At 38.4% G+C, this 72089-nt stretch overlaps 2 protein-coding genes across 2 annotated transcripts; both read left to right on the plus strand.

Annotated features, from left to right (window-relative positions):
* Positions 1-12219: 12219 nt before the first annotated feature.
* LOC125794037 (uncharacterized) lies at positions 12220-37620 on the plus strand. Its single transcript, XM_049473437.1, has 5 exons — positions 12220-12381; positions 18198-18327; positions 28675-28889; positions 28950-29193; positions 36536-37620. The coding sequence occupies exons 1-5, from the start codon at positions 12220-12222 to the stop codon at positions 37618-37620; spliced, it is 1836 nt and encodes a 611-aa protein (XP_049329394.1).
* Positions 37621-60999: 23379 nt separating this feature from the next.
* LOC111189387 (interferon-induced very large GTPase 1-like) lies at positions 61000-69057 on the plus strand. The gene is made up of 2 exons (XM_049473438.1): positions 61000-61209; positions 63756-69057. The coding sequence occupies exons 1-2, from the start codon at positions 61000-61002 to the stop codon at positions 68511-68513; spliced, it is 4968 nt and encodes a 1655-aa protein (XP_049329395.1). The 3' UTR covers positions 68514-69057.
* Positions 69058-72089: the final 3032 nt, after the last annotated feature.

Genomic DNA, 72089 nt, shown 5'->3' on the forward strand with positions numbered 1-72089 from the left:
AAATACCCGAATTTTCCTCTTCTGCTGAGAGCTGCTCTCACTGCTCAGCTACCTGCTGTATCGCTACTGGGTTGCCAGATCCCTCTTAAAAAGTCCACACTAAACTATTTTTTTCTTCCCGCGAGACAGGTTTAAGCTTGACGAGAAATATCGTCCCGTTTTAATCTTTTAATACTTTTAATCGTGCCACGAGATCTCGTCACACCCCTAGTCATTAGTAATTTTGTATTCTGCCATTTTTACTTAGCTTTATCCCATAGAAGACTACACCATTTCTGGACAGTGTTGAAATGTGGTTCTTTGATTTATGGCATTGCTTCCCCTTTCCATCATTATATCCTACTGTGCTAGGATTGGAGTGAGGGCACTGTAATAAATCATACTGTGATAGGACTGGAGTGAGGGTACTGTAATAAATCATACTGTGATAGGATTGGAGTGAGGGCACTGTAATAAATCATACTGTGATAGGACTGGAGTGAGGGTACTGTAATAAATCATACTGTGATAGGATTGGAGTGAGGGCACTGTAATAAATCATACTGTGATAGGACTGGAGTGAGGGTACTGTAATAAATCATACTGTGATAGGATTGGAGTGAGGGTACTGTAATAAATCATACTGTGATAGGACTGGAGTGAGGGTACTGTAATAAATCATACTGAGATAGGATTGGAGTGAGGGCACTGTAATAAATCATACTGTGATAGGATTGGAGTGAGGGTACTGTAATAAATCATACTGTGATAGGATTGGAGTGAGGGCACTGTAATAAATCATACTGTGATAGGACTGGAGTGAGGGTACTGTAATAAATCATGCTGTGATAGGACTGGAGTAAGGGTACTGTAATAAATCATACTGTGATAGGATTGGAGTGAGGGCACTGTAATAAATCATACTGTGATAGGACTGGAGTGAGGGTACTGTAATAAATCATACTGTGATAGGATTGGAGTGAGGGCACTGTAATAAATCATACTGTGATAGGATTGGAGCGAGGGCACTGTAATAAATCATACTGTGATAGGATTGGAGTGAGGGTACTGTAATAAATCATACTGTGATAGGATTGGAGTGAGGGCACTGTAATAAATCATACTGTGATAGGATTGGAGTGAGGGCACTGTAATAAATCATACTGTGATAGGACTGGAGTGAGGGTACTGTAATAAATCATGCTGTGATAGGACTGGAGTAAGGGTACTGTAATAAATCATACTGTGATAGGATTGGAGTGAGGGCACTGTAATAAATCATACTGTGATAGGACTGGAGTGAGGGTACTGTAATAAATCATACTGTGATAGGATTGGAGTGAGGGCACTGTAATAAATCATACTGTGATAGGATTGGAGCGAGGGCACTGTAATAAATCATACTGTGATAGGATTGGAGTGAGGGTACTGTAATAAATCATACTGTGATAGGATTGGAGTGAGGGCACTGTAATAAATCATACTGTGATAGGATTGGAGCGAGGGTACTGTAATAAATCATACTGTGATAGGACTGGAGTGAGGGTACTGTAATAAATCATGCTGTGATAGGACTGGAGTAAGGGCACTGTAATAAATCATACTGTGATAGGATTGGAGCGAGGGCATTGTAATAAATCATACTGTGATAGGACTGGAGTAAGGGCACTGTAATAAATCATACTGTGATAGGATTGGAGTGAGGGTACTGTAATAAATCATACTGTGATAGGACTGGAGTAAGGGCACTGTAATAAATCATACTGTGATAGGATTGGAGTGAGGGTACTGTAATAAATCATACTGTGATAGGACTGGAGTAAGGGTACTGTAATAAATCATACTGTGATAGGATTGGAGCGAGGGCACTGTAATAAATCATACTGAGATAGGATTAGAGTGAGGGCACTGTAATAAATCATACTGTGATAGGACTGGAGTAAGGGCACTGTAATAAATCATACTGTGATAGGATTGGAGTAAGGGCACTGTAATAAATCATACTGTGATAGGATTGGAGTGAGGGCACTGTAATAAATCATACTTCGATAGGATTGGAGTGAGGGCACTGCAATAAATCATACTGTGATAGGATTGGAGCGAGGGTACTGTAATAAATCATACTGTGATAGGACTGGAGTAAGGGCACTGTAATAAATCATACTGTGATAGGATTGGAGCGAGGGTACTGTAATAAATCATACTGTGATAGGACTGGAGTAAGGGCACTGTAATAAATCATACTGTGATAGGATTGGAGTAAGGGCACTGTAATAAATCATACTGTGATAGGATTGGAGTGAGGGCACTGTAATAAATCATACTTCGATAGGATTGGAGTGAGGGCACTGCAATAAATCATACTGTGATAGGATTGGAGCGAGGGCATTGTAATAAATCATACTGTGATAGGACTGGAGTAAGGGCACTGTAATAAATCATACTCTGATAGGACTGGAGTAAGGGCACTGTAATAAATCATACTCTGATAGGACTGGAGTAAGGGCACTGTAATAAATCATACTGTGATAGGACTGGAGTAAGGGCACTGTAATAAATCATACTCTGATAGGACTGGAGTAAGGGCACTGTAATAAATCATACTCTGATAGGACTGGAGTAAGGGCACTGTAATAAATCATACTGTGATAGGACTGGAGTAAGGGCACTGTAATAAATCATACTGTGATAGGATTGGAGTAAGGGCACTGTAATAAATCATACTGTGATAGGATTGGAGTGAGGGCACTGTAATAAATCATACTTCGATAGGATTGGAGTGAGGGCACTGCAATAAATCATACTGTGATAGGATTGGAGCGAGGGTACTGTAATAAACCATACTGTGATAGGACTGGAGTAAGGGCACTGTAATAAATCATACTGTGATAGGATTGGAGCGAGGGTACTGTAATAAATCATACTGTGATAGGACTGGAGTAAGGGCACTGTAATAAATCATACTGTGATAGGATTGGAGTAAGGGCACTGTAATAAATCATACTGTGATAGGATTGGAGTGAGGGCACTGTAATAAATCATACTTCGATAGGATTGGAGTGAGGGCACTGCAATAAATCATACTGTGATAGGATTGGAGCGAGGGCATTGTAATAAATCATACTGTGATAGGACTGGAGTAAGGGCACTGTAATAAATCATACTCTGATAGGACTGGAGTAAGGGCACTGTAATAAATCATACTCTGATAGGACTGGAGTAAGGGCACTGTAATAAATCATACTGTGATAGGACTGGAGTAAGGGCACTGTAATAAATCATACTCTGATAGGACTGGAGTAAGGGCACTGTAATAAATCATACTCTGATAGGACTGGAGTGAGGGCACTGTAATAAATCATACTGTGATAGGACTGGAGTAAGGGCACTGTAATAAATCATACTCTGATAGGACTGGAGTAAGGGCACTGTAATAAATCATACTCTGATAGGACTGGAGTAAGGGCACTGTAATAAATCATACTGTGATAGGACTGGAGTGAGGGCACTGTAATAAATCATACTGTGATAGGACTGGAGTAAGGGCACTGTAATAAATCATACTCTGATAGGACTGGAGTGAGGGCACTGTAATAAATCATACTGTGATAGGACTGGAGTAAGGGCACTGTAATAAATCATACTCTTATAGGACTGGAGTGAGGGCACTGTAATAAATCATACTGTGATAGGATTGGAGTGAGGGCACTGTAATAAATCATACTCTGATAGGACTGGAGTGAGGGCACTGATTATGGTATGCTTCCTTCATGAGTTATTAATTTTCACTGACAATGTGTTTGTGATTCTTAAGATATTCAAAGGAGAGAAGATCAATTACACAAAATGTTTGGGGCGCAACAAGACCTGCACGAAATCCATCGAAACAAAGACCCCTTTTTTTTTCATACCAGTTGATCTGACAGCAGACCCTGATGGTGTGAATGTGGTAAGTAATATACCTTTCATCCAGCAAAATCATGCACATCAACACTTCTGCACAGCTATGAACTATGACTGACCAAGTTAAAACAGTGCAGAAATCAGAGGCACTTATTGCAAATGCTAAAAACTATAACTTTATTATATTTATGAGCAATACAAGTCTCTGTGAGAACTGAATTTACAATGTGAAGCAGTGTTTTTATGGGTTTCTGATGGAAGTTTAGCATGCTTGGGGGAAGTTTAAGCAGGAGTCTGTTGCCTGACTGTCTATTTGTGGGACATACCACTTCATGTCGGTGGCGCGAGCAGTGTTATATTGAATAAATCAATATTTAATTTAACAAATAATACTCTTGAATTACACTGTTTAGTTCCAGCAGGATTTCAGGATATTTAATATAAATGATTATGCATTATGGTATTTTAAAGTGTCCTCATCATGTTTATAAGAGGATGTGGATCAGACTTTGGGTTAATTACATATCATTACATATATGTACACAAATATCTGTAATAATAGGACAAAATATTCCTGACTTCAGTCCATTTAGGTTTGAAGATACGTAGCCTGTGAATACCTTTAACTATCTGATCAATGTGTTGGTGCCACAAATGTTTAAAAAGTCAAAATAAGTTTGATCATTTTTAACCTCTAAGGTCATACATACATACATACATACATATATTCATAAATACATACATACATACATACATATATACATTCAAATGTACATTCAAACATACATATGTAACAGCGGGCATTCTAACAGGGCGAACAGGAAACTTTAAGCTGCACCAGACAGCTCTTTTTCTTTAGCTAAGCTATCCCAGCAATAGCAAACACACTTTTTAGCGTACTTTTCAGACAAGCTTTGGGCGAGTTTCAATAGAGCGGTGCGTGGCAAACCCCCTAATTCACAATTACTCTGACTGTGGATCTTGCGGGCATTACACACGACATTAAAAGGTAGTCTGGTTGCGCTGATTTCCTAATTTGCCAACAGCTGCGCGTAATTTAGACTCCTTTTTCATCACTCACAATTGCCGAGGCGTCAGCCGAAGGCATCAGCTGTTGTGTAAAGACCTCCTCGTGTGAAGACCAACTCGGGTAAAAACCTGCAAGTTTACCTGCACAAGTCCACCGAGCAAAGGCCACCGACAAGGCAGCTAGTCTTACTGCCTCCCAAATTGTGCTCCGATCACATTCCTGTTATGAAACCTGGATTAAACCAAAAGCACTGTTCTCCACTGGCACTTTCAAATTATTATTCCTTCTCCCATACTTCTCATCTCTCAGGATGAGGAGGTGGGACTTGCCTATTAATTGCAAATAGAACCATACTTTGAAACATACTCCACTGCTAATTACAAATACCTTCACTATATTTGAATATCATGACATCGTGACAAAATGGGCGAGTTCACACATGAACTTGACATACTACTGTCTTCTATCCCAGAGCAAAATTGTCCCATGCTCATTCTAGGTAATATGAACATCCACCATGACAGTACTAGCTTCACAGACTTCTCATCCCTCATGCAGTCTTTCGATCTGGAGCAGGTCCCCAGCCCTCCAACACATAAAGCTGGCAAACATCTAGACCTGATCTTCACTCAAAACTGTGACACCGACTCTCTAACTGTCACCCCTTTGCACCTCTCGGATCACTATTTCATGCAGCTCAGTGTTCATATTTTGAAAAAAGCTACAGCTACATCAACTACGGACTCCTTCCGCCAAAACCTTAGAGATCCCTCAGCAGACAAGTACTCCTCAGTGGAGACTGATAATATGCCTCCACCATGCTCATTTTCATCTCTCAATGTAAATGATGCCACTGACACACTTTGCTCCATGCTAAGCTCCTGTTTGGCCTCCTTTGGACCCTGTCTAAATTTTTTTTTACCTTGAACTTCTATATCACCTATTACTAAATGTATATCATTATTGTAAGTCGCTTTGGACATACATACATTCATAAATACATACATAAATACATTCATACATACATTCATACATGCATTTATACATAGATACATAAAATAAAAATAAGATACCGCTTAAAAATTATGAGTTTCTTTGATTTTACCAAATTATAAACAACAGGAAGATGGATGATCAAGTCAAACTTAATGTTGGTGACAATGGTTATTAGTTTATGTTATTCTTCTAAAACAGATATATAATTTTGAATACAAAGTAAATGTCTGATTTGTTTCAGGCAGGATATTTTCTTCTCTTTTCCAGAAAAGTTGCTTTGATGCCCATTTCAGTGTTGAAGACATGGTTGGAGAAAACCAGCCATATTGCTGTTATTGTGCAAATAACACTGATCATGAAGTGGTAAGTTTTAAAATGTAATCTTTGTTTTGCTCACCCTCACCCATCTCCATAGTATTGTCTCATAGTGGATTGCAGCACGCATGTGCGTGTAGTTTTGTTGTGGTTCATCAGTAAAGTCAGTTCTGAGCTCCTGGTTTTGGTCTTTTTTATTTACTGTAGCCTTTAATGTGTTCGTCATTAAGTCACTGCACTAACCAGAGCTAGAGCTAAATAAAAAACGTCTTTGTCTAGATTCACTAAGCTAGGTTAACTAGTTAAGCTTGCTAACTATATTGCTTAGCTGAAGAATTATATATAAATATTGTATACATTGCCTTGCAAAAGTATTCGGCCCCCTTGAACTTTTCAAACTTTTGCAACATTTCAGGCTTCAAACATAAAGATATCAAATTGTAATTTTTTGTGGCACACAGTCGTGAAGTGGAACAAAATGTATTGGATATTTTAAACTTTTATAGAAATAAAAAACTGCATAGTGGGGCCATTCAGAGGTGGACTTGCTGATGTGTTTTGGATCATTGCCCTGATGCAGAACCCAAGTTTGTTTCAGCTTCAGGTAGAGCTGGGCGATATGGCCCCCCAAAAAAATCTTTGCTTTAAAAAAACAAAAATCTGATTTTCGATTTAAATCAAAATTTTCCCCTACTAAAAATCATTAAAGATGATAAAGAAATGGTTGTAAACTAGTTTTTATGTATTTAATTTTCACTTAAATGTCCTCTTTGTGGTTAAAGTGCAACCAGAAACAAGCAAAGGTACAAGTTTAGGTACTGACACAATGCACCCTCAAACTTAAAAAATAAATAAATAAACTCACCCTTAAAAAACAAATAGAAAGAAATAAAATGGTGGCCTTTTTGATAAAACTTACAAAATAGAAAACAAGTACAATTTAATATGCTTTAATAGACTTTTACCCATTGGGCTTGAATTGCAAAACAAAGCTTTTGAATAAGTGCCAGTGTTCTATAAAATGAGGTGATCTTTTCTCATGAATATGCAAACAATCATAAACTGTAGTGCATACAGAACCTGGTACACGGTTGGAAGATGTGTCAGGGACAGTTGCTTGTTTTATTTTGGATGGTGTGCTGGTGCGTTCAGTCCTTTGGGAGCAGCACTTCTCCCACTCCGCTTCAGCTTAAGGTGTAGAGATAAATTGGTCGTGCTGCTTCGTTTAGAAGCACTTGGTATAAACACACCTTACAGCAAGGACCTGTTTGATCTACGTCCGACGCCGCCGCAAAACTAAACCAACTCCAGATCACGGAGCGAGTTGCTCCGTTTTTGGGCACAAGCTCCGCCGTCATGTTGTGTGTGTCAGTGTGGGGTGCGGGCGGGAGAGAGGGAGGGAGAAAGGGGCGGGAGAGAAAGCTCACTGATTGGTAGAGTCTGGACACGTGATAGAGACAGATGCAGGCTGGGGGTTGGAGTCCTGAGGTGAAGATTGTCCATTGATAGAAATGGAGGAGTCCGGGTTTTTGACTACACAGTCTGTATTAGGTGTGACAAAAGGAGCTCAAATGAGTATAATTATCATAGGGTTTCTGATGGCTAAGGTAATTTGAAAAAGTTCTGCACACCACTTGGACATCCTGCTGCATTACCTTAGAACAGGGGTATTTAATTAGAATTCAGTACGATCCAGGCCAAGGTCCGGACTCTCGCCATTTTTAACTTGTGTTATGATTCAGTATTATATACTGTACACTGTATTTAAAAACAGTAGTTTTATTTTATTTAATATTATTACTGTATCAGACTTTATTATGTTGTGGGTAAAACTGATGGAGGAAGTTGCCGATGCTTTTTGTCCCCTGGGGGTTGCCTTAGTTTTGAGGTAGGGTTGTTTTGGGAGCAAAGAGAGCGCCTGCGAGCGAGGGTTTTTTTCTTCTTGCTGAGGAGTTCTGATCAGGTGGAGTAAAGTGAACTATTTTGCACTATTGTCTCGGTTGTTTCTAAGTAACACTAGTACTAATATGTTTTATGAAGGTAGTATTTTAATTTCTTTTTCTGTTGCGCAACATCTGTATTAGTTTTTCTCGTTTTATTCTCCGACTTCTCACCGCCTGCTTCGCCTGTGTGGCTCCGCGCTCTCGCATCTGCACAGATCTGACTGGCAGAGGAGAGCGTTTGGTGATCTTACAGCACACGTGATTGGTCTGTGAGTTTACTGCGCTGCAAAGCTCGTAAACCATAAAGACAATAAACGTTCCACCGCTTTAAATTAACTTAAATGTCAGAATTAAATCCTTCCTGTAGTGTATCGGGTTGGGTCCGCATTGGACAACGTCTGGGACCGCGGTCCGACTATTAGTGAACCCTGTAGAGTATTCATTTTTAGTCTTAAGTATCATGATAAGTGCTTCTTTTTCTAATTACGTTGTTTTTTTTTTGTTTTGTTTTTTACAGAGATGTAAGCTGAATGAACTCCCAGAGATCCTGGTGATGCACCTCAAGAGGTTCTACTGTGATTACAGCATCATGGATTATAAGAAAGACAATTGCACTGTGAAATTTCCCACTCGGTTTAATGAACAGGTATGTTTGATTTGTCTTTAGTAGAGTTTGCTCTAAATAAAAATCAAATTACAACAATGATGCAGTGCCAAAATAAGTGCTGTCAGATGATTAAAAAAAGTATCGCAATTAATTACATGCCCTATGATTAATTAATCAAAATTTAACCATTTATTATTCTTCCACTGGCAAAAGAAATGTCAAATTCACATGTTTTAAGCTGTACTGAATTATGAAATTAAGTCAGAAAAGCAACAGTTTATTTTTTTTTTCAGTTTTTTTTTCTTCATTTTTCAGTTTTTATTAATCAGTCTGTTCCACACTCCTTACACCTCTCTCATCCAGTTACTGTTATAAACAAGCTTGTCTACTTTCTCAGACATCAGTGCCGGTTCTTTTAGAGCATGGTACCTGCAGATTAGAAATCGCACCATTAAAGCAGCTGAGTAGTGCCTTGTGTTGCCGCCTTACACAGGTTTTTTTGGTTCCATCACATTATAATGACCATAACATGCATAATCCAAGCATAAATGTATTCCTTGTATTACAAGAAAACTCACTTGACTTGTTTGTAAAATATGTAAAGCATGATGTTTTAATGTAACTTTCTATTTGAAATAATCGGATGTGTTATATTATACTTAATATCCTCCATAAATATAATTAGTACATTTTAATATTGGATATGTAAATGTCTAATCAAAACAATATTGCTTTATTCTTGTAACATCGTTGTTTTGTTAATGCATTTTATGTAATGTCACTGTCTCTTGTAGGAACATATGTATGATCTGTATGCAGTTGTGGAGCATGTGGGAAGTCTCAGAAGTGGACATTACTATGTCAACATCAAGTCATTTGAAGACGGTCGCTGGTATCAATTTAATGACTCCACAGTCTATCCTGAGGTAAACTGTTCTTACATTTACATTTAAAAAAGAATAAGAATTCAGTTTATTTGATGTGTGTGCTTTCTTACTTTTGTGCTAAATTCTGAAGTACTTCTCACTGTTCATTGTCACTATCAAAAAAAAATTGAATCTCCATTTTTGTTGTTTTTAGTTGTAAACGTAATGTAAAAGGATCAGTTGATCCTTATATTCTATGAGAATTTTGTAACAAATCAGTTGAGACAGGTTGCATGTGTAGTCAGGTCATGCAGATTTAACACAGAAAACCCTTCATCCAGATCGAAGAACAAAAAAACAGGTAAGTGAAACTGTGTTCAAAAGTCTAAACCATTCCGAACATTAGCCAAAAAAGGAGGATGCTTCAATTTGGACAACCTTCAGTCATGTAGCAGCAGAAAAAAGCAGCCCACCCCTGCTGCAGACTTTGGGACACAGCTATGGATTTCACAAAGTAACAAATCAGTTCTTGAAAGAAGTTCTCATCAGTCTTTAAGGAGCTGCAGCTGTCCTGTGATATGATGAGCCTCAGGTGAGGAACTGAGGATCAGTGCATGTGCAATCCTCATTGAGGCCAGCAGTTGGCCAGCTTTACAAATTTCATGATTAATGGGCAAATAGAAATCCTCCCTTTTTTACATTAACTTCCAGTAAAATGTGAAAAAATACAATGTTTTGTGTGCTGGAGGTCACATGCATAGTATTCTTTGTTTAATAATAACATTTAATAATACATTCTTTAATATGCAATTGAAATAAGTATAGTCCTTAATTAAATCACAATTTAAACGAGGGGTCCTCCTGTCACAGGGGAATGTAGGGCCCTCACACAACAGCACAAATCATATGCCTTCGTAGATTTTTGTCAGATGTGTCTGCAGTTTATCCAAACCTAATTAAGAGGTAATCTGACAAAGACTCTAGAAGGAGTTTGAATGAATTTGTGAAAAATGTGTAAAAATTCCACAAATTCCAATATAACCCAACTTCCTGTTGGGTGGAGCTAATACAAGCCAAGGGGTAATTTGTGTGGCATCGTAATATTTATGCTCCTACCAAAATCCGAGAGTATTGCAAATATTTTGCAGTTACAGCTAATTTATTAGCTGAACTAAATAGGGACGCTGTAGAGTCTGCTAGCTATATGTGAAAAGGTCTTTTTGAGGTCTTATTGAATCTGAGATTTTGAGCATTCCCGGAATATCAAATATGTATTCATAGGTGGCACTATAGAGCCAATGAAACACACATATGAAATTCCAATTCCAATGTAATTTGAAAAAATGTGTGTAAAATGTACATTTTTAAAAATGGCCAAAAATGGATTTGCTATAATGAACCCCGCCTACACAATGTGGGGAGGGGAACTGTGATGTTGTTACTTGGGGTACAGTTCAGAACAGCTTGAGAGGGTTCCCAAAATTTTGTTTATTCGGAACAACACTTTGCTATAATGAACCCCGCCTACACGATGCGGGGAGGGAAACTGTGATGTTACTTGGGGTACAGTTCAGAACAGCTTGAGACTGTTCTCAAGCCAGGTCCCCCCAAAAAGACGAAAAGCATGAGGACCAGCCGCCGAATCTGAACTGGAAGTGAGGTAAGCGATAGTGAGAGTCTGAGGTCTTCAGCAGAACTTCATAAGATCTTTAACAGCATTTAGGGGTGGTATGAGCGAAAAGGTAGATGGCATACAGAGTTAGCATCGTCCTCGTAATACAGTTTGCAGACCAGTATAATGTTTGACTGAATGAGAGTTTGACAGGTTTCGTGGCACGGTGAGTTTTCTTCTCTTGACAAGGGAATGTGATGGCGGTTCTTGCACGATGTCGCGATTGACTGAGAAGTAAGAAACTGCTGCTTGTAAGACAGGATTGTTCAAAAATAAAGGAAGAGAAGCCTGAAGTAGACAGAGTCCAGCTTAGTCCCCAACATTTAGAGCAACAGGCAGGACCAAGGTCATAACAGCAGACAGGGGCGCCCAGGCGAAGAACACGGACGCCAGAGGGGATGCGACCAGCAGGCGGAGAGAAGCGTCGACTGAAGAATGTAGGACCTTGCAGGATTTGCTGGCGTAGAGATGGCTGGACCAGAGGTGGGCAGAACAAGTGGGCACCAGCTGGAGGCGGGGCAGGAGCTGCGGTGGAGAGGGAGAAGGAGCCGTTGTGAACCCGAGGAATGGGGAAGAGAGGCTGAGCAGCTTGAACACGCGGAGCACCTGAGGAGAGAGTCAAAGGAAAAGAAAATGGGGTCAGCTGCTGAACGGCCTGGGGAGGGTCAGAGGAAACGGAAACAGGGGAAACTGGGAGGGCTTGGGGAACTCGGGAGTCTGGGCGACGTTGAGGTGGAGTTGGGGCGACGTTGAGGTGGAGTTGAGGCGACGTCATCCTTTGGGACCTTCGGATGGCGCCGTCTGAGGTGAGCAGGAGAGAGAAGAGAGTCCTTTTGGGAGCGGAACGGGCAAAGTGGAGCCCGCGGTTCCTCAGGACCTTATGAAATCCAGCGACTGTCCATTCAGACATGGAGCGGGCTGGAGCCGGAGAAGGGGGAAAGCAGCACGCGGGAGGTGGAAGCAACAGGAGAGCTGAAGCAACAGGAGAGCTGACGCGACGAGATCCACGCTGGAAGCGGCATGCAGGAACGTCCAGAGCCACGGAGGACCACTCTGGAGGGGCTGCAAATGTATTTTTTATTTATAATTTTTTTTAATTAGTTAATTAATTTTTTTATTAAATCGAGGGAACGATGAATAGAGGGAACAATCAATTAAATCTAGCAGTGAAACAGATTGAGGGAATGATTAATAACTTGAGGGAACAAAGAATAAATAGAGGGAACGATGAATAAATAGAGGGAACAATAAATTAAATCTAACAGTGAAATAGATTGAGGGAATGATTAATAAATCGAGGGAACGATGAATAAATAGAGGGAACAATGAATAAATCTAGCAGTGAAATAGATTGAGGGAATGATGAATAAATAGAGGGAACAATGAATAAATCTAGCAGTTAAATAGATTGAGGGAATGACTAATAGATTGAGGGAACGATGAATAAATAGAGGGAACAATAAATAAATCTAGCAGTGAAATAGACTGAGGGAATGATTAATAATAAATTGAGGGAACGATGAATAAAAAGAGGGAACAATAAATTAAATCTAGCAGTGAAATAAATTGAGGTAATGAATAGTAAGTCAAGTCAAGTCAAGTAGTTTTATTGTCAATACTGCATATGTACAGGACATACAGAGAATTGAAATTACGTTACTCTCCTTCCCAATTTTACAGCAAGTACAGATAATAGATATAATAAAGGAGAATGGGAGACACTATGTGTACAATACAGCAGGGACACAAATAGACATACATGAGACAAAAACAAGGTGCAGTGGTGTGGGGGAGGAATAGATATATAAATATAAAGTAAATAAGTAAAAATAGATATATAATTATAATATAAAAGAGTGGGAGACACTATATGTTCAATACAGCAAGACACAATAAACATACGTAAGACAATAGTGCAATATTGATGATGATTGAGATGGAATGACAGTAAAAAATAGTAAATAACAGTAGTGCAAATAGGGTATATGGTATATAGCTTAAGGCTGGTAAAGTGAATTGGTGCGTAAGTCCTTAAAGTTCACAGTTTAATTAAGTGGAATTAAAGTGCGTATAGACAGTGCAAGTATATCAGTAGTGCAGGTGTTGTGTAGTGCAAGTCCGTTTGGAAGGGACCAGTACTTTGTGCATTGTAGTGCAGAGTTTCAGTACTTTATTAGTGGGGGGGTCAGGATGCTGAGTGAGTGTGTGCTGGGGGCAGGATTGGGATGGGGGGTAGAGCAGGAAGAGAGTTCAGCATCCTCACAGCCTGATGGATGGGGCTGTCTCGCAGTCTGCTGGTCCTCGCCCCGAGACTCCGCAGTCTCCTCCTTGATGGCAGCAGGCTGAAGAAGCTGTGTAGTGGGTGAGAGGGATCTCCTGCCAGACGGAGGGCTTTCCGTGTGAGGCGGGAGCTGTACAAGTCCTGAAGGGAGGGGAGAGAGGTGCCAACAATCTTCTCAGCTGCTCTCACGATGCACTGGAGGGTCCTGCGGCAGGATGCTGTGCAGGCCCCGTACCACACGGTGAAACAGCTGGTCAGTATGCTCTCGATGGCCCCTCTGTAGAAGGTGGTCATGATGGGGGTGGGGGCTCCAGCTCTTCTCAGCTTGCGGAGAAAGTAGAGACGCTGGTTTGCCTTCCTGGCCAGTGATGCTGAGTTGGTGCTCCAGGAGAGGTCCTCTGTGACGTGCACACCCAGGAACTTGGTGCTGCTCACCCTCTCCACAGCAGTTCCGTTGATGAACAGAGGGGTGTGCAGTGTGTGTGTTCTCCTGAAGTCCACAACAATCTCCTTGGTCTTCTCTGTGTTCAGAGAGAGATTATTGTGTTTGCACCAGGAGGCCAGGCGGCTCACCTCGCTCCTGTAGTGTGACTCATCGTTGTTGCTGATGAGACCCACCACCGTCGTGTCATCCGCAAACTTGACGAAGAGGTTGGAGGTGTGTGCTGGTGTGCAATCGTGGGTCAGCAGAGTGAACAGAAGGGGGCTCAGCACACATCCTTGGGGAGCCCCTGTGTTCAGTGTGGTGATGCTGGATGTGCTGCTGCCAACCCGCACTGCCTGTGGTCTTCCAGTCAGGAAGTCTAACAGCCAGTTGCACAGTGAAGTGCTCAGCCCCAGACTGTCCAGTTTGTGTATGAGCTGTTGGGGGACGATTGTGTTGAATGCTGAGCTGAAGTCAACAAACAGCATTCTGACGTAGGTGTTCTTGTCTAGGTGTGTGAGGGCTGAGTGGAGAACAGTGGAGATGGCATCATCGGTCGAGCGATTTGACCGATAAGCAAACTGGTAGGGGTCCAGGGAGGGGGGGAGCAAAGACTTGATGTGATGCATGACTAGTCGTTCGAAGCACTTCATGAGGATGGGGGTGAGTGCAACTGGACGATAGTCATTGAAACAGCATGGCGATGCCTTCTTTGGGACAGGGATGATGGTGGTGGCTTTGAAGCATGTGGGAACCACCGCCTGACTCAGAGAGGTGTTATAAATGTCAGTATAAACCTCTGCGAGTTCCCAGGCACAGTCTCTCAGCACACGGCCAGGAATGTTGTCAGGCCCAGGAGCTTTCCGAGCATTGATCCTGCTGAATGCTCTCCTCACACTGTCTGGGGACAGCGTCAGCACCTGGTCACCAGGAGGAAGGATGGATTTCTGGGCGGGTGTGTTGTTGAGTGGCTCGAACCTTGCGAAGAACCCATTCAGGTCGTTCAGCAGAGATGTGATAGACTGGATACCCTGCCACAGGTTCTGTGTGTCTCTGCTGTCACTGAAGTGTTGGGAAATCTTCTTTGAGTACAGCCTCTTAGCTTTCCTGATCCCGCGGGACAGGTTGGCCCTGGCTGACCTCAGGCCTGCCTGGTCACCTGTTCTGAAGGCTGCATTTCTAGCCTTCAGGAGCTTGTGGACCTCTCCTGTCAGCCATGGTTTCTGATTCGCTCGAACAGTGACGGTCTTGAGGTCGGTTACATCATCAGTGCACTTGGTGATGTAGGCAGAGACAGTTTCTGTGTACTCCTGAATGTCTGTGGAGTTGTTGTGGGTGGCGGCCTCTCTGAACATATTCCAGTCTGTTGTGCTGAAACAGTCCTGAAGTGCCTCTGAGGAACCCTCTGGCCATACTCGTACCTGCTTAAGAACTGGTTTGGTGACTTTAACCAGTGGTCTGTAAATCAAGGGAACTGTCATGATGGGGTACAGAATACAGACACTCGCGGAACCAGTTAAGGATTTTATTAAAAACCCACAGGGTGTACAGATAGTAAACAGAAAAAAGTATATAACGCCAGCAAACAGATACCTGGAGGCAAAGACCATTACAGGATAGTGAGGCAGTCCAATGGTCATACACAAGGCAGGCAGTGTCAGAGAAAATCCAAAAACAGAAACGGTATACAGTCCAGTAGTGGTCATACACGAGGCAGGCAGTATCAGAGGTGATCCAAAACAGAAACGATACACAGTCCAGGTAATACACGAAAAATCCACAGAGTAGGCAAAGGCAAAAATCGAGGTCGGAAAACAAAAGGCAAGGTCATACACGAGAAAACAATCACAGAAATAAACGCTTTGTAATGTGGGTGAAACCAGGCAATACGCGGCACCAGTGAATTCGTGAAGCTTCCATAAATACCCTGGGGTAATCAATACTCCGGGCTTCCTGGCGGAAGCAGGAGAGGTGTCACGTGCGTGGGTGAGTGCGTGATGACAGCGTGTGGTGCATTCTGGGTATTGTAATTATCTGGCTGAGAACCTCCATTGGAGTTAAGTGTGAGAGGAAAGGAAGCGCCTACAGCACCAGATGTGACAGGAACGATGAATAAATAGAGGGAACAATAAATTAAATCTAACAGTGAAATAGATTGAGGGAATGATTAATAAATTGAGGGAACGATGAATAAATAGAGGGAACAATAAATTAAATCTAACAGTGAAATAGATTGAGGGAATGATTAATAAATTGAGGGAACGATGAATAAATAGAGGGAACAATAAATTAAATCTAACAGTGAAATAGATTGAGGGAATGATTAATAAATTGAGGGAACGATGAATAAATAGAGGGAACAATAAATTAAATCTAACAGTGAAATAGATTGAGGGAATGATTAATAAATCGAGGGAACGAAGAATAAATAGAGGGAAGAATAAATAAACCTAGCAGTGAAATAAATTGAGGGAATGATTAATAAATCGAGGGAACAATGAATAAATAGAGGGAAGAATAAATAAATCTAGCAGTGAAACAGATTGAGGGAATGAATAATATATCGAGGGAATGATAAAAAAAATAGAGGGAACAATAAAATAAATCTAACAGTGAAATAGAATGAGGGAATGATTAATAAAATTGAGGGAACGATGAATAAATAGAGGGAACAATAAATTAAATCTAGCAGTAAAATAGATTGAGGGAATGATTAATAAATCGAGGGAATGATGAATAAATAGAGGGAACAATAAATTAAATCTAGCAGTAAAATAGATTGAGGGAATGATTAATAAATCGAGGAAATGATGAATACATAGAGGGAACAATAGATTGAATCTAACAGTGAAATAGATTGAAGGAACTGAAATAGATTGAGGGAACAGTGGAATATATTGAGGGAACAGTGGAATATATTGAGGGAACAATGAATAAAATAGAGGGAACAATAGATTAAATTGAGAGAACAATAAATAATTCTGAACAGTGAAACAGATCGAGGGAACATGAATAGAGAAGACCAAGTAATTAAATGGATGGAACGATTAATTAAATAGAGGGAACAATAAATTGAGTAAATGAAGGAACAGTGAATACATTTTAGGGAACATTAAATAAATCGAGGGAACAATGAATAAATAGAGTAAAAATAAATAAAATAGAGGAAACTGATATAAATAGAGGGAACAATGAAATAAATCAAGGGAAGAATAAATTAAACTGAGGAAACCATGTATTAATTTGAGATATAAGATCGGCCTCACCAGCAGGGAGGGAGGGTGGTCGCGCTGACTTGGAGCTGACTCGCTGAGCTGAGTAGTTTTAGCTTGCGCTTAGTCAAAGATCCGAAGAGCCGAACTGGGTAGCTGACATGCTGAGCCAAAGCTTTAGCTGGCGCTGGTACTGAGGGGGAATCAGCGAGTCGAGTCAGGCAGGTAACGTGCTGGGCCGGGCATCTGACGAGCTGAGCTGAGGAGACCACGCGATGAGAGCGGCAGAGGATGAGCGGTCAGAGACTAACTAAAGAAAAACCAGTGGCCATCATTACTTTAAGAAATGAAGGTCAGTCAGTCCGGAAAATTGCAAAAACTTTAAATGTGTCCCCAAGCGGAGTTGCAAAAACCATCAAGCGCTACAACAAAACTGGCACACATGAGGACCGACCCAGGAAAGGAAGACCAAGAGTCACCTCTGCACAAGTTCACCAGCCTCAGAAATCGCAAGTTACCAGCAGCTCAGATCAGAGACCAGTTGAATGCCACACAGAGTTCTAGCAGCAGACCCATCTCTAGAACAACTGTTAAGAGGAAACAATCAGGCCTTCATGGACAAATAGCTGCTAGGAAACCACTGCTAAGGGGAGGCAACAAGCAGAAGAGATTTGTTTGGGCCAAAAAACACAAGGAATGGACATTAGATGGAAATCTGTGCTTTGGTCTGATGAGTCCAAATTTGAGATCTTTGGTTCCAACCGATGGATGGATTCCACATGCCTGGTTCCCACTGTGAAGCATGGAGGAGGAGCTGGGATGGTGTTGGGGTGTTTTGCTGGTGACACTGTTGGGGATTTTTTTTTAATTGAAGGCACTCTGAACCAGCATGGCTACCACAGCATCCTGCAGCGACATGCCATCCCATTTGGCTTACATTTAGTTGGACGATCATTTATTTTTCATCAGAACAATGACCTCAAACACACCTCCAGGCTGTGTAAGGGCTATTTGACCAAGAAGGAGAGTGATGGAGTGCTGCAGCAGATGACCTGGCCTCCACAGTCACCGGACCTGAACCCAATTAAGATGATTTTGGGTGAGCTGGACCACAGAGTGAAGGCAAAGGGGCTAACAAGTGCTAAACACCTCTGGGAACTCCTTCAAGACTGTTGGAAGTACATTTCAAGTGACTACCTCTTGAAGCTCATTGAGAGAATGCCAAGAGTGTGTAAAGCAGTAATCAGAGCAAAGAGTGGCTATTTTGAAGAAACTAGAATATAAAACATGTTTTCAGTTATTTCACCTTTTTTTGTTAAGTACATAAAACTCTACATGTGTTCATTCATAGTTTTGATGCCTTCAGTGAGAATCTACAATAGTAAATAGTCATGTAAATAGTCATGAAAATTAAGAAAACGCATTGAATGAAAAAGTGTGTCCAAACCTTTGGCCTGTACTGTATACATATATACAGAGGTTGGACAATGAAACTGAAACACCTGTCATTTTAGTGTGGGAGGTCTAATTGCTAAATTGGAGCAGCCTGGTTGCCAATGTTCATTAGTTGCACATTGAACCAGTAAGAGCAGAGTGTGGAGTTAAATTAGCAGGGTAAGAGCACAGTTTTCCTCTAAATATTGCAATGCACACAACATTATGGGAGACATACCAGAGTTCAAAAGAGGACAAATTGTTGGTGCACGTCTTACTGGTGCATCTGTGACCAAGATAGCAAGTCTTGCATCAAGAGCCACGGTATCCAGGGTAATGTCAGCATACCACCAAGAAGGATGATCCACATCCAACAGGATTAACTGTGAATGTAAGATAAAGCTGTCTGAAAGGGATGTTCGGGTGCTAACCCGGATTGTATCCAAAAAACATAAAACCACAGCTGTGGTTTAAAACCAGGTGTTTCAGTTTCATTGTCTGGCTGCTTAATCAGTCCAGATGCAGACCAGCTAGGACAGGTAGAGCTGTGCGTTTCCCTGTATATATGTATACAGTGGAACGCACAGCTGTACCTGTCCTAGCTAGGGCAGGAATAAAAATGCAGCCTCAGCCCACACTCGAGAGACTTTTGCTGGTAAGCAAAAGGCTGAGGCAGAAACAGATCTTTCAAAGACTCAAAGTAGAAACTTAAGCGTCTAGAGCCCCATTGGGCCAGATTTATGTTCATTTGAGTTTGTTTGGGTGTGGTGGCGGGTGTTTAAGCCAATAAAAGGTACGTTTTGAGTTAATTTACTCCCTGTGTCTGTGTTTCCCTGAGCTTTTTGACTACAGGGTCACAGTGGCCACGCCCTAACCCCAGGGCCCAGTCACAATATATATTTGCATTTCCAAGTTTTCAATTGGGTTGAGGTCTTATCCCTCTTTAAAAAAGGTCTTGGTTTTCTTGGCTGTGTGCTTGGGGTCTTTGTCCTGTTGGAAGGTGAAATAATAACCCATTTTAATATCCTTAATGGAGGATTTGAAGTTTTGGCCAAAATCTCCAGGGAGTCTGTGTTGTCTATCTTTCTGTGGATGCAGACCAGATGGCCAGAACCCCTGGCTAAGATGATGCCCCACAACATGATGTTGCCATGCTTTATTTACTGTAGGTATAGTATCGTTGGGGTGGTATGTAGTGCCATTCTCTTGCCAAATGTCATGGGTGTTGTTGCCATCGAAGACCATAGAATCTTGAATCAGTCCTTCACATGATAATGAGCAATGGAATGAAGACCATTGTTGTGGTACGTTACTGGTATTTATTAAAACCAAGATCTTCCCCTGGCATCGGCATGGGAGTAAAATGTGAAAGGTTGTTCCAGTTTGTGGAAGGTTAATAGTAGTTCCATAAGCCTACCACTTACAGATACAGGCAGGCTCATCTCCTTGGAAAGGATCCACGATTTTGTCTCTGATGGCCCTTGTTTGGGAAGGGGCTTTTATAGTCAGAAAAGTTGGAAAATAAACATAATTAATCCAAGCATGTAAAGCTCAATGTTCTTAATAGCTCAATTACTTCTTTATATTTGTGGGAACAAACAGTATTCTGGTGGTTTCAGGGGTTGTATAATTATTAGTTATTAGTTATTAATAGTTATTTCTAAATGTGTAAACCTGCAAAATCTGCGGGGTGTTGTATACTACTTGGGCGCACTATTTGTTCATTCAGAAGTTTAATTTTCTTTTCCTCAATTTCTTCTTTTAATTTATTTTTTTCAGCCTTGTTTGATAAACTGTAGTAAATAGTTGTTTGTTCTATATTTTACAAGCTATTTAAATAAATGAAAATCTCCTGCACCCCGCACCCATGCATGTAACAAAATTTAATGAATGATTTTATTTATTTTTTTACAGCCGGAAATAAGCAGTGTCAAGCCTGGTGTAAAGTAAGTAAATCTTTAAAAATGACAAAGTAGGTAAATATAGAAAGGTATATAATAATATAGAAAATACATAATTTCTCATCTGTATATATATATGAATAGAATATGCAGTAGTACATGTAGTACTGCAAATGTATATCACTTGCTTTGAATTGAAAAAAATAAAAATGATGTTCCTAAAAGAGATGTTGCCATAAAAACTCTCAAAAGAGGATAAAAGATAAACAGTTAAAAACTCAAATCACTGACTGCTCCTGAAGCTGTATTCAGTAATGTATCTGTGGAGAAATGAAGTGCTTCTTATTTTACAGGAGGGATGATGAGATTACTTCTGACACAGCATGTCTGCTGCTCTACAGAAGTAAGTAGGGCTTGAAGATCCTAATTACCAGTAGATATTGAAGTTGGTGTTTTTTTTTTTTTTTAAGTTTTTATAGTCAGTTGGATTTAATGCCATGAAGTGCATGACCGTGTAATAAAAAATGATACTGAATAATCTGCATCAGGATTTACAAAACAATATATTTTTTAGGATGTTCAGACACAGAACCCACAGACCAATCAAACCAATGTCGGAACTTTAACTAAGACAGATTCCTCCCACATCCTCTATAACCAGGTTCTAATCTTCTGCAGCTGGTGTGCTGCACCTGATTCTAAGTTTACACAGTATAAGTGGTATTGAATGTGGAATGTCCCAATGTCACAAGACATTTATATTTACATTTATATTTATATTTCATGAATTTCCAGTATGTTTAATATATATTTATGCTTTGCAAACCATGTTTGTGACAGTTGGCTCTGTTTCTGTTATGAAAGATCCAACAAAGAAAAGGAAACCTGAAGATGAGCAACACGGGAGTTTCAGTGGGGAGAAGTGTGATGCTAAGGTGAGTGGACAATCAGTAAAGTTGGCCATTTTTAGACTCTATAAATATGTTATGGGCCTCATAAATGCCTGTATAAAAATATTTACAGTTATTTATGCAATGTACATGATATTGCCAAAAGTATTTGCTCATTGAACTCAATCTCTAACCACTTCCACGACCAAGCAGCTAGGCAGCTAGACTACTTCTACTAACATTAGTAAAAAAATGGGTCAAAAAATGAGTGTAGAGAGCTTCATGAAATGGGTTTATATGGCCAAGCATCTTCATCCAAGCCTTACATCACCAAGAGCAATATAGGCAAGCAAATACTTTTGGCAGTGTAGTGTGTACATATATGTATACATAATCAGTTTAATAGTTATTGGCACCTTTGGAATAAAAATAAAGATTACATGACTAATGATTTCAATCTGATATTTAAAAAAGTAAAGAAAAGAAACTTGAATTGCATTTTTTGTTCAATTTGCATCCTAGGAGTTACAAACAACTCATCAACCTGGGAGAGACTCACATGGTAAGTTCAAAACTGTCAGCCTTTACCAGTTACACCCACTGATCATTCTGCTAGTATCCTGCAGTGATGGCTCCAGTTCTAACACTTAGGACTTCTGGTTTTGTATTAGGTTTCTGTCTAAACTAAGGTTAAAACTAACTAAAGAAACCTCAGATCACGTTATGTGATATTATATTTATATATATGTGATATTATATATATTTATAAAATTGCCAAATACAGTGGTCACCTAAAACTGTTTGTTTGTGACTGTATGATGTCACTTAGTGATGTATGCAAATATTATTAAGTGTAGAATAACAGTATTTTATCTTCTTATTTCATTTAGGAAAATTAATTTAAAAGAGAATGGTACTCATGCTGGAGCACACAGCATTCAGTAAAATTTAAATCTATATGTTGTCTTTTTGTTATGGACAGCAACCAGCATACAATAATGTCGTTTTTATTTTCACTTGATCCATGGAGTATCTCTTAAACACACAACTAGAATAATAGCAAGAAAAACAATTTTTATGGATAAATATACATATGTTTCATAAATGCTAACTTAGGTGCTAGATGTTGATTTTTTATGTTTGGGTTAAATGTTGCTGATTGCATCATAAGTACCCACAGCAACTTAGCTATTAGATAGATGTTGTTGTTGTGTAGTTAAAGTTAAGTGGGAGAGTAGAGTAAATGGGGAAGGGAATGAGTCTGAGTGTAACTCCAGTTGTTACGTCCAGTATTTTTCATCTTGCTGTTGTCTGGGGATAGGGGAGTGGCCACTGTGTCCTGGCAGTCAGAAAGGCAGGAGAGAGACAAACACAGGAATTAAATAAATTCAAATGTACCTTTATTGACTTTAATTGCCCTCCACCATGTCCAAAAGCATTTTTGCCATAGTATTGTTAATAAGTCAATCCTGTCGCCTCAGCCTTCCTACTCCTTTTGCACATGAGAAGCATCTCATGTTTGGTAAAAGCGAAGAGCTCAAGACCTTTGCAACCTTATAGTATTGGTTACAGACACAGAGTGGCATGCAAAAGTATTCACACCCCTTGATTTTTTTCACAATTTGTCACCTTACAACCACAAAGTGATAGACCAACACAAAGTAGCCTGTCATTGTGAAGTGGAATGAAAATGATGGATGGATTTCAAAATATTAACCAAATACAAATCTAAAAAATGTGACGTGCGAAATTATTAAGCCCCCTTTATCAATACTTAGTAGAGATACCTTTCACTGCAATTACAACTGCAAATCCTTTGCGGAATGTCTCTACCAGCTTTGCACATCTAGAGACTTGGATTTTTGCCCATTCTTCTTTGTGAAATAGCTTAAGAACAGGCAGGTTGAATGGGGAGCATCTGTGAACAGCAATTTCTCTGTCTTGCCACATATGATCTCTGGTCTGTTCTAACACATGAATATTCCTTAATCTAAACCATTCCACTGTAGCTCTGGCTGTATCTTTAGGGTCATTGTCTTGCTGGAAGGTGAATCTCCCTCCCAGTCTCAAGTCTTTTGCAGTGTTCAACATGTTTTCTTCCAGGATTGACCTGTATTTATCTCCATTCATCTTCCTATTAACTCTGACAAGCTTATCTACTCCTGCTGAAGAAAAGCATTCTTACAACAAGATGCTGCCACCACCATGTTTCACAGAATGGTGTGTTTAGGGAAATGAGCATTGTTTCTCTTCAACCACACATTTTTCACATTTAGTCTGAAAAATTTTACTTTGGTCTCATTTGACTACAGCACCTTCTTCCGCATATTCGCTGTGTACCCTACATGACTTGTGGCATTTAAACCACTGAGGCCTTCACAGAACAGGTGTATTCATACTGAGACTAAATTACACACAGCTGGACTGTTAACTAATTAAATGACTTCTGAAAACAGTTGATTGCACTGGATTTTACTTAGGCTGAATACTTTTGCACGTCTCACATTTTTAATTTTTATTTGATAAAAAATTTGAAAACAATGAAAAATTTTCTTACCACTTCACACTTATGTGCTACTTTGTGTTGGTCTATCACTTAAAATCACAATAAAGAACATTTAAGTTTGTGGTTGTAACATTGTTTGCATACTTTGGCAAGCCACTGTTTTCCAAACTTCTAAATGTTCCAGTGAGCACTGTTGAGGCCATTATAATGAAGTGGAAAGAATATTATTTCACCATAACTGGCCACAATCAGGTGCTCCTCTGAAGATTTCTGTCAGATTAATAAAATAAACAACTGAAGAGTTGTCCATGAACCAATCACTGTGAGATTTAGATACACCAATGAATGCACTTAATCGACATGGGCTCTATGCATGCTCACCCTGAAGACTCCACTTCTGGAGAAAAAGCGTGTTGAAGCTTGTTTAAACATTTGGATATGCCTATACAGGAGAATATAGTCTAGTCAGATGCAACCAAAACTCTTGTTTGGAGGAGACATCACCCAAAATACACCATACCAACAGTGAAGTTGGGATTGGGAACATCAAGGTGTGGGATTGTTTCTCAGCATGTGATAATGGCAGACCATATATAATGGAGAAATATACTGAGACCTTCATCATAACAATCTGCTGTCATCTACCAGGATGCTAAAGATGAAACAAGGGTGGACATTTCAGCAAGACAATGATCCCGAAGATACATCTCAGGAAACTCTCCAGTTTTTCTAGAAAAAGAAAATAAAGCTGCTAGAATGGCTCAGTCATTCACCTGACTTGAATACAATTGAAAATAAATGGAAACAACTACAGATTAGAAGCATCAAGGTTTTAAGACTCAAGATTACGCTTGAAAAATTCATGCAATTAGTTTCATCCATACATTCATGTACTTATTTGTTTGGATTTCTTTGCATGTGTGACATCAGGTGACAATTTTATATAAATAGCCAGATCGGGCACTGGGAGAGCTGGTATGTCTTCAAACACATTGATTAAATTAGCAGAAGTTTTGAGGGTTATATGTTTCTGTAACTGCCGTTGACGAGCTTGGTTGAGGAGTTCAAATGTGCTAAGGTAGGACGTGAGATACAGTTGTTAGGGTCAAAGACGGGCTGGTTAAAGCAACAGCACCAGTGACTAGGTCTGGGAGAAAGTGGAATGCTCGAGAAGCAACTCAAGCAGCAAAGAGGGCACTAGAGCACAGGGATGTTGTGGGGCAGGTGCAATATGGGAGGTCATGATTAGGTTTAGGTCAGGGATGGGCAACTGGCGGCCCGGGGGCCGCACACGGCCCTCGTCATCACTCAGTGCGGCCCGCGAATAGATCAAAAATAATTTCATAATTTCATAATAAAAAAAAAAAAAAAAAAACAACCACGAAAATTGACATTGACATCCAGTCCATTGTGAGCCAGCAGGCCAAACCACAGCTCTCTCATTAGCTTCAATAAATGTTGGGCCTCTGTGGTCTAGTTTTCTGCTATTATTGAATGAGCTATTTGCAATCAGTTTTTAAATCTTTTTTGTTCTTTGTTATAAATGAGTTCAAATGCCTTTTGCACTTTTATAAGCAAATGTTTTGTCCTTGTTGCTTATGAAGGACTTGTTATAATGAACTTATTTTACACAGAGGAACTACTGCATTTGCAATCAGTTTTTTAAGCAAACTTTTTGTTCTTTGATATGAAGGACTTCCTTTTTGCACTTTTTTTAAGCAAACGGTTTGTCTTTTGCCGTATTAAAATGCATTAATATGCAGAAAATAGTTGTTGATAAATGTTGGTGCTGTAAACATACAGATATAAATTCATATAAAATTTGTTCTTATTGAAAATCATTTGTAGCGTTTTTCATATTCAATTATTTGAAGTGCGAGGTCATGTGGCCCTCCAATGGTCATGCTGAAAAAAATGTGGCCCTCTCCATCATGGAAGTTGCCCATCCCTGGTTTAGGTGATTCGTGGAAAGCATTCGGCAAGGCCACATCACCAGAGAAAAGGCGTATGGTTACAGGGTTTATTCGTGAGCAGGAGGAGGAAGTAAGGAGAGCGAAAGCAGCAGGGCAGACAGGGGCAGTGGATGAGATGGGAAAGTGTAGAGAAGCGGAGAATCACCTGGCGAGAGTTATGGGGATTGGACACAGGTCGTATAAAGTTTCTTTTGGGAGCTACATATGATGTTCTGCCAACGCCACAAAACCTTGCTCAGTGGGTGGGTGAGGATCCAAGTTGTAAGTTATGTGCAGGAAGTGGAACTGAAGCACATTTTGTCGGCATGTAAGATGAGTCTATCCCAGGGGCGCTACACATGGAGGCATAATCAGGTACTTTGATCTCTTGCAGGTGCACTTGATAAGAAGCAGTTAGAAGTTAATAACATGCCCATGGTAGGTTACAGTAAAGTAATCACATTTGTGCGTGAGGGGCAGCATAGTGGAGAAACAGCACAGTGCTTGAAAACTGTTGGTAAGTGGGCTGATGCACGAGTTTGGAAGTTGTAGGTAGTAAACTGCAGATCCCAGAGTGCATTGTGGTTACAAACTTGAGGCTGGATGTAGTATTGTGTTCTGAAAGTAAGCGGATAGTGTATTTTATAGAGCTAACTGAATTATACAGACTTGGTGGCTGAGGTAAGAGAGCGTGGGTGGCAGGCATATATCAGACCAGTGGAGTTAGGTACTAGAGGCTTTGTAGCAAAGTCTGCCGCAAGACTGCTGTCTGAATTCGGAATTAGAGGTCATGTGCTGAGGGCAGTAGTGAAGGAGTTGTCAGATGTAGCTGAAAGATCTAGTCAGTGGTTGTGGTTCAGAAGGGCTGAGGCTACGTGGGAAAGGGAATGAGTTTGTGCTTGGAGCAGGCTTGGAGGGGGGTGGGTCTGGGACGCCAGACTTCACTGTTGAGCCTTCTGGAGGTGTCGTGGGCCTACCTGATGACCCCTGAGAAGAGCTTGCACTGAAGTTTGTGTTAGAGTTTGGATGCAGGGGATTGGTGTGGTCCTGCTGTTCTTGTAGTAATTTGTCTCATGAGTTTTTGCAGACGTCTGAGTACTTGGCACGGACCATGAACATAGCTCGCTATGCTTCTGGATTCTTGTCTAGCCAGTATCAGAAGTATCAGTAGTGGTTGCTGTGTTCTGCTCACGCAACTTATGTCATTTATTGTGTGTGATTGTGCTTAGGTAGGGTGCTGTGGTTAGTGTGTTGCCATAGTTAAAGAAAGTGAGCATAGATTAAGGAGTGATTCTGTTTGTTCATTGGTTATTTTTCAGTTGGGCTGGATACTTGGCAGTTGAGGCAATGGACCATGAACATAGTGTTAGGCTGTGCTTCTGGATCCTTGTCGAGCCAGTATCAGATTGTGGTGGTTTTGCTATTGTTGTTAGTGAGTGAGTAGTAGATCCTGGCTGAGCCCTATGTATAACCCCAGTTAGGTGCAGGATTTGTCAATTTCCTGTATTATATTACTTGTGAGTTTTTGTTCTGGCAGATGTATTTAGAGAAAAATATTATCAATGTTTACATCCAGCCCTCTTATGATTCACAATATGTCCTTGACATATTTTAATGTGCTGGGGAAATGTTAGTGTATTGCATAAATTCTATGGCTTTCTGATTTAATGTATTATCAAAATTAAAATATCCTACAACAAGAATAGTTTCATAATGTCATAATGTCAACATGTCAGAAATTTACCTGAACACATCTTCCTTCCGGACCACCACGCCCATCAGTGTAGATTTATTCCTAAACTCTGATATTATTTTAATGCTGTGGGCAAAAGGCATGACAATAGAGTGTTGGCAAGGTGTAAGATAGCAAAGAGCATAGCAACACACCTTGCGCAGTGTGTACGATATGTGTGCAACCCCGAGTTTATCAAACTCAAAGAGCATGAGAAAATGTGATCCAAAAGCGATTGTTTATATATTTTTTAAAAGAGTAAAGTAATAGAACAAAGCTGCAGAGGTAGTGAATCTCCAAAGTCGTATAACTGTGTAAGTCATAAAATGAAACAAATAAATAAAACAGTAAATTAATACATTTATCTGATTACTGGATGACATCACTGATTACTGACATTAATGTTTACTACTACTACAAATGGTTTCACTTGCTTCATTGAAGGATGCCTTTAATATCACCACTGATAGAATAATTGTTTAAGTACACTGATTTAGATCTATAGTTCCCCAGGTGGCATGTAAGAGTAGTTAATGTTGATTTGAGCAGTAATTAATAAATAGTTATTATTAAGGAGACATCATTAGTAAGTAGTTCTCTGGGAGATATGTAAGTCTCAGTAAATAATGTGGAGTTAATAGTGAACTACTATAATCATTAGTTCAGTACTATCTACTGAGTAATTACTCAGTACTCCCTCACAGCTGCTGCTGTCCAGTCCCAAAACGCGTAGTTACATTTCTGAAAGTGTCAGACTGAAAAATTTGTATTTATAAGAGATTCACGATTACTTTAGGCGGGCTGTACAGGGTCCAACTTGTTGTGGGAGGGGACTGAGTTCATGAATTTTTATCTCATCTGAATAATTTTGGTGCATTATTTTGTGTGATGCACCTAAATTAGTTTCAGGTCTAAGGTATTTATTTTTTATTTAAGTATTTTTACATTTAATTTATAACCTTGGGATCTTAAAAACCCCTAACTGATAAACCATCCACATACTAATATGTGATTTTCTCTTCATTTTTCAGTCAGGATTGTTCTGCTGGGGAAGAACAGCTCAGAGATCAGCAGAGTGGGGAACTTCATTCTGCACAGAGAGGCGTTTGATACTGAAGCTCCTCCTCCTTCAGTAGAGCAGCGCAGTGAGAGAGCTTCAGGAACAGTGGAGGGAAGATACATCACCCTCATCAACACACCTCACCTGCTTGATCCTCAGCTCTCTGAAGAAGAGCTCAATCAGAGAGTGAGAGTGTGTGTATCTCTGTGTTCTCCTGGACCTCATGTGTTTTTACTGGTTCACCAGTCAGGAAACTTCACAGAGCAGGACCAGGAGAGAACCAGACATGTACTGAACTCTTACAGTCCATCTTCTCTGGACAACACTATAGTGTTGAATTTTGTAGAGAAAGATCTGCATGGGCAGCTGTTGATCACAGAGTGTAAAGGGAGGCGTGAAGGTATTACAGTGATTTCAAATCATCAGCTTTTGGAGAAGATAGATGAAGTGGTAAAGGAAAAAGGAGGAGCCTACCTGACCTGTGATAAAGGTAAGTAAGTATAGAAAGTAATTAGTGCCAAATTGAAAAACAAACACTACCATGTAAAAATGTAAATGCAATCAACAAGATGCATTGCTTTCCTACAGTAATTTGCAGAATAGGTGCCAAAATAAAAAATGCAGAACTACTATTACATTACATTTCACTGCACTCTCTTTATTGACAAACAATACACACCGAGTAATGCTCACATAAAAGCTCCATTACAGAATTGCACACATGCCTCCTTAAAACGCATTCAGCTCAATATGACTGCAGTATGCTGCCAGTACCCGCACTCACTCCACACAGGTGAGATTATAGTACCCTCACTCCAAGGGGAGGTGTCACTTTTTTTTAAAATGAAACAATTACACCACCCTACAGATGGACCTCGGCTTGGATAACTTCCACACCTGGCACGGTCGGCACCCGAGCCCACTTGAAGCACACACTTGACAAAACATACCGAAACCATGAAGAAAGCACACCCAGGCTCACAATCAATCGTCAGTGATATTATAACACAGTGGAAGTGACTGGGAACAACAGTAACTCACTCTGTCAGTATAAAATAACAGAGTGGGATCAGCGGATGCTGAGGAGCATAGTGCATAGAGTTCAACAACTTTCTGCAGAGTCACTACATCACTACAGAGCTCCAAACTTCATGTAGCTAGTAGAGAGTAGATAAGTAGAGAGACTCATAGAATGGATTTCCATGACTGAGCAGCTCCACCCAAACCTTACAACACCAGTAGTTTTTTTTCCTGAAGTCTAAAAATTTGATTAATAGCATAATAAACTAAATTAATTGAAATGCTGCTGATACAGTTTAATATATAGCTGTTTGTTAATATGTTTATTGACTTGTCTGTACAACCAGCAAGAGTACTGCATTCTATATTCATTTTTCCCAGAAACTGCTTCAGAATGCTTCATGTCACATGTTTATTACAGTGCATGTCTGCCTTTACAGTGATACAACAAAATTCAATCAATATAAAACACTCTGGATATGTGCTTTAAGATTACTTATTTTACACTTGGAAGTAAATTTCAGTTTGTGAAGGCCAAGAGGAGACCTACAGAATGCGTGTTTTTACACTGTCAATAACCTACAACACAGACAAAAAAAGAGAAAGACAAATTAAAAAAAGAGAGAAAAAAGTCTGGGCCAAGGATCAGACACTGTGCAGTTTTAAGTGTCTGTCATTTTAGAACTATAGCAGTATTTAAAATAATAGAGCTACAGATGAATTCAATTCAATTTTATTTATATAGCGCTTTTTACAACAAAGGTTGTCACAAAGCAGCTTTACAGAGAAAAACAGGTCCACGCCTCTTATGAGCAGCACCACAGAGATGCCAATTTTATGGTGACACAGTGGCAAAAACTCCCTTTAAGAGGAAGAAACCTTGGAAGGAACCAAGACTCAGTCCGAGGAACCCATCCTACTCGTGTCGACCCGCTCAGTACAAACAGATAACAAACAACAAACGAATAACAGAACAAAACAGTACAGAGAATTAATGTGAACTATGGCTAATATAACAGGTACTAATTTATGAGTATAAGAATGTGATGGGCACAAACTATAGAGCTATGGCTAATACAGAAACAGATACTGAGTGTGTTAATGTTAGTGCAGGGTTGCAGAGCCGGAGAACAACACAGCGGGCAGTGGAGAGCCAGGCTGGGAACATCAGGAACAGGGCATCTCCATACATGAAAAAGAGATAGAGAAAACAGAAAGGAAAGGAAGAGAAACAAAAAGCAGAAGTTAGAAGGGTTGTGTAAAAATTCAGATCTCAGCACATGTGAGAAAGATAGAGAGAGAGAACAGAGAGGGGAGGGAAGAAAAAAGGGTTAGAATGGTTTTATGAAACTCTGCTAGAGTGGGATGGGCACTGGTAGCAGCAGCTCAGGACATGGGGAGAGAAAGAGAAAACAGATGATTAGGACAGGGTTTATATATGCTGGATAAGCTGTAAGAGGAAGAAAATTGTAATGAGACATTACTCAAAAGCTTGAGCAAATAGAAATGTTTTGAGTCTAGATTTAAAGATTGAGAGTGTGTCTGAGTCCCGTATATCAATAGGGAGGTTATTCCAAAGTTGGGGAGCTTTATAAAAGAACGCTCTTCCTCCTGCATATTTTGTTCTAATACGCGGGACTAATAACAGGCCAGCGTCTTGGGAGCGGAGTGAACGCGGAGGATTGTAAGGAGTAAGGAGTTCCTGTAGATAATGCGGGGCCAGACCATTGAGGGATTTATACGTCAGGAGAAGTATTTTATAATCTATACGAAATTTAACTGGTAGCCAATGTAGGGATGAAAGAATAGGGGTAATGTGATCAAACTTTCTAGCTCTGGTAAGCACTCTTGCGGCTGCATTCTGAACTAGCTGGAGTTTATGGAATAATTTATGTGGACTTCCAGCCAACAACGCGTTGCAGTAGTCCAGCCTGGAGGTTATGAATGCATGTACCAGCTTCTCAGCATCTTCCAGAGAGAGTATACTGCGGATTTTAGCTATATTTCTTAAGTGGAAGAATGCAGTTTTGACTATGCTACATATGTGAGCATCAAACGAAAGAATTGGGTCAAAGATGACCCCAAGGTTTCTCACAGTTTTACCAGGTATAATTAAGTGACCGTCTATGTCTACAGTATTAACATTTATGTTTTTATCAATATTAGGACCTAATAGAAGGACCTCAGTCTTATCAGAATTAAGTAAGAGAAAGTTGTGTGTCATCCAATTTTTAATCTCTTTAATACAGTCTGTTATTTGATTTATACAGAGCTCCTCATTGGGTTTAGCAGATATGTAAAGTTGTGTGTCATCAGCATAGCAGTGAAAGTTAATACCATGCCTACGGATAATTTTACCCAGTGGTAGCATATAAAGAGTAAAGAGTAATGGACCCAGTATTGATCCTTGAGGGACACCATATTTTACTCTAGACTGATAAGAGCATTCGTTATTTAAGTAAACACACTGGAATCGATCTCTCAGATAAGATCTGAACCAGGTGAGGGCTGATCCTTTAATTCCTATAAGATTTTCTAACCTATCAAGTAGAATAGCGTGATCTATGGTGTCAAAGGCAGCACTTAGATCTAGCAGTACAAGGATGGCATTACTGCCCCTGTCAAGAGCTGAAAGTAAATCATTAGTTACTCTAAGTAGAGCTGTTTCAGTGCTATGGCTTTGTCTAAATCCAGATTGAAATACCTCATGCATACTATTACTTTGTAGATACAAGCGCAGCTGGTTAAACACAATTTTTTCTAGGATTTTGGCTATAAAGGAAAGATTAGAAATTGGTCTATAATTAGCAAGCTCGCGGGGGTCCAGATTTGGCTTTTTGATAATGGGCTTAATGACCGCCAATTTAAGAGAATTGGGTACGTAGCCCATGCTAAGGGATGAATTTACTATTTCTAGTAATGATTTTCCCACCTTTGGCAGTGCCTGTTTAAATAATTGTGTGGGTACTGGATCTAATATACATGATGTTGATTTTGATGAGTTAATTACACTAAGTAAATCTTTTTCTGTAACCGGGCTGAAACACTCTAGGTGTGTCTCAGAGCTGGACCAGCATTCATCGATATCTATAAGTAAATTTTGGGAGTGATACTGAATTTTTTGTCTAATGCTATTAATTTTATCATCAAAGAACTTCATGAAATCATTACTATTAATGTCGGCAGGGATAACGGAGCTAGTTTGTTTTTGACTGCCGGTGAGTTTAGCCACAGTAGTGAAAAGGAATCTAGGATTGTCTCTATTTTTCTCAATAAGCACTGAAATATACTGGGATTTTGTTTTAATTAGGGCTTTTTTGTAGTCTGTGAGACAATGCTGCCATGCTAGCCGGAAAAATTCTAGTTTTGTGTGTCGCCATTTACGTTCAAAGTTTCAAGCGGTTTGTTTTAATGTACGTGTGTGGTCATTATACCACGGTGCTAGCTTTTTATCCCTGATTTGTTTTATTTTTGTCGGCGCTACGCGGTCAAGGTTAGAGCGGAGCACAGTTTGTAGATTTTCTGTTTTGTGCTCGAGATCATGCTCATAGGACGGAAGGGAGATGGTTAAGTCGGGGAGATTATTTACAAATTCATTAGCAATTGCGGTTGTTATTTTACGCTTGCTGATATAGCGGGGCGGGAGGAGGACATTTTGATTAAAAACTATTTCAAACATAATTAAATAGTGATCGGATATTGAGTCATGTTGAGAAAGAGTAACTATATTCTTAGCTTCAATACCCAGTGTCAAAACTAAGTCTAGTGTATGACTACATCGGTGAGTGGGGCCAATTACATTTTGTTTAAAGCCTAGAGCATCTAAAACTGATTTAAATGCAATTTTTAGTGGATCCTGGTCCTTTTCAAAGTGGATATTAAAGTCTCCAACAACTATGATCTTATCAGAAAGAAGAGTTACTGCTGCTAGAAAGTCAGCAAATTCACTAATAAAATTTGAGTATGGTCCAGGAGGACGATACAGTGTTATAAGCAGAAACGAATGCTGCGTTTTGGAAGCAGGAGACGGGCCTGCTACTTTAAGACTAAGAACTTCAAACGACTTAGCATCCAATTGTGAGTTTTGAGACATACCTAACATTGAGTCATATATTGTGGCAACACCACCGCCACGACCAGAGCTGCGTGGGTAACTAAAATAGCTATTAAGTTAACTAAGTTAGACTGATCTCATCCCGTTAGTTAATGATTGTTATTTAACAAGCTAATGTTACTGACATACATCATGTTTCATCATGTTGGTAATTAGCCAGAAAAGCTGTACATCAGGAAGACTATCAGTGTCTATATGAAGGCTATGTATCGAGGACCAAAGTGCCAAAACAAAAAAATATATAAATTAATTAATAAAAACCGAAATGAAGAAGGAAAAAAGAAATGAAGCGCATAAAAACACAAATAAATAAATTAATTTATGTGGGACGAACAATCATAAAGTAAAACATTCTGTGTATAAATAAATAAATAAATAAATAGTATTTTATTTTTTTCCAATTTGTTATTTTAATTCTGCATTTGTATAGTCCTCTATCGATGTATTTCTGTATTATTTACAATTTTTGTTATTTTTCTGTATGCATATTTGTAACTTTTGTTCAGTTTATGTAATTTATTAATTCCTGTATTTCTTTCACAAAACTCTGTGGCAGTTGATTGCTGATGGCCACCGGATCTTGGCCTGAATGATTGTATTTTTTCATATATATTTCATGTGAATATATATTAGTTTCCCACAGTCTAGTCACGAAGAGAACATACTGAGACTGGCAGCAGCATGTTTTCCTCAGACAAACACTTTCCTCAGAGTAGCTAAAGGCTACTTCACAACTATAAGGCAAACTCTCTGAGTAAGCTCTGCATTTTATTAAGATTAATGCAGTTCTGCCGCTCCATCCACAATAGAAGCCGGTTGAAGCAGCCTTTAAGGTGCTTTCACATTGCACGCATTAATCACAATGCTGTACACTAACCCCCAATGGGCTCAATTGTTCTCTCAGCACCAGAGCAGTTTGCTACAGATAACCCTGCCTACGCTGCGCTACCGCTTACTGCGGTCACGTTCAAGCTGTACAAAACTTCCCTATGCTTGTATATAGATAATGGGAGCAAGACCAGAATCAGAGCTTCTTTTCTGACTTTTAGACTAATACATGTCTAAAGATGCTGTAGCTACACCACACATCAAAACACTGGTCTCAGATTGATGTGTTTTACAAAATCCCGCCTATTATCAGCAGGCAACCCACAGCAGCAGCGACAAACTTCTGGCAATGAGAAAATGGCTTTTAGCTACTTTGAGGAAACTGTTTCTCTAAGGAACACACACTTCTGCCAGTCTCAGTATATTATCACCATGACTGGACCATGGGAAACCAATGTAGATCATGTAAAATTTTTAATTGTTTACATTGTGAGATGTTTTACACGGTCCACAATACAATCAAATGAAAAATGTGAAAACATGCCCCATCATAACCATACAGAGAAAGAAATACATAAATAACAAAAATGAATAAATAAACTGAACAAATGTTAAAAATAGGCATACAGAAAAATACTGTAAATAATGAATTTAGACATAAATCAATAAATGACTATATAAGCAAAGAAATGAAAAAATAAAATAAAATTCTTTATTTAAGTACTATTTATTTATTTAAACACTATGTCCAACATAAATTAATTAAATACTACTCTTTATTTCTTTTTTTTCTTTCTTCATTTCTGTTTTAATAATGTTTTTATTTTGGCATCTATGGTCAACCATAGTTATATTAATTGGAAGCCGACATTTAAAGTATAAAATTAAACTGGAATCACAGACTAATAACTGGACATGTGTGATGTTCTATATGCGAAGGTAAAGATTTTATAGGTGGAAAAATTGTACAATCAGCTCTACAGAATTCACATTTAAATTTTATTACTCCAGATTCTTGTCAGGAATTCACAAACATAAGTAGTAACTCCATAAAAAGTATTTTATTGCTTCTGAAATAATATATATGTTTAATGCCATACCTATTGTACCTGTAGTGTTGTCCAGAACTGAATTAATCACGCTTGTATAACATTCTCTGAATTCAGAATTCTATGGTCTGCTTGTATGAGCATCAGTTTTTCAAATATGCACAAAAATGTGAACCTCTTTTATAATCAGTTATACGCTTTATATACAGATGTTTGTGGACACTCCTTCTAATAAACAGTGCACACATGAAGTTTTTCTTTTAATACCATTGGTTTCCGCAGAGACAATTAAAGTGGGTTAGAATTTAAAGTGCACAATTCTTAAAGTGGACTAATAATCATTTATACTCCTTTTTAGTATTTTGTTTTATTGAGCAAAATTAAGGTAAAATATGCTTTGCCTACTAGAAAATTGGAATAAATTGCATTGTTACATAAAATACATTGTTGATGTACTTTTTGCACCTCTGGGCTGTGTCTATAGTAAAAATATAGTAGTGAATGTTTTTTTGTTTTTAGAGTTTTAGAGTATGTTTTCTGTTAAAAGCCGTGTTTTCCTTCCTAATTGATTTTAATCATTTTATTAAGTCAGCCACAATCATTGTTGAATTCCTGTAAACTTTTTTTGTTTCTAAGGATAAGAATACATAACAATTAAACAGATACTTAAAAATTATGTAAAAATATGCTATAATGAACCTTGCAGACCAAATCCATCCACATGTTTGGTTGTAGGATGGTGTGTTTACTTAGTACATATTTTTTCAGCTAGAAAATAGTTAGGGGTATACACTTACTTATGAGCTTCTTGTTTTCTACAGATGCAGTGCAGAGTGAGGACTCCTACAGGATCGTGTTGTTGGGGACACGTGGAGTTGGGAAGAGTGCTTCAGGAAACACCATTGTAGGGGGGAAAAAATTCAAAGAGAGTTCCTATTTGTCCAACTATTACCCTTCATCAACTACAAGAGTCTGTCAGAAAGAATCAACTGAATTCAGAACGAGACGGGTCACTGTGATCGACACTCCAGGCCTGATTGATAAATATGGCCTCAATGAAGAAACCAGGAAGGAAATTTCTAAATGTATCACCATGGCTGCACCAGGTCCACACGTCTTTCTGCTGGTGCTGACAGTGGGACAGCGCTTCACACAAGAGGAGAAAGAAGCAGTGAAGATGATCCAAGAACACTTTGGTGAAGAATCCAGAGGATACACCATGGTGCTCTTCACCAGAGGAGATGAACTGAAGAAAAGGAGCATTGAAGATTATATTAAAGATTCGGGCCGCAGCTTACAAAACATCATTAAGCAGTGTGGAAACAGATACCACATGTTCAACAACAGAAATCCTGAAGACCAAACCCAGGTCACTGATCTACTGGAGAAGATCGACTGCATGGTGGCAGTGAATGGAGGGAGCTGCTACACTAATGAGATGTTCCAGCAGGTGGAGAAAGCTCTACAGCAAGATCAGGAGAGAATTGTGAAGGAGAGAAAAGAGGAGATAGAGAGAGAGAAAAAAGAACTGAAATACAAATATGAAGCTAAACTGGAAGAACTAAAGAAGATGATGGAGAATGAACAGAAACATCTGGAAAATGAGAAAAGAGAAAAGGAGAAAGAGTTTCAGAATAGAGAAGCTCAAATAAAGGAGGAGACGAACAAAGAGGTCAAAAAGAAAATGAGCAAGAGACTTAAAGAACAGCAAGAGGCATTTACTGAGGAGATGAAAAAGAAAGAGCAGACCTATAAAGAACAATTGCAGAAAGATCTGCACTATCAGAAAGAAAAGTATGATAGGGAGGAGGAAAAACTAAGAAAGCATGCAGAAGAGAAGGCGAGGCGGCAAGCAGAAGAGGAATTCTGTGCTAAGCGGAAGAAAAAGGGGAAGAGAGCCCATTAGTTGAGCAGGTCCAATAGGTGGAACATTAGGAGGAATGATTAGTTTATTAGTTTGTTATAGAAGTTTTATGGATAGGTTTGCAGTGGGTTATTGAAAATTATCTTATAACAAAAGAGCATATTACCATAATACCAATAGAAGTCTTTAAACTTTTTGTTGTCTATTGCTATTTGTTTTATTCCTAATTTGCTGTCATGAACTATACTGCTTTATTTCCTATATTATACATTTATGCCACATTATTAATGATTGATGATTAATTTCTTATGTATAATTGTTGATTTTGAAATAAACTGCAGCTAAAAGGAAATTAACACTTACATGCCAAATGTCATGGGACAGAATTTAGTATTGTGACCCATAGCTAAAAAACATGGACATGTTGGTGGGGTCTCCTGGACTGAATGTGGGTGTGATTTCTGCCACTAGCTGCCACAGTGAGAAGCTTAGCCTAAGCACTGACTATTCATTTAGAGCCTGTATTTAAGTGATTTAAAATAAGATGACATGCTTGTTGCTGTAGTCAATCTGCATTAAACTGCATAAAAACGAAACATAGAGACCTTCTGTCACGCAGACTCTGCAGTTCAAATAACAGACTTTACTCTTTCGGTCAGTGCATCAGCTCAGCTTCAGCACTACATTGCCCAGAATGCACCTGAAGTTCTCACATGTCCTGCCCAATCACAAATCATTGTGTCATTCCTGGAATAAATTTTTCAGTTATTATATATATATATATAGCATTGTATACTACAGGGTTGTTTACTTGATACTCTGTGTAAGACCCGCCTTTCTTTTTACTTTTCCATTTTTGCTCGGTTTGTATTGTTTTTCTGGATTTTTGGATTATTCTGTCTTAGGTTTCCCACTTTTGGGGCTATGTTTTGCTCTGGTGTTTTAGTTAATCTGTCTCTTATATTGAACCTTGCTTTTATTACCATTATGCTTTTACGCTTGTCTGATTTTGCCTGTTATAATTAAGCTTTTTAAGTAATTTTTTCCGCAAATGCCTGACTGCCATCTGTAACGCTACACCAGCGGAGTTTGATTTTGCTTTAGGTATGGAAACCACGATTAGTCGACTACTGTAAAACAACTAGGCAACACTTCATGATTAATTTACATATCACTTTTTCATGACTTTTGGCATGTCAGTGTATTTTGCTGTATTTGTGATTTAGCTTTAGGTTTACACTTTAATTAAACGCCATTGTATTTTTTCAGTTTGAGCCTCTGTCTAAATATGTACTTTAATTAAAAGAAAAAAACAATCACTAACAATCACTGAATCAGTCTAAAATCAAGATTGTACACTGATTTTCTCATGCTGAGTGTGTAATTAAATAAAAGTGTGGTAATATTAAATACAATATTATTATCATGGCTATTTATTTTATTTCTAGTTATAATGTCATCATCACCTCTTTCTACTCTGGTTAAAAACCATGGAGCCTGGAACAGAATACGAATAAGAGCCATTTAGTTTTATTCAGAATGACACCAAGGCTAGCAGTGATTCTAGGAGCAGAGTTTTAGGGGTGCTGAGCACTGTCCTTCCTTAAAAAAAAAGAAATTCAGGAGATGTCCCAGGAGAAGTGAATTGGACGTATCAATGTTTCATTTAAACTCTCCTCTTTTGTACTTAGCAAAATATCCAGCACAACAAAGCCTTAATGATTATTATACATGTTTTAGGAATCAAGCGACTTTTTTTTTTTCAGAAAGCCTCTCTGTTGACACTATGATAATAAATGATTTGCTATGTGCTGAGGGGCTATCTTAAATCTCTTTATCTGAGATAGAATTACTCACATACAATGTTAAATTGTCTTCAGACCTCACCTAACTTACACAAAGAGCTCTATGGTAAACGATACCAGTAACTTAAAATTACCTCAGTCAGAAATGTTTGATGTTCTGTAGGTGAAAGTACAGCATTAGGATTCAAGTGAAGGTCCTGAAATTTTCATCTCCAGGTCAAATAATAAAAAATAAAAACTAAAAGAGTAAACAGTAAATCTACTAAAACTAGCTAGCTCACTGGCTAATATTAGCTAATATTGCATATTGTGACGTGAAGCGTAAAAGCGTTTTTTGACACTTTGAAAGTTTTTTCTTCCTATTTAAGCAGGTCTGGTATGTTTCATTACTTCAAAAGAACACATTTCAGCTATTAATGAAAAAAAAAACAGTTTAGGGTTTACTTACCCTTTAACATGTTTGTCCATAATTTTCTTTATAATCTATAAACTCTCTCCTTAGCTTTCGGTGCTCCACGTTCAGTGTACTTTTCCCCCTTTTAAACAGGCAGACTAACTGATCATAAGTATAAAACACCTTAGTCACACCTTAGTTTAACATGTACCTATGGTCAGATATCTTTTCTTGGTTTACTAACATTTTGGCTAGGTCAGTTTCATTAGTTTTTTTTTTATGAATGTGGTAAACCACAATTTAAAAGCAATGTCTGATTTTGAAAAAGTTTTTTTAAAAGTTTTACAAAGCTAGTTTATATATACCCTGACCTGTAGATACATTTGTGCTCTGATACTACCATAAGTGAACCACACAATATCAATATTGCTAACACAATTTTACACAACTAGTAGGGTCAGTAAATGCAGTATAACCATTGCCAGATATGAGTGTTTTATTAAATACTCTCTGAAAAGGTGGGTCTATTTGATGTGATATCATTGTTCAGACACTCAGTGTACTCAGAATGCTAGTGGGTCAAGCCAAGCAGTGATAAATAAAAAAACCAAGATATACTAATTGTTGGGCAAAATACACTTACCATACATTTACGTTACAGTAGAGATACCCAAAATAAATTATTACACCAGTAAAAGCAGACGTTCTCCTGTTACAGCTCCATTTAAGTAAAATAACAAAAGTATCAAAGTACTCAAGTTATTCAAATGTACTTTAGTACAACGTAAAAGTATCATGATTTATTACAGTTCTAATGTGCTCTAATAATTTTTACAAGACTCTGATTAATCAGCTCATTATAGGTGATATACTCAAGTGTCACTCTCGACTCTCGATTCCATTATGCAGCACAGACATGATCACAATTTTACGTACACTGCACTAGTAGGTACTGTATGTCCAACAGATAAAAAACCTGTTCTAAACTGTGGGCAGTGGTCGTTGTTACCGTACTGTACATTTTGTTTTAAGAGTTTTTTTTTATGATCACATAAACCAAAAGTAAAGTCAGACGCTGTATAATGTAGTAAAGTGCGAAGTATAAAGTTACAGAAAAATGAAAAAAGTTCAGTAAATTTATTATCCCACTTTATTAAGATGCTACAAGAGTACAATCATTATAAAAGGCAAAAAGTGATTAATCAGTTTATTAGATGTAGGGGCAGTGTTGGGAAGGTTACTTTTAAAATGTAATCCCTTACAGATTACTGATTACATCACTCAAAATGTAATTTGTAACGTAATCAGTTACATTACTTCAAGTGAGTAACGTAATCTGATTACTTTGGATTACTTTAAATATTGTCATTTTTTTAAGCCTGAATGAATGTAACAAATAGATAAACAAATAAAACAGCCTTTTCAATCACTCTATAAAAATACTTATGAAACCATTTCATCAAACAATTTTATAAAACACTTCTATAAATTGATGATAAAACCATTTAAAACCAAACAATGTAACAACAACCGTAAGCTATCTATTTGCAGGTTTGCCTCCAGTGTAATTTTGACAACAAATTGTGATTTAGTCTTAGTTATAGTCTTGTGACGAAAATAGTATTTAGTTTTAGTCACAATTTAGTCATCTGAAATGTTTTTAGTTTTAGTCGACTTAATGTCATAAGAATATAGTCGACTAAAATTACAGTAAATTTAGTTGACTAAAATGTAAAGGGTGTAAATGTAAATGCTTTTTCATTAGTTCCCTTGAATTATTAACTCTACATGTATACAAAATGAAACGTTTAATAACCACTTGAGTAATATTGTTAATGTTTGAAAGTGAAATATATTTATATATGATTTAATGTATATTATTATTATTGTAGGTGTGTGACTATATATATTTTACATTTAAAATTTTGCTCTAGAAATCAGGTCATAAAACATCTGAATAGTTAAATTATAGTTTGAACAGAGCTGTAGATGCAAAAACTTTTAAAGGATCTAGTTTTATCTCCAGCACTCCTACTGTAGCTACAGTCTATAAATGAACACACATTCACACACTGTCCTGTAGAGATGCTCTCAGGATGTACTGAGAGACTTCATGAGTTAAAGTGAGAAACTTATGAGAAAGTGCTGTAAGGAACTTTACACAGACTTTTGGGTTCATAGATTCACTTATTTTATTGTTTTATTTTCGTTATATTATTGAGTTCCTTTCTGACCTGCTGCTGATTTAACACTAGCTATATCTTTCCCACTGTGAGACTAAACAGATGATCGGATCTTAATGAGTTAGGGTTCTGTATCAGTTCTGTGGTTTAGTGCACTGCTGAGTTAAACACATCAGCTCATGAAATAACATCAGCATTAAAACGCTGCTCTCTGCATGGAGATCTGTGTTACTCTGGTCTGCAGAAGCTGAAAGATTAGTGGTGTTTTTACCGGTAATGGAGTCGCTCCACGCGGTTTACACGTTATCTTGTTTTTCGCGACGTCAAAAGAGAAATATATCGCCTCTCCCCTCTCTCTCTCTCCCTCTCTCCCTGCTGAACTCTGTCGAGTTAACTTCCAGTCGAGCTCCGTATCGACAGTTTAATTCCGCGCGGCGCTGCTGCAGGAGAGGCGGGTACTCCACCTTCGCTAAAGTAGCAGTGATTGGATCTCTTCCTAACTGGTCCCTACCTTTCACAGACCTAAATCAGTTCTGATTGGATTTCGTCCCTGCCAAACATTTTCGTCTCGTTTTTATTCGTTGACCAAAATGTCAGTTAATTTCGTCTCGTTGTGTGAGCGTGGAGCCGCTGTGAGCCGCTGCCCCTCCTCCCTGTGTGTGTGTGTGCAGCGAGACGGGAGGAGGGGCAGACAGTTCCCTGTCATATCAGAGCGTATTCACCGCAAAATGTTATTTGCGTTTTGTCAGTGTTGGATTGGAAGAGCAAAAATAGGAAAGTACCGCAATGTAACCCTTTTTTTTTAGCAGAGTAACTGTAATCTGATTACCAATTGCTGAAGCAGTAACTGTAACGGATTACAGTTACTTATAATTTGTAATCTGATTACGTAACGCCGTTACATGTAATCCGTTACTTCCCAACACTGTGTAGGGGTACTTCGTCTCTCACATGTTGGTGCAAATATAAATCATTTTCATTTAATGCATATTGATTACTGAAGTCATATAAGTGAGATGTAGATCATACAACCATATTCAATGTGTAAATGAATATTACAAGAAGCTATGAGAATCAAACAACTATTACATTATTTTAATGCATCTAACATGCTAGTAATATGCAGTTATAACAGTGGGATACAGATCATACAACCAAAAATATGTGTGAATAGTGTTCAGGTTAGAACTGCATGTAGTTTTTATTGTAGTGTGTGGCATTTGTCTAATGTAATTGAGGGTTTGTAGAACTGGTGAAGTGATGAATATGTTGGGTATGGATTTAGTGCTGATACGATGTAAACAGCATTCACCACAGGAAGTCTGGTCAGAACTCAGACATCAATTCCAAATGAAGGTTTATTAAAGCAAACACACACACATGCCAAACATCCAGCAGAGATCTTAGCTATGATCTTTCGCCATAAAATTAGCCGTGTCTGGCCGAGTCTGGCTCAGAAAGAGTTTGTGAGTGACAGGTAATTGAGGCGTCTGTGTAAGGTGGTGTAAGGGCTGGTGCCCGGTCGCAGTGTCCTCCAGGGCATCGGAGGGCGCGCCAGGCCAGCGCCGAGAGCAACGCCAAATAGCCACTCGGCGCTGGATCTTTGACACTCATGGGAGCGAATCTATGCCCAAATTTTCTCTGAGCTCCGGCTCTCTTTTTCCTCCCTGCTCTATCCACGGCAAGTGCCGTTTTTCCTTAGAGTTTGGTGTAATTGTGTAGAGCAGTGAGCTCCATAGCTTCCATCTCCCTTTCTCTCTAGTGTGTGTGTGTGTGTGAGACTCTACCTCGCGCCATAAGAGGTAGCCGCACGCTCCCGGCGGGCTTTATTTACAATTTTCCCCCTCTCTCTCACTCACGCTGGGCGTGACTTTTGTTTTCTGCCCGTTTTCCACCTGTTTTCATTGCTCCGCCCCTTTCGGTGGAGGCTTCTAAAGGCGAATAAAGCGGCCGCGTCCCAATCCACTCGCTGGTCTAGCGGGTAGAGCGTTGGCCTCGGTTCGATCCCCGTGTGGGGTGGGGGTCAACAATAAGAGTTATATTTATAATATTATCATTATATATCCTATTAATATATATTAACGATTTTATATTAATTATTATTATTATTGTTATTATTATTATTATTATTTTTGTTATTATTATTATTTCCATATTATTATGAGTTTACCTGCTTTGAGATCTACTGTTCTGCCACTGGGTTCTACAACTCTCTTTTCCAACCCATTACAGGTGGAAAGTTATTCGTCTGATTTGGAGTGCCTTAAACTGTCTGGAGGGGAGACTGGAATCAGTGTGTTCTGCTGCTATTGTTTTGAACATCTACAGTTATGAAGTTTGAGGCTGTAGTTCATGGACCAAAGTGATTTTTTTAAATACAACTAGACTGGATTTTGGCATGCAATATATTTTGTGTTAATATTTGTGGAATAGGGGTACCGAGTGGTCCAGTGGTCTAAAGCGTCAGACTGAGTGTACTTTTTCCATTTAAATTGAATCTCTCCGTTTCCACTGAAGATGTTTTTTGTGGTAATTTTCAAGATTTTCCTTGAATTCACAAACAAAACATTTCCAGTTTGACAGAGGTGAATAACCAGGAGAGAAAATACTCCATTCAGTGTACTCTCCTTATAAAGGTATAGTTATATGGGATGCTTGCTGAAACTTCCATGTTATCTGTTGCTATGTTGTTGTGCAACAGTGTATAGAAAACTCAGATGTACCTCTTAAATGCTTGACGCAATTCAGCCTGGGGATATCCAGTGTGATTTTCATGACTGTTGGTACAGGCACACTTAATCCTGTTCTTTGTGATGGAGACAGTTTTCATAATCACTAGCAGTGCAAATCCTTTTGTACACAGTCCTCCAAGAGCTGGCTATGCCAAAATCCAAACAACAGGTGCCTGGAGCGCCCGGCTCCATCTGCCTGGGTTAGCACCTGGAGCGACCGGCTTTTCGGCGCTGTTAGCCTGGGTTAGCGGGTGGAGCGACCGGCTCGTTGGCTCCATCTGCCGGGTTAGCGCCTGGAGCAACCGGCTCTCCAGTACTGTTCGCCTGGGTTAGCACCTGGAGCGAACAGTGTTGTGTTGAGTTATGCTGTGCTTCCTAAAGCTATTGCATGTATGCTGACCTACACATTTTAATTATTTATCGTGTTTTTATAATAAACCTGTTACAACCTGGAATCATTGTAATTGCACAAACGTGTAAATGGAAATTATTCATAATAAATAAAATACTGTAGCTTAAAGGATAATATTAATGCACACTGAGCTAAATGTATTTGTTACCTGGAGAAAGAAGGGAATTGTGGCTGATTTTAATACTGTAATGGCTTCAGAAAAACACTGTAAGTGGATATTAAACTTGTGTCTGATTTGTGCAATAGAGCTTTTGAAAAAGGACTCTAAAAAAACATTGAACACCATCTTTCTCTTTTGAGGAAATATTTATTTGTGATTATCATCCATTTGAATGCTCTGTACCAGGATTAGCTACCCATCTAACTTAATGTGCCTATTAAACACATAGTACTACACCTCAAAACAAGAAGAGAAAATAAAAACTGCACTGTTTTTATTGTATATTCTAATTCATACTGTTTTGAAACATTTTGATTATAATGGTATTATTAGTATAAATATACAAATATAAATATTGCATCAGTATATTATCAACAATATTGTAATTATTAATGGTTTTATAATAACTTTATTTTATAATTTAAAAAATGCATTTCCATGGTCAGTAAATCACCAAATTCAATATGTATATTTTCTGCAAAAGTGCCGTAATGATTTATTAGTGTTTCTTGTTGTAGTATCTGATGACTAAACATTGTTTTTCTGTTTGTGACTTTCGTGTTCTCCAAAGTTAAAAAAATGCCCTTTATCCATTTCATTACCCTGTTTTCTCTCTCCTACAATCTCACGCATTTCTCCCATTTAGAAGTAGCCTGTGAGATTTTTATTTTCACCTGCGACTATGTTTTCAAACAAGCCCAATTTGACAAGAAAACTGCAAACCTAGCAGATCTGTGTGCGATGCTAGTTGAGAATAATTTCTTCAGATCAGGGGTGCGTTTCCCAAAACGTTCTTAACGCTAAGTACTTCGTAACTTCGTACTTACGAACAATCTTAAAATTACGAGCGTTTCCCGAAAGCCTTCGTAACTAACGTAGTACTTAAACTCGTTCGTAACTTTACGAGTGGTCTGACCCACTCGTAAATAACTAAGTTCTTCTTAACGTGGAATCCACGTGCAGTTCTGACTCAAAAACGAAAGAGGCCGCTTTTGATCCTTAAAAAAATGCATTTAAAGATGCATTCAGCATACGTATTTATAAAAAAATAAACAATAAAAAAAAGACTAAATTCCAGACTATTTAAATTAATTTATTAACCTGCGCATATTTATTCATAGTATTTGGGTTTATTATATGGTTGAAATAATCGTATTCACGTGAAGAAAAAGTTACAATTACCTACAAATATAATTTTTATTCACACATATCACACACATATGGATTAAATTAACGGTTTTCCCCAGTCTGACAGTCGTAGTAGTAAACAAATAAGTAAATAATTTTTTTTCTTAACGTATATAAGTAACCAATTGGAAGGCTGATAATGGTGCGCATTCGAGGAATATGGCGGCTGTCCAAAGAATACTGTTTTTAAATCAGAGACGCCGTTTGAGAAGACGCCGTAATCCACGAGGACAGTTAGTTCGTCCCAATGCTGTTCGCCGTTTAAATCTGGACCTACTAGATCTCCCTGATGATGTCCTGTGTGACAGATACCGGCTGCCTAGGGAAGAGATCATGGTTCTTCTCGGTCTAGTACAGGAGGAGCTGACAAGACGGACGAAGAGAAATTATGCACTTAGTCCCACCATTCAACTACTGACAACGCTTCGTTTTTATGCCACTGGTGGGTTTCTGCAGACTCTGGGTGATGCCTATGGCCTAAGCAAAGCTGCTGTATGTAAATGTGTGCATGCTGTCACTAAAGCGCTCCTGCGCCATGCACCAACATACATTACGTTTCCACGTACCAGGGATGCATTGCAAGGAACAAAAATAGGCTTTCATGCAATTGGAAGCATTCCTGGAATTGTTGGTGTGGTGGACGGTACACTTATCCCCATACACACTCCCAGCCTCTTGAGCCCCATCTACACCTGTCGTAAAGGCTACTCTGCATTAAATATCCAGGTCATATGTAACCACCAAGGCCTCTTTACTGACATTGTGGCCAAATGGCCCGGAAGTACTCATGACTCCTTCATTTGGGCAAATTCCGGAGTGTGTCAGATGGCAAGCCGGGGTGCATTTGCTGGTGGACATGTCCTGGGTGACAGTGGTTATCCACTCCGAAGCTTTATTCATACTCCTGTCCTGAATCCCCAGACAGAGGCTGAGGAGAGATACAACATGGCACACCGCAGAACACGCAGTGTTGTAGAGAGAGCTTTGGGCATTTTGAAAATGCGTTTTAGGTGCCTTCACAAGTCATCAGGAGGCCTCCGGTGTTCACCAGAACGCAGCTGTGCCATAATTGTTGTATGTGCTATGCTTCATAACATTGCGGTGCAGGCTGGTATACACCTTCCTGATGAAGAGAGTGAGGAAGATGAGGAGGATGATGAGGAGAGAGAGAAAGGAAATGTTCCTGAAGTATTACCAGGAATGAGGAGAGAAGGACTTTACCAGGCTGGCTGGCAAGCACGGATGCAAATCATTAGGGATGTGTTTACTTAACTTACTGGAAATAACATGTCTTTGGGATGCAAGACTTCTTTTTGTTTGTGTAATTTTTTATTTTAGTTTTCATTTCACACATTTTGCTTTTCAAAATATTCACATTTTATTTACAGTCCAACATATTACATACAAAATAAATAAATGAAACAGTCATTAAACTGAAAAAAAACAAACTTGTCCTGGCATCTTTTTTTATATCTGCTGTGGGTTTTCAGTGGAACTGGGGTCTGGAAGAAAAGGTTCATCTTTAAGTTAATGAACACAAAACTGTAAAGTATTTTAAAGATATAGATAAATATATTGTTAGTATGATTACATTTTATATATGAGAGATCAGTAAATTATATGTACACTATTATTACTTGGCAGAAGTATCTTACCTTGTTCAGAGGGCAGTATGATGGGAACGGAGATAGCTGGCCTGGACAGCTGAAATTCAGCCACAGAAAGCTGTTTGGCCATTATTTCAAGTTTAGCTCTCTTCAGGTCCACCAGCTCTCCCTCTGTTGCAGCTTTTCCCTTTTTAACTGGAGCCGCTCCTTTTCAATGTTCAGTCGTTCTCTTTCTATTAAAATTAACTCCTCACTACAGGCACAGGTGTTTCGGGGGGTCTCTGTAGTAGGTGGAGCTCTAAGACTAGTCTGTGTAACGGAAGGGCCAGGAGATGATGCAGGACTGTCTGATGCTGATGAGGGATGTACAGGGGATGTAGGTTGAGGTGGGGTAGATGGGAACTCATTTGAACACACATCTACCCCACCAGAGATCCCTCTGGTTGCAGTTGGCCCTAGTATTGCAAGAGCTCTTTCCTCTTCAGGAGATAGGGCTGGTATAGATGACTGACCCCCACCAGTCTTAGCCCTCTCTTTCCGTATTTCTGCTCCTTTTTTTTTTGCTTGACTGGAAAAGTCATGCCATTTTTTTTTTATGTCCATCGCTGTCCGTTGGATTGTACTACATGCACTTATGTTTTTGCCAATATCCTCCCATTTTTGCCTTTTTTCTCTGTTTGTTGAACTTCCCCGAGCTTTAGAAAAGAGTATTTGCTGATTCTTTTCGATTTCCTCCAGCATGTGGCTTAGTTCGTCTTGTGAGAAATTACGTTTGCGTGGTCGGGTAGACATGCTTCCAGATTGAGGAATGATGTGTCAATTGTGTGCCTATTTATAGGCTTGACGTGTAATTGCAAGTGAAATTTTTTTATAAATGTTATTTACTTATAAGTAAATATATTTTATTTGGCTTTTTATATCATACAAAATTATACCTTTGTGGCTTAATAATGAAGAACTGTATATAAATCGGTGGTCTAGTTTTCATCTGGCTTTGCCTTAAACCTCACAGACACGGGGGCGGAGCCACCAAAGTGCTACTTAAAGGTCCTTCGTAAGTATGGAGACTTAAGAGTGGCTTCTGGAAACAGTCGGAAAAATGGCGTTCTTAAAGTTAAGTCGTTCTTAAAGTTGTTCTTAAATCCCTAAGAACAATCGCTATCGGGAAACGCACCCCAGGTCTGATTACATCCTGTAGACAAACTGCTATTCAGTGGTGAGAGAAAGGGGAATTTACAAAAAGTCACGTGGTTTAGAAGAAAAGGCTCTGATCTAAGGGAAATGATCGACTGTTAGAGACTGAGTAGGGTGTTTGCTGCAGAACTCCCCCGTAAGGTTCTATTGGGGCAGGTGGTAGAGCGCACAGTAGACTTTTATTTTGAAATCTCGGTTCGCTGTTGTGCCACAGTCTGAGATTGATATAAGGCTGTGGAGACAGTGCAACTTTCATTCTCTGCTAGGAACATACCTGTCAAATTTTAGATTAAAAAATAAGGGATATTTTCCTCTGTCCGCTTAAAGCCGTCCCACCAGCCCAACGTAGGTTCAGTATCCCTTACATTTTAAGACAGGTTTACAAAAAAAATCTAAAATAACGACATGTGAACCACTTACACACAATTAGATTATCAGAATCTGAAATGTTGCGGACATTCCTACATGTCATTCTTTTAATACAGCCAAATTAAAAACACTTTTCCAAATATTTTTTTAAAAGTTAAGATTTCATGTCTTTTTGGCATAAATGCACTCTTTTTTATAATATATTTTTTATTTATTTAATGGATTTAAAATTGAACAAAAGGTGCACAAATTCTGCAAACTGAATCTTTTGATCACTCCACCCCTGATCAGGGGTGGGTTTCCCGAAGGCTTCGTAACGCTAAGAACTTCGTTAACTCGTACTTAAGATTGATCGTTAATTAAAGAGTGTTTCCCAAACCCGTGCGTAACTAAAGTACTACGTAAACTCGCTCGCAGATTAACGAGTGCTCTCACCCAGTCGTTATTCTTAACGAGCTTCTTTAGGGGATCTCGACTTGCAGTTCAGCACCTTAAACACCAGGGACCGCCAATTTTAAGGAAGAAAAATTATAATTTCCGTGTTTGAAGCAATTATATTATATAACTATTAATTATAATCAATTATATTACTATATAATTATTAATATTTTTATATTATATTACATTACTATTAATTATAATCAATCATATTACTATATAATTATATTATATTATATTATATTATATTATATTATATTATATTATTTCCTGCAAGGGCGTAGGAGCGGGCTTGATATGGGGGGGGACACATTTGCCAAGCCCACCCAATAGTTTCCTAGAACACTATTTGTGGAAATTACTATTAATTAAAAGTAAATTATTATTATTATAAGGTGATTTTACAACCTAAACATGTTACTCCACATTACAGTTACTGTTGTTAGAAAAATTATGCATGCAATGTCTGAATTATATACATATGACAAAAAATATCAGTTATCACCTAATATTTAAAATAATATTGTCAATTCTGTTGTATATTTACATTTTCTCCTGCACTCTTATTTTTTTCTACTGAGAGCTCTTCTTAAGATGGTGTCCTTTTATGTAAAAGAATGTAATTACGTTTCATAGAGATTTTTACAAACGTCAGGATAAGTGGTCTTACTGTGAACTACAAATGAACAGAAGTCACGTTACAGCAGTGTTTCTCAACCCAGTTCTTACATATTCTACTGCATATTAACAATGTTCTGCATATTCTAGAGCTCTCTCTGGTGGATATACATGATTAATTTAGGCTCCATAGGGGGCTAAAGGATTTTAACAGGTAAACTCAGTAAATGTTTATTAGCTGATCAGCTGGATCAGGTGGAAAACACTAGTTTAGGGCAGTGATCGGGGTTAAGTAACTGCTTTAAACTACCAACTTAAAGTACTGTACTAAGTTCTGGCTATCCTCTACATCCAGCTTCTAGATAACTAGTTAGCTAAATTAATTTTCGTTCATTATAGCTAAGTCCTGTAATCCTAAATGAATAAACAGTTTGAAAATGAAAGTGATTAGCTGATCAGGTACAGGGAAACATTACATATATAGTTTATTTTTTTTCTTTAACCTTGACTCCCAATCTAGCTCATTTCAAAGATAAACTAACTCACCCTCACAGCTGCAGTTTATTAATCACAGTGAGTTTAAACTGTGTGCTGATTCAGAGACGTGTATTTTAACCAGCTATCAGAAACATATCATCACAGTTTACGTGGTTAGCTTATCGTTACCTTTTTTATTTTAGTAAAATCTCCGTATATCCATCTCTGTTTTAAAATCAGCTGAAGCTGCTGCATCCCGATCCCGCTGCTTAATCTCACAGCGAGGGGGCGGGGCTTCCCCAACAGCAAACTGCCTCTGCTCCGCGCGCCGCAAAACCAGCAAGCTGATTGGCTGTTTCTACTGAGAGGCGGGACTTAATACCTGAACCAGCTCCGTGATTGGTCCGGTCTGTCTCCTCATTAATAATACAGCTGATCTGAGCGAACTGATGTCATTTTTGGGGGGGACAAATCCAACTGTTTCTAATATTGGGTGGGACATGTCCCACCCATCCCCCCCGGTTCCTACGCCTATGATTTCCTGTGTCTGCGGGTGCTCCGGTTTCCTCCCACAGTCCAAAGAAATTAGTTCAGGCTATGTGTCTGTGTCTGTCTGCCCTGTGATGGATTGGCATCCTGTCCAGGGTGTATACTGCCTTCAGCCCGATGCCAGCTGGTATAGACTCCAGCCCCCCAAATCCCCCCTCCCTCCCCCGCGTCCCTTAACGGATAAAGCGGTTGACGAGTGAGTAAGTGAGTGAATAAGTTATATTATAGTTATATTATATATAGTATAATAATTATATTATAGTATATTACATTATATTATAATGCCAACTATGGCTTGTAGTCTAACTGGGCATATTGGAATTGGCCAATCAAACCCACGAGTAAATTATTAAAATGCAGATTAGCGATGATAGAAGTCTTGACATTACTGCTGCAAGAAATGCAATCAGTCAATTCCTGCAGATGATGCTCACGGTCTAAGCAAAGCTGCAAAGTCACCAAGTCCGTTGATTCTGTAATCAGGCTGTTATGTGGCATACACACACTTATATACAGTTCCCACAAGACCGGGAATTACAGCACAACATAATATATTTCCATGCTATTCGGAAAATCCCTGGTATGCGGTGTGGTGTCTTTAATCACACGTACACGTATTGTAAAGGGTATCGGTGAATGTGCAGGTAATATTTAATATTATTCCTTAATCAGGTGCTTCTAACCAACATTGTGGCCGTTCATCTGGGCAAACTCTGGGGTGTTTCAGCTCGCAAATATATAAATACCAGTCAAAAGTTGGACAAGTCTCATTCAATATTTTTTTTTTTTACGTTGTCGATTATTATTAAAACCATGAAAACTAATTGACGCAAATGGAATTATTAACAAAAAGGTGCATGGCCTTGACAATCCCCTAACATAAACCCATTGATTTAGGATGAGCTGGAGCTTCACAGTATAAAGTACAAAACATATTTCTGTTGGTTAAATATTTATATATATATATATATATATATATATATATATATATATATATATATATATATATATACATTTACATTTTAAACCAACAGAAATATGTTTATATATATATATATATATATATATATATATATATATATATATATATATATATATATATATATATATATACAGGAACATAACTATATGTATATTATTATATTATTTTTATAATATTAATAATTAGAATAATAATAAATTAATATTACTATCAATATTACTATTAATAATGTTAATGTTATTAATAATTACTATTAACAATCCCCTAACATAAACCCATTGATTTAGGATGAGCTGGAGCTTCACAGTATAAAGTACAAAACATATTTCTGTTGGTTAAATATATATATATATATATATATATATATATATATATATATACACATTTACATTTTAAACCAACAGAAATATGTTATATATATATATATATATATATATATATATATATATATATATATATATATATATATATATATACAGGAACATACGTATATGTATATTATTATATTATTTTTATAATATTAATAATTAGAATAATAATAAATTAATATTACTATCAATATTACTATTAATAATGTTAGTATAGTATCTATTAATATAATATATATTAACAATAATAGTTTTAAAAATTAAAAAAATAAATTTAATGTTTTAAAATAGATTCGATTTTCGAGTATTTATTTAGTCATATGTATCTTTAGGAGTATAATGTTGTTAACACATTTCTACGTTTTTAGGGTGTCATAGTGAATAACTACTTCATATAGGCAGTGTTGAATCGATATTTGTGGTTCGATTGAGCGCGCTGTTTCGGGGGAGGAGTCAACAAAGACGTTCTTTAACCTCGTTCTTTAATTTTCACGTTGCAAAGCTCTTTGGGAAACACTCGCAGAACTGGCTCGTTCTTTACTCACGTCATTCGTTACTTCGTTCGTTATTCGCTAAGATTGATCGTTTTTGGGAAACCCACCCCAGTTTAGTTCATTTTTAACATTTCTAGTTCAAGCTGTATTTTTTTTTTATTTTAAAAGGTTTAATCTGTGTGTTTTATTTCAGAGACGAGTATTTTTAAGCAGCTATCAGAAAAATCTCATCACAGTTTACATGATTAGCCTACCGTTCCATTTCTTTTAGAAAAATCGCTGTATATCCAGATATGTTTTAACATCAGCTGCTCCGACTAGCTGCCTGTGGCTTCCCCACACTGACCCTCCTTTGCAAGCTGATTGGCTGTTTCTCCTGAAAGGCGGGACTTTCTCCTTGAACCGGCTGCACGATTGGTTAAGAGACACAGAGCAGTCAGCTCCCTGTCTCCTCAATAATATATATTTTTTTATTTTAATATAATACGGGAAATTTACGGGAAAATACTAATACGGGAGGACAGCGGGAAAGAGGAGTAAAATACGGTAGTTTCCCGGCCAAAACGGGAGACTTGACAGGTATGAAGATCTAATTTTTGCAAATTGTAGATTCATCACTGTTATTGTGGTTTCTTGCTATAATGAAGGAACACAACAAACTGCAACCACAGTTTTTACTGAAGATTATATGTTTTACATCATATTTAACAAGAATACAGCCGCAACAAGCGCACTCTCATCCATTCCTCTTACCAACAGCGTGCTGCTCTCTTAGGGACCGTGGCACAATTACGGACCACATAAAAAAAACAAAAAACAAAACTATTAAACTGTCTCAAATGTGATTCCATGATGGCAAAACCAACAGTACGTCTAACAAACATTTATGTCTTACATATTACAAGCCTTATTTTTTAAATGAGTAAATTTATTTATATTTATACAACTTTATTAACAAATGCATTAAACTCAGTTATCAATGAAAGTACTAGTCTCAAATCAACTTTGTCAACTACAGATATATATATATTTCTTACATGGTACAAAGCTTATTTTCTAAATTAGTAGGTTTATTTATTTTTTTTAATAATAAATTTTATAGTTAAGTAAATGCATTAAACTCAATGATCATAAGAAGTAAGAATTTCAAATAAAAAAATAAGAGACTTATAAATAAAGAAACTGACTAACATAAATTTGGTTTCAGAATATTACATCTAATGATTTAGTAGTTTAATGCATTTATTTAACTAAAAACCTTTTTATAAAATAAATGAACGGACTAATTAAAAAATAAGCCCTGTAATATGTAAGGATTATATATCTGTACATGATAAAGTTGATTTGAGACTATTACATTCATTGATAACTTTAATGCATTAGTTTGTATAAAATATAAATAAATTGACTAATTAAAAAAATATGGCTTGTAATATGTAAGAGATATATGTTTGTAAAACGTACTGTTGTTTTTGCCATCATGAAATCACATTTGAGACAGTTTAATAGATTTGTTCTTTTTTTTGATGCGGTCCATAATTGTGCCACGGTCCCTAAGAGAGCAGCACGCTGTTGGGAAGAGGAACAGATGAGAGCGCTCTTGTTGATGCTGGATTTTTGTTAAATATGACGGAATACATACAATCTTCAGTAAAAACTGTGGTTGTAACCACGGTAAAGTTAGTTTTATTTTTGATATTCGATATTTCGGCGCGAATAACTTTTGAACGGAGGATGGTAGCGAGCAGATACTTACATAATCAGGGCAGTAGGACCACAGAAAGAGACGCACACCCTTTCTTTCACTATTTGAGTGAAAATTGTGCAACGCCTTTTTAGCGTTAATACCGAAAATATGAGAGCACTTTTCCAGTCAGAATTAAATGCATGTACTTCTAGACCACCTCTACATCTGTACACACTCATTTATTTACTATCAAATCACTTCAGTGCATACAACGCCTATTAATGTTCCTAGATAAGAATAGATGGCTTTAAGGAAAAAAACATGAGGCCTGTTTTATAATTAATGTGTAGTATGTCACAGTAGCAGGCATATTTTTTACCAAAATAAAAGTAGTTCTATGTTTAGGAGATTAGTCTTTACAGACTAAAAGTGATATTAATATTAATAATAGTATCAATTGATTGCACCAAAACAAATAATATAAGTTCTGCTGTGGCATATTTCATTAAAATAAGTGTGGAATATTTGTTCATTTTAAAAAGAACAGGATGGATTTAATTACATGGGCTGTTTAAAGGGTTATGTGAGGCAAGGAGAGTCAAAAATCTTAATTGAAAATGAAATGGCTAAAATAAAATGCAATAACCTTTTTGATTTTTTCATCACATGTATCATGACAGAATTAAAAATTGAATCACTTAATTTGCAATTTAATTATTCACTCAAGCAAAAGTAATTTGTGACCATAATCACGGTAATACTGTCAATCATTAAGGCCTGATCTGTGCAAGAAATTATAAACAATGCTCTGACACAGAGCCATCAACCTCCTAGGTTATGTGAAGCCCAGGGGCCTCATTTTTAAAACACTGAGTAGCTTCTGGAGTGAAAGTGTGCGGACGCACAAAAACTAGGAAATGGGGTACGCCACGGAAGCATGTGTTGTTTGGCAGTTAGCTTGACAAAGCTTGTCAGATGGTTACTAAGTTGTTTCTTTCATTTCACTTAATAATGAATTGTTTTCCTTGTTTAGATAAGTTACATTTGTAAATTCACAATGTACATTCAAATTGCAAACACAAACAGAAATAAATAGAACAAATAAAGAAATAAATACCACAAGTAAAAAATAAATTAAATTGAATTACTTTCAACTGTATGTATCAAAAATATATGGCAATCAATAAAAAATACATAAACATTCGCTTTATTTTGTGCATCTTAGCTTCTGAACATCTTAGCTTCTAACATCTGAACAGGAACAGGTCCATGCATGTATAGTTTCAAACATTTCTGCTGTGAGTGCTTTAAACCAATAGATTTAACTGAATCAATGCAAAGCCACTGTGTGTGTGTGTTTGTGTTCCTTTAAAAGAGCATTTGATTGCAATGCAGGACGGTAAGCATGGCTTAGGATTGCCCTCTTTTTAAAAGCAATGTTACCTGCAGCTGAAAACAGACGTTCTGATGGCGAGGATGTAGTTGGAATACACAGCAGAGACAATGCCAGTTCTGCAAGTGTTGGATAAGCGCACTGCTTTCTTTTTCACCAAGTCAGTGGATTCTGTTTTTTGGAGAGGGGATGTTCTCCAAAATAAATCAAGACCTGTGGAATAATTGTGACAACAAAATTAATTAAAATTGAGCTTTTTTTGTTTATCTACATTTTGCACTTCAGTTATTACACTCATTATCTGTACCAGTATGATTTTTCTATCCAGTATAATGCCTTATTTGGAAGTACTTCATAGCACATCTTCAGGGAAGGTAAAAAATAGTCCTATAAAGCAATCTAAAAGATTGCTAAAAATTAAAAACAAAATGATTTACTTACCTCCTGCTGTACAGCATTACAGTACTGCAGCTCCTCATCTTGGTCTTCATCACTGGTGGGGGTGTCTGAGTCAATAGAACGATGTAGCCTCCTTGGCATATTCTGCTGGTGCTTCTGTGCTGGATGCTTCATGGGTACATGCGGTGGGCTGCCTCACTTGCTGTTCAGCAGCATTTGCCATGGCTCGTTCTGCATTTTGCACCTTGAATACTTCATCAGCAGGAAAAAAACCTCAGTTTTTGAAACCTGGAATCCAAAGCAGCAGCGAGCAGGGTGATGTTTTGAGATTCAGGAGTAAGTCCTTCCCATTGTTCTGTGACCTGTTCTGCTGCATGAGTCTGGAATGACCTCACAGGTGCAGTCTCAGGTTCTGGCCTCTGTATGTTCTGCTTGAGTGCTTAGGTGCCACTGTTTTTAGATTTGAGGTCCAGGTAGTCTTTCTCTTTTGGAGTCACTGCTGGATCAGAGAGTGTGGCAGTCACCAGCCATCTCTGTTCTTGTAGTCTGAACAACATGGCGTAGTTGCTCTTCCAGAGTGTACAGACATCTTGCATCAGCACCTTCTCTATGACATTCATTTGTTTCTGCTTGTCCTTCAACTTGCCGCATGAAAGTTTTTGAAGTGTTCGACAAGGCTTCTTGCAGCAGCAACACACTTTGGGATAGCCAGATAAATCCTCAGAGAGCTTTGAACAACCAAGTTAAGGGTGTGCTCAGCACAACACACTGATGCCCATCCATGCCCTTCTTACAAAATCTTCTATGCTGCAACAATATTAGCTTCATTGTCATGGACGACAGCTTTGATTTTCTCTGCTGTAGTGTCAAACTTGGTTATCACCTCCTCAATTCATTGTGCAATATTTGCTATTTGCTATATGTCTCTCCTCAAGTTGCATTGTTGTCAGGCAGTGGGACACTATTTTCCAATTCTTACCCAGATAGTGGCATGTCACCCCCATATATGGTTCTGTTGCAATTCTCAGTTGTGAGCGCAATGCTCTCAGCCTCTTGCAGGGCCTGCTTCATCTTGCCTTGACATACTTTTTCTCCATTTGTTTGGTGAAGAAAGTTCTTGATAGAAGCTCATAATTAGGATGGAAAGTTGCTCATTGCTTTAAAACCGGCATGCTGCACCATGCTCAGTGGGCGCATGTCTGTGACTATCATGTTTAAAATGCTATTTGTTAGTTCAGCTGCTTGCTCGGGTCTACATAATGGCGCTTTGTAGATACATTTGTCCATCCGAGACTGTGATGATGATTTATTAAAAAAAGACAATAAATAATAATTACTTAATTGCCATCACTAAGAGTACATGACATAATAAAGTGGGTTCATGAAATGCATTTATAAACCCTAAGATTGGCACAGTATCTTAAATGATCTTTTTTGTCTCACTGGCCAAATGTACTTGTAGATAATATTATTAAAAGAAATTATGCATATTGTTTTCAGCCAAAGTAACCTAGCTCAGCTAACTTTAACATGTAATTATTGTTTATCTTAACTCCACAGTGCCCTTTGTAATAAACTAGCCACACATTAGACAGGATTCCTATTAATCAGCACTCTGCAGGGCTGTGTTTACTAATTACGTAAAGCCTGTATTAAGTCGAGAACGAATCTCAGTTGTAATAAACTAGCCACACATTCGACAGTATTCCTAATAATCCGCACCCCAATGTGATGTGGGGTGTGGAGTGTGTGTGTAGCGGGGGTGGGGTGGGAAGTGGAGTGTGTGTGGGGTGTGTAGTGTGTGTTTTGTGTAGTGTGGTGGAAGGGGTGTGCGGAGTATGGTTTGGGTTCTGGTGTGGAGTGTGTATGTGTGTGTAGTCTGGTGTGCAAGGTATGATGTGGGGTGTATTGTGTGGGGTGGGGTGGGCTGTGTATGTAGGCTTGAAACATCTGGGCCATGAGGTTCTTTGAACTGTAATGAACGATAATGAAAAAAATAAAATGCTTCTCTGGCGAACTTTACTTTATACGCCTTCTCTGTGTCTGTTTTTCCGCCCGTTCTCGGGCTCCCTCTCTCATTATAAGGCCTTTTTTCCCAGCTGTTACTCACTTCACTAGCCGGCGCAGCGATAGTGTGTTGGATCGCGATCCTAGCGACTCGGGTTCTGATCTTCATCAAGTCAAAACAATAGGCAAACACAGTCTGCTTAAACTAATACCACACAAAAATATGTTTGCATGGTTTTATTGAACTAGAATTTTGCTAATGAGCTTAGTTTCAATAGGAAATAAAGAGATTGGTCAATATGATGAGGCTTTCCCTCGGGGATTAAGGTGATATAGGCATTGTACAAAAATGGGGGGAGTTTAAAATTTGACAGTGAATAATAAATAATACGTAGAAGAAGAGGACTGAGTTTTTTTATTGATTTTTTTGTAGAATTCTATGGTAAATTCATCTAGACCTGGGCTTTGTTATTTGGAAATTCCTTTATGGTTTCATTAAGCTCTTCTAGTGTAATTTCTGCTTCAAGAACATCTATTGCTTCGTTGCTGAGTTTGGGCAGACTGAAGCGTTCAAAAAAACGATTAATTATTTCAGGTTTAACTCTAAATTCAGAGGTATGTAGGTCAGTGTAATAATCTTTTAAAAGCTGATTAATTTTCACGGGTTCTGTAATTACATTGCTGTTGGTTGAGTTGATTTTATGTATAGCTCGAGATGCCTGCATATGGCGCAGCTGCCTCGCCAACATTGTATGCGGTTTGTTGCCCAGTTCTAAATATTTCTGTTTAATTTTAAACATAAGGTTGGATATCTGCTTTGAGCTAATGATGTTGTACTCATGTTTGAGTGAGTATTTTATTTAGTGTTTCTGTTTTAGGGGCTTCCTTGTACTCTTCCTCAAATTCTATGATCACTTTTTCTATGTATTTTTAATTGCAATGCATATTCTCTTCTGGTTGAAATTTCGTACACTATAATATACCCATCCACCCATTTGTGACTATTGCAAATGAAATGTTTTCATCCAGATACTTAACTAAATTTCTTGTCTTTGAGTAAAGCATTATTGACCAAAATATTTAATGTAAGTGATACAGGTGCATGCTCTGACATTAAGATAGGATGATTCACTACTGCCCTTGCTAATGATACAATTTTAGAGTCTTAGAGGAAATAATCAATTCTAGAGAGGGATTTATACACAGATGAGTAGACGGAGTAGTTTTTACCTATGGGAAATATAAGCCTCCATATGTCAACAAGGTTCAAAGTGTTATTTAAAAAGATGTTGAAGTCTGTCACAACAGCAGGACGTGATGAATTCTTTGATTTTTTGATCTATATGCGGTATTTTGTTAGAAACATTTTTGAAAAATAAAGAATTATCAACATTTGGGCCATAATCTTTAACTGACGTAATTGGAGTTGAATTAATGGAGCCTGAGGCAATGACATATCTTCCACCAGGGTCTGTAATTTGACAGACACAGTTGAAAGGTATAGATTTTTTTTACCAAAATTGCTACTATTTCCTTGGAATGTAGACGGGTATATCGCACCAATCCAGTGTGTACACAATCTAGATTTTTCTGAATGTCTAATATGAGTCTCTTGCAGAAACATTATGTCCGCAGATAGATGTTTGAGATACGCAAAAACTTTTTAAGGGGGTTGGACATTCCATGAATGTTCCAAGAGATAATACGTAATCCCCCCACTGTGTTCAGATGTCTGATAATTCCTATCCGTCATAATATACCAATCATCTTTAAATGTACAGAGTCGCTGTGATGTAAAATAAAGGACTATGGCAAGTTAACTTGAGGCTTTAAAAATATATCCAACAAAAGAACAGAGATAGAGAAAGTATAGGTATACACAAACAACCTTAACCAACTACTCACCCACCCACTTGGAGACACTTTCCCAAACAAAGTGTTCATAGCAAAGGAAAAAAAAGTCCAATGGAAGTAGGGATCCAGGCTAACCGTGGATTTGAAGCCGTGGCAGGTCTCAGCGATCTGTTCGCCCAGTCCACCTTAACTGGAGCCTTGAAGTTATCCTCTCCAAGCAGTTTGGGAATGAGATTGGAGACAAATTCTAGGTCGCCCCTGCTCTTCGTTCTCCCGGATACCTATGATTCGGATATTTTGCCTTCTAGAGCGACCCTCCAGGTCCTCCATTTTAGCCAACAGGTGTTTATTGTCAGCGGCAAGTGAGGAACTCTGAAGTTCAACTGCATGAATGTTTTTGGGTAACACTTTACTTGGATGGTCCATTTGATGGCTTTGTTGAGGCTTAACTGACATTCAACTAACATTCAACTGAATGTCTATTAACTGCAACTTAAACCTATGTTGAATGTAAATAATTAAAAATAGAACATAACCCTACACCTAACCCTAACCTTAACCCTTAATCAACCCTAAAATCTAACCCTACACCTATCCCTAACCTTAACCCTAACCTAACCTTTTAATCTAACTCTAAACCCAATGCTAAAATGTTAAGATTAGAGTTTGGGTAAGAGTTGGATGTTGACATTCAATAGAGAATCATTTACCTTCACCTTTCAGTTTAGTTGCATTTATTAGACATGCCGTTGAATGTTAGTTGAATGTCAGTTGAGCATCATCAAATGGACCATCCAAGTAAAGTGTTACCTGTTTTTGTCATGGTCATCCACAGCTTGCTCAGTTTCCAGTACTCTAGTGTTCACAGTCGCCATCATCTTTTAAAGATTACAAACAGAGCTTGACAATAAGGTGAATTTGTGATCAACTTTCTTGCTTAGCTGCCGTATGGCTGCCATGATGTCCGTGGATGTCAGAGAGCATCTCCAGGAGAATTCACTGGCTCGTCATTTCCATCATCATCCTTTTCTGATTTTTTTTGTTTCAGCATGGTACTGCAACCTTCCTTCCCACTTTGGTATAAATTTGTAAAATAAATTTGCAAGTGTCGAGGAAAACAATAGAAATTGGGAAAGGAGCAAAGTTATAATGTGGATACTCCATGTGAACTCACTAGCACCCCCCTGTGGTGTAGGAGTGTGTGTTTTGTTGTGTGGTGTGTGAGTGTTGGTCTATTTCTTCCTGCCAATTGTATTTAAAATAAAAAAATATGTTCTTAATGAAAAAAAAAATATTCAAAATAAAAAATATATATATATTTTCCTATAAAAATTTGACTGGAGCCATCATTGATTCCATACAGTTAATATATCATACAGTTAATATAAATAAGGCATTCTGGTGTATAAATGTAAAATACAAGCTCTTAAATATGACTTCCTTCTCAGCTAAAATTTGAAAAATGCTAAAAAATAGTCCTAACCCTAACCTTGGACTTATGGATGGAGTTGGATCAGATCCAGTCACACCGCCCTGGACTTGTGGTTCTGCAGCGAGTGGTATTTAGAAATGAAATAAAATATTTTTTTTAAAGATAAGGAAAAGTATATGAAAAGTTGAAGCAGGACTGGTATGTTTTATTACTTCAAAGGAACACGTTCCAGCTATTAATAAACAAAAAATGGTTTAGGGTTTAGTGCCTCTGTAACACTTATACTTACAACACTTAATAGGGTATTATGTTGTGTCATTTCAAAATAAAGGCTCCTAAATTACAACATTTATTTTTTTTCTACATATTTAGAACGCTATTAAAGAAATACACCTGTTATCACAGAAAATGGTCACTTAATAATGATAGCTCACTCCCTGTATTGAGAAGGCCAAACTACAGGAGTTGGTCATCAGAGAGTCATGTGACTGCAATCGAGGATAGTCCTCCATGCGCAAATTAATATTTAGTGATGGTCATTTAGAAGTTATTCGAAGCACTGTTAAACCAATTGTATCAGAAAGTGAATCCGTGAATCTAGTTCTATCTATTGTCCAGTTTAATGTCCTACAAGGGAAAATTTATTCAGATTTTTTATGTTTTCATTAATGCTTTATGACAACGAAAATGTGTTGGATTAATATTTGAACAGAAATAAACATTCCACTGACATGATTCTCCATTTTGCATTAACTATGGACAAAACGTTTTTTTAAAAACGTGAAATATGTCAAGTGAAAACAACAAAACATGTTTTTAGGTTCAACAAAAGTTTTTAAAAGAAAAGAAACTAGTACATTTAGGGCTGTTTAAAATGATTAAACATACAAAAGAAACTATAAAATAAAATAAGAAGTAACACAAAATCAGGTGTATTATAAGGTACATTTCTCTGAGAGATAGTGGAGATTTACATTTTAGAATGAATAAAATCTAGGTCACAGGAGTGAGCAGAGTTTCTAGCCAGTGAGGAGTAAGCTCTGTGGACACATCTGTCTCTCGAATGCGCAGCTCAGGAAAAGCAAATCCAGAGTCTGCTCCTATATCTTAGTCGTCAACAAGCGGTGTACCTGGCTTAGGCCATAAAAAAAAAACTAACTCACTAAGCCAAGTGCTGATTGGCTCGGTTCCTGACAGTTTTCATAGGTTATCACCATTTAAACATTCCTGTCCAGTTTCCCCAAACAAAACTAAAAAAATATACTGAAAGGAGAATTTTTATTCTCCACTAAAAAAAACAAAGATTCCAGGAATATGCTCAATCTTATTAATATACAAAAAAATCAATTGAATAATTACCATTTATCTAAATAAGACTTACATATAATGCATGATTTCTAAATATTTTATAAAGTTTTTTTCCCTTTTTTTTTAGAATGGAGGATCCAAGAAAATAGATGACCTCTTTGAAAGACTTGGCCTTGATGTAACCTCTAAGAACAAACTCACCAAAGGATGCTTCCTGGAAATATCCTCCTCATCAATACAGAATAAGGAGTCCAAAACTGAGAAGGATCTGGTTCACACTTTCATGCAAAGGCTTCTCACACTAGATTACACAGCAAAACATCTTTCTGTTAAAACTGAAGGACCAATACCAAAGTCTCAACACACAGCTGGAACAGGTAGCTTGTTTGCTAAGAAACATGCTGGAAACAAAGAAAACAAACAGGTTAAAGTTCATCCAATGGATGTTCAGATGGTGGTGTTCTTCTGTGCAGATCCTTTTCTTCAGCAGATCATGGTAACTAAGCTCTCTCAGTGTCAGTATGCAGTTCCTCTGCTGGTTCCAAATCCTTTCTCTGGAGATATTGAATTCCCTCTGTGGACGATGCGCCAGATCAGTAAGAGCTGGAAGACCACGGATAAATCAGGAAAGGTCATCAGTAAGACCCTGCCCATGTACAAAGCTGAAACTCCAATGGTGGCGTTCTTCAGGATTGGTTCCATTTCTTCATCCAAGTCTCAGCTGATGAACAGGCTGATCAATGAGAAGCACGACACGTTCTTCCACAGGTACTGTCCAGGCAGCAGCAGAGAGCGTCTACTGATGGACGGAGTGGTGGAGATCGCCTGGTACCTCCCATCTGGAAAAAGCACTGATCATTTCTCAGACTGTGTAGCGTTCTGTAATCTACATGGAGATTCCAGCATCAACGAGACTCAGAGAAAGATTCTTACTGGAATGTCCTCTGTGAATGTTGTACTTTTACCTGAACTTGATGAGAAGGATAATAATATGGTTTATGTGAAGGAACTCTTTGAGGGTTCAAAACCTCTCATTGTTGTTCTGACTGATGAAGAGGATGATGATGAAGATGCTGTGTGTGAGATCGGAGAGAGAAAATACAGAGTATCACTGAAGGGCAGAAACCAGTCTGATGTTTCTGTTGCTCTCAGAGAAGTTATCAAGAACTGCCTCTCAAAACAGCCTGTGACTTTCTGTCTGGAGAAGATAGCAGAACACTCAGAGATGAAGGTGGATGAGAATAATGAAAAATGTCAGAGAGGAAAGGAAGCTGCACAGGAGATGATGAGATTCCTGGAGAGAGAAGATCCATCAACAATCAAAGAAATTTATCTGCCCTGCCAGGGGAAACTGTGGCATGACTGGAGCCAAAAAAACAAAGATCTGCGACGACTCAAAAGTGAGACAGCAGAAATAGAGAAAAGCGAGAAAGAAAATAAGTTGAGGGAAATAAGAAGGAAACAGAAGAGTCATGGTTTAAGTGAACTCATGGGCTTGTTTGTAGGAAGTTTAAGGTCCGTGTCAGACAATGAGAAAATGTATTTCCTCAAGTGGATGACAATTATGCTGGATGACTTTACTTTAGACACACTTAAGGACATCCTTCAGGAGTACGACCAAAAATGGTCAGAAATGCTGGATTTGAAGAAAACACATAAAGAATCTCCACAGAAACTAAAAGATGAACAAATAAAACTTGAAAAGATCTCCAAAAAGCTTAATGCTGCCACCTTTGGTTTGGAGCACATGCTGAGAGAGATGGGTCAGATTTATGAAGCTTCAGTCTCTGAGAGAAGAGAGGATAGAGTGAAGGATCAAGATCTTTCTTACCTTCCTGAACTTGCTGCTGAACTCATGATATCTGGTAACCCAATGGAGCTGATGGACGGTGATGCTGCTCATGTTCCTCTGGTCTGGGTTTCAGCAGTTCTGGATAAGGTCATCAGGAAACTGGGAGACCAGAGAGTCTTTGTGTTGTCAGTTCTGGGAATTCAGAGCTCAGGGAAATCCACCATGCTCAACGCCATGTTCGGACTCCAGTTTGCAGTCAGTGCTGGAAGATGCACCAGAGGAGCCTTCATGCAGCTGGTGAAAGTGTCTGAAGAGATGAAGGAGGAACTGAAGTTTGACTACATTCTGGTTGTTGATACTGAAGGTCTCAGAGCTTTAGAACTGGCTGGAACAGACACCATACATCATGATAATGAACTGGCAACATTTGTTGTAGGTCTTGGAAACATGACTTTGATCAACATCTTTGGAGAAAACCCATCAGAGATACAGGACATCCTTCAGATTGTTGTTCAGGCCTTCATGAGGATGAAGAAGGTCAGACTGAATCCCAGCTGTGTGTTTGTTCATCAGAATGTTACTGATGTTGCAGCTGGAGAGAAAAACATGGAGGGAAGAAGAAGATTACAAGACAGACTGGATGAAATGACCAAGTTAGCTGCTAAAGATGAAGTGTGTGATGCAGAATGTTTCAGTGATATCATTGCATTTGATGTACAGAAGGATGTGAAGTACTTTTCTCAGCTCTGGGAGGGCAGCCCACCCATGGCTCCACCAAACCCACGCTACAGTGAAAATGTTCAGGAGCTGAAGAGAGACATTGTTTCTCGTGCATCAAAAACAAACTGCATGAAATTATCACAGTTTCAGCAGCGAGTGAAAGATCTCTGGGAGGCTCTGCTGAATGAAAACTTTGTCTTCAGTTTCAGGAACACACTAGAGATATCAGTGTACAGGAAACTGGAGGAGGAGTATGAGAAATGGACCTGGAGTCTCAGGAGTGCCATGTTGAGTATTGAAGACAAGATGCTGAACAGAATTTCCAGTGGAGAGGTGGAAGCAGTGGGAAAACAAGAGCTGATGAGAAATATGTTCGAGACCCTGCAGAAAGTTCAAACAGCTTTTAAAAAGTATTTTGAAGAAGACAGTGAAAAGGAAACTCTGATTCAGTGGAAAAGCAGATTTGAGACACAAATACAACACCTTCATGATGACCTTGTAGATGAGGCCAAAAGAAAACTGGATGAGAACATTAAACAGAAAAACATTCGAAAAGATCTGGATGAGCAGCTGAAAAATCATGAGAAGACCATGTTTGAAAAGAGTAAAGAACTCGCTCTGAAACTTAAAGAAGTTGGAAGTCAAAACAGAGATCCAAAAGCAGAATTTGATTCAGTGTGGGGAAAGTGGGTCACTGATCTAAATAAAGGTCTTCCAGAAATCAAAGATATAAACATCTCAAATGATGTCATTAACATCCTGGGGGGAGTGTTTTCTGAATACAGTCTTGTATTTGATCAAAAGAAAAGTGCTGCTTACAGAAGGATTGATATTGATAGTTACCAAAACTATGTCTCTATTAAAAAGAACATGATTGTAAAAACTTTAGAAACATTGAAATTCATGGAAAAGTCTCTTAAACCAGAAGATCAGATATCAATACGAGAGCTGATTTCTAAAGTCATCCAACAAACAACAAAAAAAGTGAATTCATTTCCAGTCTCAGTGCAGGGATACAGCTCAGTCTACATCCAGGAGATTGTACGAGATGTCAAACAACTAGTGCTGAAGTTTAAACCAAGACGTGACTCCTTTGAGTTTAAGAAAGAGTTCTTTGTTGATCTCTCTCTTTATGTGTGTGAACAAGCTGAGAAACGCTTTGTAGAACGTCACAGGAAATACAGAGAAGCAAATGATCCAATTCTTCACTTTGAAAAGAAAAAGGATGATTACTTCAAAGTCTTTATGAAATACTACCAGGGAGCAACATCTGCAGCAGTGCTTGGAGACCAAATCTGTGTTAAACTGAAAGAAACAATCCTGCAGAGTGTGTACAATATGACCTCTACCTTCATCTGTGATCAGATGAGAGGAAAACCTCCATTTAATGGGAACAGAGGAGATCTGGAGAAGCACATTCTGAAGACTCTGGCAGAGCAGAAGGGAGATAAGGAGGAGAAGTTTAATAACTTCTTAACATACATGAACCAGCCCAGGACATACTTTGAAAATTTTATCAGAGACAGAGTTAGACAGTACATGGCAGCACAAAACTCTCAGGCAGCTTCTGTAATAAAAGACCACATCGACCACAAACAGAGAATTATCATTAATGCAGCAGAAAAAGCCAGAGATAAAATCAAACTCATGAGAGGAAATGTAAACAAGTGGCTGAAGATTTTCTCCAACAGTCTTGTAGATGAGTTAGGAGATACCAGAGTTCACCTGAGTGATGAGGTCACGAAGGATGTCACTGATTATGATATTCTTGTGGATGTTATGAAAAAAGAGCTCTTGGTTGTTGTTGAAGAGCTGAAAGTAAACCTCTGTAAGCTTTCAGATCTGAGAAAGGAGATGTTCAGAGAAAAGCCTGAGGAGATTCTGATCAAACATTTTTGTGGGTACTGCTGGAAGCAGTGTCCCTTCTGTGGAGCCGTCTGTACCAACAGTCAAGAAAATCACACTGAAAAACACCAGGCTGAATTTCATCGCTCAGGTGGAATGAAAGGATGCTATTTTAAAGATACCACTGAGTTTTCTATCAACTTTTGCACAACAAAAGTAGCAACAGAGGATCTGTCTTTTTCAGCAGGCATTCCAGAGAAGTACTACCCTTACAGAGAGTTCTGGACTGCAGGAGGAGAGTACGCTGAATGGAGCATCTCTCCTGATTTTTCTTCTCTGGCCTACTGGAAATGGTTTGTTTGTGAATTCCAGGAAAACCTTGAAAAATACCATGAGAAAACGTTCAGTGGAAAAGGAAAGATTCCGCCTGAATGGAAAACTCTGATAAAGTCTGATGCAGTTGCAAGTTTAAGAATAAATAAACTTCAACAATTCTGGTATTTACAAAACATTGGACACAAATGGTAACACAAAATCTTATGGATCTCACCTGGCAAAATAAACCTGAAGCTGTATTTGAACAACACAGAACATTACTTTGCTCCATCAACTACAGCTGGGAACCATCTTACTGTACTGATTACAAAACCACAGAAGAATAGACTGCAGCACTTAAAGATCATTTAAAAGTATAAGGTTGCATAATCTGTAACTCACTGCATAGTACAGGCATGTTAGATGAATTAAAATAAGGACAGTGAAATTTAGAATGTTGGATTTGTTTTGAATGATGTAATGCCATTATTAGAATCAACACAAAAGTACTCAGCTATCCTACAATGGATTATTGTTTTTTTTTTCTCATATAGTTTAATAGTTGTTTTATTCTTATAGCTTCTTCTACTGTTCATTTACACATGGAATATGGTTGTATAATCTGCATCTTTACTTTATGACTTAATATTAGAGTCAGATTTAGAAGTTCTTTGTAACCAGTAGTAATTATTGAATGTTTATGATTAATAGTGGTGAATAGTTTAGAATAAAAATGATTGCTATTTACACCAACATGTTCTTATAACAGACATGTACTCCTACATGTTATGGATTAAGCTATTTTTGACAAATCATTTATCATTATTGTACTTTTATAATATCTTGTAATCAGATAAATAAAGTGTGAAAAATAAATGCATTAAGTGTTTTCTTCTGCTTGACCTCTCAAGCAGATTTCTCTGTTCTCTCTGTTGTTCTGAGGGAGAGCGATGTAATGGCGGTTGTGTGAATACGGTGAAGTAAAGTTTGGAGTTCGTTTAAAACGCGTGTCTTCTTTGTTCACTAACATTGGTAGCAGAGGATGGCAGCACCCAGCTACAAAGTGCCACCTCCGTTTGATGAAAACAAGTCGGATTATGAAGAATGAAATCAAGATCTGAAAGCTAGTTACCGAGCTGGACCAGAGGAAACAGGCGCTAGCAGTAACCCTGTCTCTAACTGGAAAAGCGAGGACTATAGCACTGGAAATATCCGCGGAGGATTTGAACAAAGACAATGGATTAACAACGCTGTTCGATAGAGGTAAGTTATATGGACTGTATAATAAGGCTGGCTCTTTATGATTTGTCCTCCTTTGGAGTGTCGTTCAGAACACTGGTGTTAGTGGTGATTGAGGATTAATTGTACTGACACCTCAGGTGTGTTACACAGCAGCACTTTACTTGCACACAGGATTAGTTGAATACAGAGCTTGAAAGTATGAAAAGTATGGTCTGGAACAAAAGAAAATAGCAAAAAACATTTACATAATTGTTTAGAATTAACTAAGCATAACATTTGTGGCAGTAACATTCACAATTAACCTCTTTGGCAAATAATACATGAAACAGCTACTTGAGTGGCCTAGCAGTGCCCCCTAGTGGGGAAATTCACCTATTTTCTACACAGAAGGTTCTAGAACTCTTGCTAGTAGTACAACATGGAGCTAACACACATTTCTAAGCCGAAATACACGTCATACACTTAATAGAACGAGTAATACACACTAGGTGGCCTTAAGACATTACTAGAAAGGATTTTACACATTTATAACAGATAGCTAACATTAGAATATTAACCAAAATATCAACAGTATCAAAACATCTACTCTTGACCACTTTAAACATCATGTAATCCACTCACTTCAAGTCAAGGACGCATACTTTGCACACAAAGGGGGGTAAACATGGAGGAACACACACACAGCTTGTACTCCTCTCTCCCTGGCCAACCTAACTCCATTGAACTGTGACTCAGCACTTGAGGTAGACCTATAGGAACAGTCTTTCCAACAAACACTTTTGCAGAAATTGGACACGGTGTACTTGAAAGAGGAGAAAGACCGTCAGTACGATGCCTACACGGAGTTCGACAACATCAGAAGAGATAGCAACGTTACCATGTTGGATTACATTGTGGAATTCGAACGTGTATACAACAAAATGAGTTGAAGTTGAAAATGAAACTACCCGATGCTGTTCTTGCATTTAAATTACTTGATACTGCTGGACCTACAGTTAAAGACAAACAATTAGCGCTTACTGCTTGCTCTGATGTAAAATTCAGTGGCATGAAATCAGCCTTGAAAAGGATATTTGGCAATAATTCACCGCCAGCTGGTGCTAGTGCATCAGCTGATCTTGACTGTGCATACTTCACAAGATTTACCGGAAAAAAGGACAAGTCAAGCTCTCAAAGTAAAACTCCTGTGCCACCTGGGTCAAACCCATTAGACAAATATGGAAGAAGATAGTGTTGTGCTATCTGTCAGAGTACTTACCACTGGGCAAAGGACTGTCCTCACAAAACTGAACAGGCAAGATATTGATGAGTGTCACATAAATTTGTTGTCAAAAGAAACATTATCTGAAGCAGAGATATTCATGGTAGAGGTTTTAGGATCAGCTGTCTTTGGCACTGCCTGCACCAGAACAGTTTGTGGAGAAAAATGGTTTGACAACTATGTTCATGGACTGAAGCAGAGCGAGCTTGAGACCCAAACCAGTGCCAAAGCGTTCCGATTTGGAGATGGTAGACTTGTTCATTCCACAAAACGTGTGACAATTCCAGCTGTGATCGGTCAGACAAAATGCCATATAGAAATAGAAGTTGTGCCAGTCGACATTCCCTTGCTTTTGAGCAAAACATCACTAAAAAGAGCAGGTGCTGTCCTGGACATTGAGAATGATAAAGCCACAATGTTCAGGCAGCCAGTGAAACTTGAGCTGACCTCCACAAACGATAATTCAGCAGAGAATGACATCCAGAATAATGAAGAAGTTCTGACTGTAACTGAAAATATGACAAGACAGGAAAAACAGAAAGTTCTGTTAAAACTACACAGACAATTTGGACATGCATCCGTAGAAAAGCTAAAAAAATTGCTGGACTGCGCAGGCAACCATGATGATGATTGCCTTGCAATTCTCAATGACATTGTAAGCAAATGTGACACATGCATACGATACAGCAAGTCAAAGCCAAAGCCTGCAGTGGGCTTACCCATGGCCTCAACCTACAATGAGACAGTGGCGGTGGACTTGCATGAGTTGGAACCAGGGTATGGTATCTCCATGTCATCGATCACTTCACACGTTTCAGTGCAGGGAGTATTGTGACAACCAAGAAACCCAAAGACATCGTGAAGCATCTCATCCACTGTTGGATAAGCGTGCATGGACCACCATATAGACTGTTTAGTGACAACGATGGTGAATTTAACAATGAAGACATGAGAGATATGGCTGAAACATTTAACATTGAACTAAAAACCACTGCAGCATATAGCCCATGGAGCAATGGCCTTCTGGAAAGACATAACCACACCCTGACCGACATCCTGTTGAAAGTGAAAAAGGCAAATTAATGCAGCTGGTCAGTGGCTCTAGATTGTGCCTTGATGGCAAAGAACTCATTACACAATGTGCATGGCTACAGTCCATACCAACTGGTGTTTGGACAAAATCCCAACATGCCATCAGTTCTAACTGATAAGCCACCAGCACTTGAAAGCACTACGATGAATTCCTGGATGGCTCAGCATATTACAACTTTGCATGCGGCACGCCG

The sequence above is a fragment of the Astyanax mexicanus genome, unplaced genomic scaffold (assembly GCF_023375975.1).
Source record: "Astyanax mexicanus isolate ESR-SI-001 unplaced genomic scaffold, AstMex3_surface scaffold_38, whole genome shotgun sequence".
Taxonomy (NCBI): domain Eukaryota; kingdom Metazoa; phylum Chordata; class Actinopteri; order Characiformes; family Acestrorhamphidae; genus Astyanax; species Astyanax mexicanus.

Excerpts from the sequence above, each read along its gene's own strand:
- LOC125794037 (XM_049473437.1), top strand. The coding sequence starts at position 12,220 with ATGGAGCGGGCTGGAGCCGGAGAAGGGGGAAAGCAGCACGCGGGAGGT. Across the intron at positions 12,382-18,197 it reads ACTCTGGAGGGGCTGCAAAT|AACAATGACCTCAAACACAC; the intron begins GTATTTTTTATT and ends ATTTTTCATCAG. Across the intron at positions 18,328-28,674 it reads CCCAATTAAGATGATTTTGG|TCAGGATTGTTCTGCTGGGG; the intron begins GTGAGCTGGACC and ends TTCATTTTTCAG.
- LOC111189387 (XM_049473438.1), top strand. The coding sequence starts at position 61,000 with ATGGAAGTAGGGATCCAGGCTAACCGTGGATTTGAAGCCGTGGCAGGT. Across the intron at positions 61,210-63,755 it reads CTTCTAGAGCGACCCTCCAG|AATGGAGGATCCAAGAAAAT; the intron begins GTCCTCCATTTT and ends CTTTTTTTTTAG.